At 36.1% G+C, this 72,089-nt stretch overlaps 2 protein-coding genes and 1 pseudogene across 2 annotated transcripts; 1 reads left to right on the plus strand and 2 right to left on the minus strand.

Moving 5' to 3' along the window:
- Window positions 1-2,261: 2,261 nt before the first annotated feature.
- On the minus strand, window positions 2,262-3,850 carry LOC131031526 (phospholipase A1-Igamma3, chloroplastic-like; annotated as a pseudogene).
- A 6,968-nt stretch (window positions 3,851-10,818) lies between these two features.
- Window positions 10,819-12,423, minus strand: LOC131031527 (phospholipase A1-Igamma1, chloroplastic). The gene has a single exon (XM_057962663.2). The coding sequence runs from the start codon at window positions 12,332-12,334 to the stop codon at window positions 10,874-10,876; it is 1,461 nt and encodes a 486-aa protein (XP_057818646.2). The 5' UTR covers window positions 12,335-12,423; the 3' UTR covers window positions 10,819-10,873.
- A 20,736-nt stretch (window positions 12,424-33,159) lies between these two features.
- LOC131031514 (flavonoid 3',5'-hydroxylase) lies at window positions 33,160-38,383 on the plus strand. Its single transcript, XM_057962634.2, has 3 exons — window positions 33,160-33,716; window positions 36,963-37,463; window positions 37,712-38,383. The coding sequence occupies exons 1-3, from the start codon at window positions 33,327-33,329 to the stop codon at window positions 37,937-37,939; spliced, it is 1,119 nt and encodes a 372-aa protein (XP_057818617.2). The 5' UTR covers window positions 33,160-33,326; the 3' UTR covers window positions 37,940-38,383.
- The last annotated feature ends 33,706 nt before the right edge of the window (window positions 38,384-72,089 follow it).

The raw sequence follows: 72,089 nt of genomic DNA on the forward strand, positions 1-72,089 counted from the left end.
TTTAATATTAACACTCAAGGAACATCATGTCTTCCTTTTTTTGATGTCACCCCTTCATATTGGAGGCATTGCACTAAGTGAACCCCCTTTTATTTCTATTTGGAGGTATCACACTTCCCTCTTTTCAACATTGTTTCTATTATTGCTATAGCTTGGGCACTTATCGCATTATTCTAATTTCATACCTAGTTATGAGCCTTAGCCCCTTATCATATATTTATGCCTTATTTTGAGCTTTTACCCAAATTTTTAATTCCGCATCATTTCTATTACCACTACCTAAATATATTCCCTTAAAATAACCTTTGCATTTTTTATGTTATTTGATGCCACTAAAATATATTTTATAAGTTTGCATGGGCTATTCAGTCATTAAAGGTTACATCTCCATTCCATATCAACAATGAGAAAAATGTTACCTTTATTGATGGTATCTCTATCTCATGTTTTTATACAATGAATTATTTATGCTTATTACTTCATGGGTACATTGCTATATACTTAATGGTTAACTTATATACTTAATGGTTAAATGTTTACATGGATAGAGTATATTTATCTTCCATGTACATTATTTTTCCTCTTTTAACTTAGATTATTGCATCCTCTAGATACAATCTATTTCTTGGAGGGCATATCCTCTTGATATTAACTCTCCTATGTTTAGATATAAAAATAGACATATGTTTTTAAATAGAAACTCATATTATGGCAAAATACATTCATGATCATATATTTCTAGATTCTATTACTTTACATAGATACCATGACAATATCTAGTGAGTGTTTGAATACTTCACATCCATTTTTTGGAGTGCTACATAATTTGAGATGCATGGTTATTTTAGTATTCATGCACACATCAAAGTGTGGGTAAAATGTAATAATGAATTTGTATATCAAATCATTTCTTATTTATTTTTGTGTCTATTTTGAGGTAATATGTTACTACATGTATTTGGGAACAAATGACATGATCTTTAATGAATCTAAGTAAATTCCGTTAGCCTACTTATCCATTTGCACATTTACACATCTGTGAGACTTAGCCCTACCTCATCCATCTACACACACATATATTTATCTTATCCATACCTACTTATCACACTTGTTTATGCACCCACTTCCATCTACTTTAATGCGAATTGAGTTTTATCATCAATCCATCCCATGACAAGATCATAGGGTGACTCCATTGTTATGAAACTATCCCTTCCAATTCAAAATTTAAATTTAGCAAACTAAACCCTTTCACCATTCCACCTTGAGTTGACCAAACACAATTTTGGTATGATATTATACTATGTGCTAGTATTTAAAGAAAATCAATTAATTTGTTCTAATAATCTCTACATCCAATAAAATATTCACCATTCTAGAGCATTGTAGTAGTCAATAGCAATGGAAAAAAAATAGTTCAATAAATGAAGCAATAAATTTGCATATTTGAAAACTTGCCTATTATTATTCATACTATTCATTATTGGGGGATTGAGATTGTAGTGATAGTTCCATATGATGTAATAATAATCTTTTAAGGTGTTTTTAAATACCACTAGTCCCCAAACATTTATAAAAAGTATTGTAAAAGGCTAAAAATGAGACGAAGTTGTAGAATAGAACACCATTAATTAGTAGGACAAATCTAGAGAGAAGTAGAGATCTATAACTCAAATTTATCTCAAACATATGAATTTGTCCCATCCAACATAGAATTCTAAATAGCTATTTGACAAAATAATATTATTTCCAAATTTTCCATAAAATTGGTTTCAAAACTTATCTATTTAACATTATTCTTCAATTAGTAAACTGGATATCAGCCTCCTTTGCATTCAATTAATTATATATGGATTTTGCTATATTAACCTTTAAACAACCTCATGTCACCAATTCGATATTTATGTAGATTCGTGTGACCATTGATCCAACATGGGCAGATTTGTGTAGTATGCAGGTGTGTTGTAAGGTGTGACATCGAAGAGTGTATTGGTGCACAAAAATGCTGTTCGTCGTGGTATGAGCACCGTATAAATACTTTTAGATCTGGCGCGGATTCAAGGGATGCTCAACTTTTTCTTAAAGATAAAACATTTCAGACCATATTTATTAGACCTGTCATGTCATAGGTGCCATGAACAGCCTGATAACCATATCACATGTCATGTTAAAAATTTCGAGTTTCTTAATGTTAAAAGACCGTGCAAATCAAAGAAATATTAGATCCGATTGGAAAGTACATTCCGATTTTATGTGTAGAAGGCATGTTAATAAATAGTTGAAAATCCATGGATATCAAAAAGCTCGAATCAATTATCACACAATCAAACCATTAGACAAGGTGGGATTGGATTCTTTGGGGTTGAACCCATCTTCCTTCGGCGTTTCTGACCATACCCTTGTTGTGGTCTTGTCTCCAGAATGGCGTGATATGGAAATGGTCTTCTAAGAAATCAGCTGCCTTGTTGACAAGAGCAAGATCCCGTCCACTGCCCAGGCGAAATCGCTCTTATTGGCCGTGGTATCCGTCCAAGAGATGGAGATGCGCCTCCAAGTTGTGGAAGCACGACGGATCGCTTGTGGGTCGGAGGAAGGGGTATTTGGTGTGATCCAGCTCCAGCTCCACTCCCACACGGCAGTAGCTCCAGGGAAGCTTGTCGATCCAGTCTCTCAGTAATTGAAAATGCTCGTTGAACAGGACTCCAGGAACCTTTGGAACCCCGTCGTGGGCGTTAATCACTCGCAGGATTTTGACCCCCAGCTGCTCCAGGCGCTCCTTGAAGGCCGAGTTTCCCACCCGTGGGCCTGCGAAGGAGAAAACGGTGATGGGAATCTTCTCATTCTCCTTCTCGTTAACTCCCATCTCTGCAATGTCGTATGCGCTCAGCATTGGGAGCGCTCTCCCAAGGCTGTGGCCCGTGATTGTTATGCTCAGCTTTTCTCCCTTGTACATCTCGATCAGTCTTCTAACCTCCGCATGTATTTGCTCCTGCGCGCTGGATTTGGCGAAGCGGCAGTTTTTCTCCCAGGCCGTGTACAGGCTCAGAAACCCCGATTCCACTTTGACGCGGGGGTCGGGATGTTCAGAAAGGAAATCCGTGGGTTTGAGGAAACCCATGAGATCTGCCACCCACTCCAGACGAGTGACGGTGCCTCTCCAAGCGATGATGATATCGCGCCGCCCGAGTCTCTTTATTTCCTGCTCGTCCTCCGCCACGGCCACGAACCCCATCCAGTTTGCATGATTGCTCCACAATTTCTCCCCCGCCCGGGACTTTTTGAAGAAGTTGGGGAGATTGATGATGGAGGTTGCGTAGAGATATTTTGTAATTTCGTAGCCGGAGTGGGAAAGGCCGAGATCTTGGAGCATGGTCCTGTGGTTGTACTTGGAGCTGCCGCAGTATTTGGAGTAGGGGTCGAAGTCAAAGGCGTCGTAGCACGCCTGAGCAAGCTCTCCATATTTTATGAGCTCGCTGCGTTGGAGATGGTCCATTGGCTCCAGCAGGCCCTCCCAGTTATTCGAACCTCCACCTCTCTCCATACATCGCTCAGCTTTCTTGCGCTCTTTCTCTTTGTGTTTATCTGCTTGTGGTGAGAGGAGGGATAATCGTTAGGGCTCCCGGTCTTTTCCACTGTGGTCAACACTTGTGTTGCACTCGACGCTGATACTCTCTGTCTCTGGTTGTTACGCTTGCTTCTTATGCTCAGACAAGGCACGTTGGGCACAATGCCTGTGCTTTGATTCACAAGGTTAGTCCTCAAATTCATCATGCTTCGAGCGTTTTTGCAACAAAAGTGCGCTTGAATTTGAGAAAGCAAGCGCAAGAGAAGCAATTTAGAGAGCAGAAGAAAGCAGCCCACGGTCGAGCTTTTGATTGCAGAGAGGACGAAAGGCACTTTTATAAGTCTGAGTTGGGGAAAGCAAAGCAAAAATTCTATATCCACGTAGAATCTTTTTACCAGACAATTCCTTGTAGTCAGTCAATGACCGCGTGAGAAGTGAAATATAAAACGAAGGGTTCGATAGTAGAGGTCAGTCTATTAAATCTACCTTGTAAACCATCGAAGAGTGGTCAAACATCCATCTTTCTCATCTTTTCTAAGGAAAATTTATTTTAAAATTTGTTTGGAGTAAGTTATATGGGAATTTCGGGGCATTTTCCTTAGATGGTCAAGATTCCACCCCCACGTTTTAAATGCTCCAGCGTCATCACATAGATTGCCTGAGACAAAACAGATTGGCTAGGTCACGAAGGGACCCAATAATGGTGCGAAGGCCAACTCTAGAAAGAAAGAAAGAATTTTAACGTACATGAGGCCAAGAATAGCCTATGGGACAACCTCTCCAATCTAAACCAACTTCTGAAGAGCAGATCTCTGCCTATGCAAGTTGATGATGAGTGCACCCAGCTTCTCTATATGTTCCTTGCTGAATAAATTATACCATGTGTTATCAGCTAAGATATTGACAAACTTATCCCTGTTGTCTTTAAGTGCTTCACACTCCAAAATAAAATGTTTTTCAGTTTCCACCCTCCCGGTGTTGCAAAACAGGCAAACTCTTTCTTCCCAAGTCTCTTTTGGTCTTTTCCACCGCCCGGTCTCACATCGAAGTTGGTGAGAGTTGGTTCTAAGCTGAGCAATGAGGATTTTAGTTCTCCAAGATATATTAGCCCCTATATAGACTTTTTGGAGATGATCATAAGTGGGGTTGAACTCGTTGATATAATATTGTTTCTTTCTACCCAACCCAGTACCCCAGATTTTTTTGTAGAACTTATCCATAACGAATACCTTTAACTCCTTGTTGTTCGTGGGGCACACACTCAAATAGATGTTCCATTTTTTCAACCATTTAATGTTTTGTTGCATCCATGACTTCTTCCTTTTGCTCAATACATCATTGACAACAACCTTAGGCCATCTATCTCCTCCTAATTGCTCGGTTCTTTTTAAATAGCTAATGAGATGCACCATAGCAATTGCTTCAATGGAGGCAACTCCCACTTCACTTAACATGCTATCATATGGAACTGTACTTTTAATTTTGAACTTTCTTGTGATTAAACGTTTTTGAATTCTCTCTATTTGCTTCTATTGAGAGACCAAGGAACTACTGGCCCAAATTTCACATCCATAAAGAACAACCGGCAACACCAAAAGCCCAAAAAGAGTTTGGATGGTGCTCCAGTCCCATAGCTTTGCCTCCCCACACTTATTTTTAAGAGCATACAATGCTTTCCAACCTCCTAAAGTTCTTTTTGCCTGCAACCTTCCCAACTAAGATTTTTGTTAAAATAAATCCCAAGGTATTTGTAATTTGTAACTTCTTCAAGACTGTTGCCTTCAAAGTAAAATTTATGCTGCTTTTGTTTCCTTTTATTTGAAAAAACCATGACTTTCGTCTCGCCGATGTTAACTTGCATTCCCACTGTATTACAAAAGCGCTCAAGGGAAAATAAATGCTCTTGCAAACCAAGGGCAAATTTGGCAACCAAAATGAGGTCATCCGCATAAAGAAGCAACCTTATAACAAATTCACCTTGTTGAATACCTTTGCCATTTTGCATGTTTAACCATTCTTCAAGCTTGTCAATGAATAAGCCAAATAAAGTAGGAGAAAGAGGATACCCTTGTTTGACCCCAATATTAGTTCTAAAACTGTTTGAAATGTCATCTGAAGTTCTGATTTTCACTTTAACATCTTCATAAAGCCTATGAACAGGAGCTCTAAGATGAATCAGAATACCAAGTTCTTCCATCCTACTCCAAAGCTTATCTCTAGGGACCGTGTCAAAAGCCTTCTTGAAATCAACAAAGCAACAAAAGACTTCTTCCTTCTTCTCCCAAGCTTTTTCAATGATGTGTCTCAAAGTAATACCATGGTCAATTGTGGAATGCTTAGGTCTGAAACTAGCTTGACCCTTTGCACATTTATGATTTTCTTCCACCCATTTGCTGATTCTATTTTCTATCATGCTACCAAAGAGTTTAGCAAACAAAGAATTGATCATTATGGTCCTATAGTTGGAAGGGTTAATAACATCGCCGCTTTTGAAAAGAGGTACAACAAGACTTGTTTTCCAATCTTTAGGAAACCCATGGAGGATGATGTTATTGAATAGTTTTGTAATATGAGGATCAAGGACATACATGCCCCACTTGAGATATTCTGCTTGAAGCTCATCTAAATTGTTAGCTTTACCAAGACTCAACTTCTTAATACCCAATTCAATCTCTTGCATAGTGAAAAGATTTGTGGAAATGCTGACCAAGGGTGAGGATACCACCTCCATATCATGCTCATAAAGCAACCTTGCATAATCAAACATTGTGTTGACGTGATATTATTTTCAATCTGCTTCTTTCTTAGTTGAAGCTCTTTCCAAAAAAGTTGGGGATTATTTTTGCCAAGAAAAATTAGCTCCTCTCCTTGTGATCATAAAATCAACTTTCTTTTTCTTTAAAATCTTCTTGTAAACTTTGATGTCTGTCTCTTTTTTATTTGACTCTCTTTAACTCCTAGCCATTTTGCATTCCTCATCAAACCATGCATTCACCGAGAAACAATTTGTCTCAGATTTTATTTTTTTTGTTCTTTTGCACTTTGAGAGAGCCACATGTATCAAATTAGTTAACATATGACTGTTAAGACCATGACAAGTAGTTTTCTCCACCTTAAGAAGCTTCTCCAAAGAAGCCTTGAAGATACTAGCATTTTCTTGTGTCAAAAGAATTTTGCCCTTTGAATGTTGTTGTTGAGATGGTTGAATTTTCTCCTCATATTGCTTTGTTTTTTCCCATGCAAAACTTAAACAAATTTCCCTGTGATTTGATTTGAGATCCCAAAAATTCCCACCAATCATTAATTCCTCAATTTTATGGCTTAAGTTATGTGAGCAAATTGCGTAGTCAACCACACTTGTCCCATTGTAAGTGTTGCAAGTGACATTTCTAGATTTTGGCCATCTAATCATACCATTACAAAAAATTAAGTCAAAGGTGCCGCAAAAAGTGAGCAACTCTTCCCCAAATTGATTGCATCCTTTCTAGGTGTCTTCTGACACTCTTTCTCATTCATGTTTTTCCTCTTCAGTGATCCAAATAGGATTACGATCACCTTTACAACTGAAATGCTTGCTTGTTCACTTGCAGTTCTAGCATTGAAGTCCCCAACAAGAAGAACCTCACCCTGTTGGGAGAACGTATCAATGTCCTTTTTCAAGGCTACAAAGGGGTCTTTGTTGTCTAGACCATATTTTTTGTAGGTTTTGGAGACTTGTGGAGAAAAATAACATGTTGCAATCCTAATAATATTGCAATTTTTTGTGTTCTTGAACCATAAAAACTACTTATTGAAATCCTCTTTTTCCAGCTGAATGAGACGCCCTTCTTTTTCTTTCACTGACATCATTATACCGTCATGACCTTTACCATTACTTGCTGCTTTGTTCCACATTGCCATTTTTAAATACCCTTCAAACGTGGGAGTCTTGCATCCTTCGTGCTCATGAGTCTCTACAAGACAAATGATGTTTCTACCTTCCACAATAAGCCCTAACCCAGGTCCCTGTCTCCAAGGATAGCCTCTACAATTCTAGCAGACTAAACTTAGAGAAGCCTGGTTAAAACTTGATTGCTATTTGTCATCGAAAGAAAGAATCAACATTGAGTTTTCATTTCTATGTGATCTTATGGGCCTTGTTGCATTATAACCAACTACATTTGTTATTGCTGCTTTGTTGCTTTCTTGCTGCTTTGTTCTATTGTGGGGACCGAAGTAGGCAATAACTGCTTTGCCTTTGAATAACCATGCTCTTTTCCCTTCATCTCTAGCTGCTCTAACTTTTGTCAATTCAACCCTTCTCTTTTCTAGCTGCCTCATAGTTAAATCTTCATCCAAGAAAAACGGGAACCCCTCAAGAGTTGCTTCTTATTTAACAAGTTTTGCTTGTCACAGACACTTGGCAAGATAACTTTTATAGGCCTATTTTTCCCATCACACAATTTTCCAACCCTCCATGCTTTGAGGATTTGAACTTGTCAAAGTAGCATATCTCTTAGAAAGTCTCTTGTAAGGTCGAGAGTGTGCTCATTTCTCCCTATTCCCTCACTCATTTGATAATTACATTTGCTTCTCTACCTTGTCTTTCTTTGAGCTTATTAACTCATGTTTCGTCAACCCGATAATAATTTTCCCTCTCTATGTTTGTATTTTCCTGGCTGGTGTTGGCCCAAGTTTTAGTAACTTCTGAGAAACTACTTTTACCTTCTATGTTATTTTCTTTCTTATGCAGCATGCTTGACTCGGTGTTTCATCCACCTCAACCTAAGATGCTTTGGCATTGAAACCATCTCTGTAAGAAGTTGTCGAAGCTTTCAAAATTTGCCACACATCTTTCACACTTTGCCAAGCATCCTTCATGTTTTGCCATTCAAACTTCCCAACAACAAGTGCATCTTGTAATATTGACACTTTCTCTTTTAAAAATCTATTGTTGTCTGCTAGAGATTTATAGGCTATTGTCAACACGTGTATCTTAGCCTCTTTTTCTTTCTCTTTGGCCTCTAAAGCCTCCAAGCAATAAATCTTGTGGGGTCCTCTTAACCAGATACGAGTGACAAAGTGGAGCACACAATTGGCTTGCACCAGTTCTTTCCTCACATTGTGGCGAGTCTATCAAAGAGGCTATGAAGCCTCAAATTTCAAGAACTCCCTTTCCAACAGGGGTTCTTTCTTCAAAGGTTTTTGGGAATTATGAATGCACCATAACTAGCAATTGCACCTTGGTGTGCAATACATGCCTAGAATTTGATGGTCTATATGGTTGTTTTTTCACTTTCATCTATCGTATATGATAGGCTAAATGTTTTTTGGACCGTATTCATTGACATGCTATTTTTTTTCTAAAATCGAATATATGACTCTTCAAATTATTAACAAACCATATAAAATTATAGTTGGTAATATATATTATATAGTATCATAATCTTTAATATTCATATATATTATTTTAGAATGTTTATTATAAAAATACAAATTTATTATGTCGATAGGTGTTTAGTATGGACTTTTTTCGCTAGCAAGTTGTCAGCCATCCAAAAAAGTTGCTTTTCGATGGGGTTTCGCACGGTGAACGGACAATGGGGTTTTTGTGGACAACGTGGCCTGGCGGATGATTGGTCTGTGGTAGGGTTTTTTCGATGAACGTAGCTTGTGTTATAGGCGACGCGTGCAAAATTGACCACTGAGTACTTTGTGTTGGTTTCAGAGTTTTTCATTTTTGCTATCCATCTATTATGTTTGCAAATTGTTATTATGGAGGCCAAGTTGATTGATTAGTATGCATTGAATGGAATTTACTACTCAGTACTTCATCTCATGTTGGGATGGTAAGCCTTTTTTTGGATATTCGCTATTCATTTTTGTATATGTAAAGAGTTTCATTCTGTAGTGGCTAGGGTTTACACAACATATTGTTTTTTGCTCGTTCGACTACAGACGTCGTTTCTAGTGACCTGCTTAAGGATTCAAAAGAAACAAGATATTTGGGGGATTGTGTTGCACAGACGGTTGTTTGTGAATTGGTTGGCGAGAGGAAGAGAGCGAAGGTGAGGTTGTCCAAGTTGGATATTTCTTGCTTGTGTTAATTATTTCTTGTCCGTGTGTGTTTGTCTATGTTTGGCATGAGAGATAGTCCAAGGTTTGGAAAACGGGTATGAAAGGGCTTTACAATATTTGATAAAGAGACAAATATCACACAAATTATCATGGTTTTGTTTGTAATTAGTTGTGTATGATTTGTGTTGGGTTGTGACTATCTTATGCAAGTTGGGTTTGTGAATTGGTATCATAGAGCGCAAGTTGATTGATTATTATGCATTGAATGGAATTTACTGCTCGATACTTCGTGTTGGGTTGGGATGGTAAGTTTTTTTTGATATTAGGTATTTATTTGTTGTATTTGCAAAGGCTTGCATTTTGCAATGGGCAGGGTTTGCAGAGAATATTGTTTGTTTGTAAATGTATTCGGTATTGATTTGTTGTATTTGCAAAGGGTTGAATTTTGTGGTGGTTAGGGTTTGCAAAGAATATTGTTTGTTTGTACATAATATATAAGTTACTATTGAAATTTTTGCTCAAGACACTTCTTAAGTGTAAGTTCAGACTTCAAATTACATATTTGTGGGGAAACATACATGTGACAGATATGTATAATTTTTACTATTGATGGCAATTTTTTATTTTGGGTGTTTGGTATTGATTTGTTGTATTTGCAAAGGGTTGTAGTTTGTAGGGTTTAGGGTTTGAAGAGATTATTGTTTATTTGTATATTATATATAAGTTGCTATTGAAATGTTTGCTCAAGATACTCCTCAATTGTAAGTTCAAACTTCTAATTACATAATTGTGGGAAAACATGTGTCACATATATGTATAATTTTTACTGTTGGTGTTTTTTGTTCATGTTTATGGTGTGTATGTTGATAAAATTCAACCAACTTATTGATTTTCATGCACTCAATTTTATTATTTTTTTCCATTTCTATGGGAAGAACTACAGTTAAGGATATGCTTGTCTAAAAATACAATTTGTATAAAAAAGCTCACTGTAGTGGTGCATGAATTTACATGTTTATTTTTTATTTTTTTAGTTGGCATTCAATGTGCAGAATACCTTTATTTATTGAGGTGAAATTGTAATTGTTTCTTTGGCTCTGATCTCTATGGTCAATTGATCCTTGATCTCGTGATCAAGATGTTTGTAATCTCAATTTGAATGAATATAAAATTTCTAAGTTGTTGAACAGCATCTCTATGTTATAATTTTCTTCAATTGAAATTAGAACTATTTTTTTTTTTCCAACACAATTAGACAAGGTGGGATTTGATTCTTTGGGGTTGAACCCATCTGCCTTCGGCGTTTCTGACCATACCCTTGTTGTGGTCTTGTCTCCAGAATGGCGGGATATGGAAATGGTCTTCTAAGAAATCAGCTGCCTTGTTGACAAGAGCAGGATCCCGTCCACTGGCCAGGCGAAATCGCTCTTGTTGGCCGTGATATCCGTCCAAGAGATGGAGATGCGCCTCCAAGTTGTGGAAGCACGACGGATCGCTTGTGGGTCGGAGGAAGGGGGATTTGGTGTGATCCAGCTCCAGCTCCACTCCCACATGAGAGTAGCTCCAGGGAAGCTTGTCGATCCAGTCTCTCAGTAATTGAAAATGCTCGTTGAACAGGACTCCAGGAACCTTTGGAACCCTGTCGTGGGCGTTAACCACTCGCAGGATTTTGACCCCCAACTGCTCCAGGCGCTCCTTGAAGGCGGAATTACCCACCCGTGGGCCTGCGAAGGAGAAGACGGTGATGGGAATCTTCTCATTCTCATTCTCCTTCTCGTTAACTCCCATCTCTGCAATGTCGTATGCGCTAAGCATTGCGAGGGCGCTCCCAAGGCTGTGGCCCGTGATTGTTATGCTCAGCTTTTCTCCCTTGTACATCTCGATCAGTCTTCTAACCTCCGCGTGTATTTGCTCCTGCGCGCTGGATTTGGCGAAGCGGCAGTTTTTCTCGCAGGCGGTGTACAGGTTCAGAAACCCCGATTCCACTTTGACGCGGGGGTCGGGATGTTCAGAATGGAAACCGGCGGGTTTGAGGAAATCCATGAGATCCGCCAGCCACTCCAGACGAGTCACGGTGCCTCTCCACGCGATCACAATGTCGCGCCGCCCGAGTCTCTTTATTTCCTGCTCGTCCTCAGCCACGGCCACGAACCCCATCCAGTTTGCATGATTGCTCCACAATTTCTCCCCCGCCCGGGATTTTTTGAAGAAATTGGGAAGATTGATGTTGGAGGTTGCGTAGAGATACTTTGTGATTTTATAGCCGGAGAGGGAAAGGCCGAGATCCTGGAGCATGGTCCTGCGGTTGTACTTGGAGCTGCCGCAGTATTTGGAATAGGGATCGAAGTCAAATGCGTCGTAGCACGCCTGAGCAAGCTCTCCGTATTTTATGAGCTCGCTGCGGAGGAGACGGTCCATTGGCTCTAGCAGGCCCTCCCAATTATTCGAACCCTGCACTTCCCTCCATACATCGCTCAGCTTTCTTTTGCTCTTTCTCTCTGTGTTTATATCCTTGTGGTGGGAATGAGGATACTCGTTTGGGCTCCCGCTCTTTTTCTTGTACTCCTTTTCCAGCGTGGTCAGCATTTGTGTTGCACTCGAGGCTGATACTCTCTGTCTCTGCTTGTTGCGCTTGCTTCCCATGCTCAGACAAGGCACGTTGGGCAGAATGCCTGTGCTTTGGTTCACAAGGTTAATCCTCAAATTCATCATATTTTCAGCGTTTTCGCAACAAAAGTACGCTTGAATTTGAGAGAGCAAGGGCAAGGGAAGCAATTTAGAGAGCACAAGAAAGCAGCCCTGCACGGTCGAGTGTTGAATGCAGAGAGGACGTAAGGCGTTTTTATAAGTCTTGAGTCGGGAAAAGCGAAACAAAAATTCTAAATCTGCGTAGAATCTTTTTACTTGGCAATACCTTGTAGTCAATGACCGCGTGAGAAGTGAAATAGAAAGCGAAGGCTTTGAATGTAGAGGTCAGTCAATCTATTAAATCTTCCATTCGCCCTCCGTTCCTCGTAAACCGTGAAAGAGTGGTCAAACATCCAACTTCCTAATCTTTTCTAAAGAAATATATTTGTTTAAATTGTTTGGAGTACGTTAAATGGGACTTTCGCGGCATTTTCCTTAAATGGTCCAGATTCCACTCCCACGTTTTATATGCTCCAACATCGTCACATAGATTGGGTGAGACGGAACGTATTGGCTGAGGTCACTGAGGGGACCCAATAATGGTGCGAATGGCCAACCCTATAAGTCGTTGCAATGACAAAGCAATAAAGCTTATGGTGTCCTCTAAATCACATGCGAGCACGCAATTGGCTTACACAACCCTGTGGCGATTCCATGAAAGAGGCTATCAAGCCTCAAATTTCAAGAACTCCCTTTCCAACGAGGGTTTTTTCTTTAATGGTTTTTTGGAATTATGAATGCACCACAATTGCGAGGAAGCCAACCTGATATCCTCCCCATGAAGTTGAATGAGAAAAATACGTTCCTAGGAAAAGGTAGTGCTTTCGTAGATGTCAAAATGTTTGAGTGTGATAGGTTTTCTATGTTGCAAGGGTTGGTTTTTAAGTATTTGTTTTTAAGGTTGGGTTCAATGGAGGGGGCTTCCTAAAAAATAGAGCTGGTGTTGCTGAGATTTTTTAGGGAAAATTTTTAAGCTGCTGGTCCCATGAATTTTGTAGTGTAGCTCAGCTTAAAAATTTAAACTACGAAATTTAAGGAAGTTGGTGGTCTCATGAATATAATATCTTTGTCTTTTATACTATGTGCATAATAAAAACAAGTATAATAGTTCATTTCCCTCGATAACAATTTTTTTAGTAGAAATTTAACTTAAATGTTTGACAATTGGAAGCTAACATCCCTAAGCTGGGCAATTTCTAGCCCCACCCCTCTTTCACCCGCTTAGATTTGCAGGTTTAAAAAGTTGGGGCTCCTCTTTTCCTGAAAAAGATTCCAAATAATCCCACAATACAAATTTTTTTGTTCATGGGACCACTTCTTCCTTAAAAATAGAGCTTAAGCCCTCCTCATGGGACCCCTGCCTTAAGCTCTATTTTTAAGGAAGAGGTGGTCCCATGAATAAAAAAAAACTGTGTTGCAGGATTATTTGGAATATTTTCCAAAACAATAGGAGCCTCTACTTTTTAGGCTTGCAAATTGCCCCATCAGCTTAGGGATGTTATCTGCTACTTGTCAAACATCTAAGATTAATTTATATTAAAAAATAGTTTTGGAGATAAATGGATTATTTTTACTTGTTTTTATTATGCATATAGTATAGAACGCAAAAATATTATATTCATGAGACCACAAACTTCCTTAAATTGTGGAGCTTAAATTATTTAAGCTAAACCACACTACAAAATTCATGGGACCAACAACTTTAAAATTTTCCTAAAAAATCTCAGCAACTCTAGCTCTATTTTTTAGGAAGCCCCCCTCCATGGGACCACGTCCTTAAACACTTGCTCCATCAATTGCATCTTATGGAATTTTAGGGGTTTAGTACATCTATGTCATAAATTTATGGTGTCAATATTGATAGAGATTATTCTTTGTTTTCAATTGAGGTTGTTGGCTTTTGCTTTAGTTATACCATAAGTCATATGGTTAGATCATATTTGTTTTAGTAGTAATCATGAACAAGATCGAGGTGGCATGGTAAAATTTGTTGATGCTAAGTTGCGGTCTCATTAGGTTAACATGACTAAGATTTCAAATGCCAAATTTTCATGTCTTGAATGATGTAGTTGAAATCACTCTACTTTGGGGGGTGGCTTGTAGATGGCTTTTCATTGATACAATGGGTTCTTAATGGTGACTATAATATATTTAAGGTGGCAACTAACGACCAAGGTTGTTTCCCTATACAATTGAGAATTAGTGAGAGAGAGACATGGTTCCATGTACACAATAAATTAGGCATGTTTATGACCCAAATCTTGGCTAACAAATCAATTTTCCAATTCAACACACTTGGTCTAGTTTGCATAGTGGGTTTGAAAGAGTCATTAAAAGAATTGATCATGCCATGATATTGGCTCAACTAGTTACATTATTCAAGATCTTTTAGTTCAACTCATCCCAAATTGTGTCATTTTTAACCATTTGGTAATTTGATTCAAAATTAAGTGGGTCTACAAAAAAATTATTTTTTGATAAATCATTACTCCAAAACAATCTCACATTTGTAGACATCTAACATGTATGAAAATTGGTGTTGCACATGAAATATGATAGTGGTTAGACTGTTTGGTGGTTTGGTGTCATACCATCATTTTTAGAATGTTTGGATGATAGCTAGCAAAGGCATTCCATAAATATAACATGGCAATATCATCAAAGCTCGATTGAATCTTTCCACATACCATTCCAAACTTAGATTGCTACACAAGACCACCTTGTGATAATTGTTGATTCCTAGTAGACTTAGGGGAGCCCATTTGAAGCTATAATTTACGAGTTAAAAGTTGGTGCTCATGTTTCGAATGGATTTTTCTAGGCCCCATGACCTTAAAAAATCTCAATATTTCATCTCAAAAAATCAAATACATAAAAGATTATGGTCAAGGGCTTTCTATTAGTCCTAACATACTCCATGTGTTTGTTTAACACTGCATCAAAAAATTCTAGGCTCAAGCCCTATGCCAAGAAAAGAAATAAGATCTTAAGGCATATTTGGGTGCAATTCTATCCAGGCTCTCTACAAATTAGATTTTTACTAATGATAAAATTTTCCTAAGAGTTTTGGTTGAATACATTTATAATGGATAATGACAAAGCTCTTGGTTATAATGGATTTCCTTATGAATTTTACAAAATACTCTTTAAGGATGTTGGTTAGAATTTATTTCAACTTTATTTTGAATTGCATTATAGTAGTTATCTAGGTCATATAATTAACCAAGGAACATCAAGTTTACACTTAAAGTTAGTGATCCAAAGTTGATTTCTATCTAGAGGCCTATCACCCATTTAAATGTCTCCTAAAATCATTACCAAAGCTCTAACCATGTGTATTAAATATATTTTTCCACTAGTTGTTCATCATAAACATGTTAATTTTTATCAAAGTAGATACATCCTTGGAAATATTATATTGTCTAGGAGGTTATGGAATCAGTGCATAGATCCAATCAATATGTGTTTTCCATCAAAACACACACACACACACACACACAAGATATATTTATTGTGAAGGATAGACATGATTTAGGTACACCTCTCTTTGATATAGATAATAAATTATATGATGAAGGTGCATCTTATTACACAGTTGAAATTTATGATACTATTTGTCTGTCATGATGATTCGATGACAAAAGAAGCATGTTCATGTAATGTGCTAACTTTTATTATCCATGATGTTTTATTTCATGATGACCATTGTAGACACTTAAAATTGTCATGTCTAATTAAATAAATATCTTTATTTATTTAATTATTTTAACCTAACTCTTCTATTAATTGAATAAATCTTTATTTATTTAATTAATTCATTTATCCTCTTCTAGCCTTATTTCTCATTTAAATAAATACATTTATTTATTTAAATTATCATTTTTCTAAATTAAATAAATACTTTTATTTATTTAATTTGATCCCACTTCCTCTATTAATTAAATAAATCTTTATTTATTTAATCAATTCATTAACCTTTTCTACCCATGACACATGTCATTCATCTCTTAAATTCATACCCTACCTACCCTCTCATTATTTTCTTATTTTCTCTACCTACCCTCTAATCATAGCTAACCATTTATCTTTTACACCTCTTAATCTTATCCCTCCATTTCTTAGGGTGTCTTCTATATAAGGAGATGCTTCCTTCATTATCAACCCCTCCCCCCATGATTATTTCGACTACTCAACGCTTTCAAACTTTCATATGCGATCAAGCCTACTTGCAACCACATTTCCGTTCTTTGTTGAGCTCTTGTGCACACATAAAATCTGAGAGCAAATATATCAAACAAGATCAATGGAGATAGGAAAAATGGAGATCCAAACCCTATTGGACATGTGATGGTATAATCTTTGTGATTTCATTTGATTTGCATTGTCTTAGGTAATCTTCATATGTTATGGTGGATCTTTGTTGTTGTTAGGCTAGGGTTTTGTGGTTGAATTCATTTAGTCTTTCAACATTGTTGTTATCCATTTTCATTGTATACATTTTGGCACGCCCGGTGGGACTCTTGTCCCTTTTGCATTTAACATCTTTTGTTGCAGCTTTTGTGTTTTTAAGTTGTAGATTTGACATTTACGACAATATTTTGATATTTTCGCATCTGCGTGCATTCGGATCACGTTTTTTATTTTATGTTGCGTCTATGACATCTGGAATCGCGTTTGCGCCCTTGACAGTATTTTAGTTTTTCATTGCAGATTCTAAGAAACGCGTCTGTGTTCCCTATTCACGTTTGTGAGGTCTCCAGACGCGTCTGTGTTCAAAAACCGCGTCTGTGTTCAGAAATCGCGTCTGTGTCAGATCTAACCACGTCTGCGCATTTATATAGCGTTTGTGTTACTTATAGCCTCGTCTGTGTTCAGTTGTTGCATTTTGACTTCTTTGATTCGGTTTTTCGACATTCGGATTTCAGATCTGGTTTATATTGAGCTAACATTTTCAGATCTAGCTAACAAAAGTGGTGCAACTTGTCTTGAAAGAAAAATCATTTTGTTAAAGACCCCTATTTCACAAAGTCTTTTGGATCTAAAAATTTACCTAACTTGTGTGCTTGCAGGAAGGGGTGATCATTTGAAACAAATCCAAACTACCAACGAATCTTTGTTGCAAGATCTTAGCAAGGGTTTTTGATCTTTATTGTGTGCCTTATTTTCATAGACTAGCAAACACTTCAATTGGTGCACTAAAATTGAACCAGTGTCTTTTGTGTCTTGAGAAATAGGCTCTTTTTGTTTCATCTTTAGAGGGTTTGTCTCCCTGTGTGGTCATTAGGACTACTAGTGAGGAGAGAACGACCCAAGTGGTAGCGAAGAAAACCCACCTCTTCCGAACCACTATAAACAACTGTATTCATGGTGAAAACTATGGATAACGTATGCTGATTAGTTCATACCGACACTATGTCTCCCCATAAACCCGTTTGATCAAATTTATTTGATCATTTGTAGGGTGTAACCGCTACCGGCTGGGAGCCTTTTGTATTTACAGAGCTGAAAGTACCGCATGTATGGCCACACGAGCGGATGCCCTTACTAGAACCTTTTTGTTTTAGAAGCCAAAATCCTTCTAGTTGTTGGGGAAGGAGGTCAGACCTCTGGAGCGGCCCACACACATACGGTTCTTAGTAGAGATACAAAGTTCATCACGAGGAGTTTTTGTGGGGACTGATGCTTGGCTGCCCCGAGACGTGAGTGCCGAGAGTGGAGCCAGTGGGGTCAAGCATCTAAGTATCCGCTCTGAATTGTGTAGCCTCATATGAGATCAACAACTATTATCCTGGCCAGCCATAAGAATTGTGCTTGTCTTATTTTGAACAATCAAACATTCAAGACCAAACATCAAAACATTGTGTCTTCAAGTGTATGCAAAACAACTTTACATCAAACAACACACTTTTCTTTGAGTCATTTTGAGTCTACACACTTGCAAACATTGAGTCCTCATCAACACTGTGTCCCCTAGTCATGAAAAATAGTCGAACATTCAGATTTGGTCACAACAAACAACTTCACAGATTGGAAAAATTGCACAAAGTTTTCAAAAATGCATATGTGTCTAACAGAACCGCGTCTATGTCATCTAAACGCGTCTGTGTCTGACAGAATCGCGTCTGTTTCATCTAACCACGTCTGTGAAGGGCAGAAACGCGTCTGTGTCATTTGAACAACATTGCATTTACAAAATCTCATAAACGTGTCTGTGTCTGATAGAACCACATCTGTGTCATTTAAGCGTGTCTGTGAAGTATATAGGCACGTCTGTGTTTAGAATTGAAAAACTTTTACAATCCAGCAAACAAGAACAATCAGTTTCAGACTTATTGAGCTTCCTAGGTATCTCTCTGGGTTTTCATCTAGAATTCAACCTGTCTTTGGGTCTCACAAAGTCCATCATTTCTTTACACCTTACATTACACTCACATTTGTCTAAACTTGAGTCAAAAGGTCACTTGTTTGTCCTCATCTTGCTTTGTCAACATACTACATACAACAACATTTTGCTAAGTGGTCCCTCATCAAGGTCTATCACCTTTGGGTCTCATTTGGTCTTAATTAGAGTTAAGGTCAACTTACCTCATCAAGAGAAACCATCATCTCTTTGGAAGCCACACCTACTCTACTACATACATACTTGGTCTTACACTTTGGACATTGCAAGTACACCTTTGATTCATTCACATTCCATCCAACTCTTGGTCTTCCATACTCTTTTCCATTTTCATCTAGTCTCACACATCTTGGTCAATACCTAGTTCATGGTTGAAACCCATTCCCAAAAATCTAGGAGAGAAGCTAAAGAGGCTCAAAAGTCTGCAAACATGAGTTCCTATGAGTTTGACAATGATATCTCTTTCAATTCTGATCATACTACATTACCTGACATGGATGCCTATAGAAACATTCCAAATGTTGAGAACATGGATAGTACAAACAACAATGATACACACAATGACAACATGGACAACTTTTTCGTACATTCAGCAGAAGTGGAAAACTCCATTATGGATCCTCATTTCAATAGATTGGTTGAGAAAATAATGAGGAGAGATAGATAATATTTCTTACAAGTAATGGCACAAAGTGGAGCCAAGATTCCTCATGATTTTGACATGTCTCAAATAATGGAAAATCGACCTTTTCAACAACCTCACCTCAACATGAATCAAAGGAGGCCTAATAGTGGAGGCAATAGAGGACCACATATGGTGCCTGAATCACCATCATCTTTGTTTCAAAAACCAGAGGTCCCATACACACATGGTCAAGCATATGACACTCACCTTCGCAGATCATTATGGAAGTCTTATGCAGAAAAATATACTCAATCACACACCAATGCTAAGGACCAACCACCAAAGCAATTGGATATCCAAAGGCATGTTCAAAATTTGGACACAAGGAAACCCCGCATCAAATTTGGGGGCAACACACTAGAACAAACTCATGACATTCCTGTAGAGTATGGTATACACGGACAAAATAGATATTCCATTCCTCGTCATGACTCTATACCAAGTGGTCCATATACGCAGCATCCTTATAGACCTCCTCCATATGAACATGTGTGTGATCAATATCATCCATATATGCAACATGCTCCTCCTCCACCCAGTGGTTCAAGCATGGGATATGGTCTAAGAAGTCGATCTCCACCTAAGAACAATTTGGAATAGAAAATTAAGGACTTACAAAAGAAAATGGAGGACATAAATACACTTAAGCCAACTTACACAATGACAGACATATGTCCCTATCCATTTGACAAAAGCATTCCAATGCCTCCATTTCCTACACACTTTGTGACACCTAAGTTTGATAAGTACAAAGGAAAAGGGGATCCTAAGGCACACATAAGACAGTTTTTCACAGCCTGCATTGAGGTAGCAGCAAAAGAGACATATTTGATGAGATTATTCCCACAAAGCTTAGGAGATCAAGCTATGGAATGGTTCTCCCAACTTCCACCTAGAATTAAGTCATGGGATGACTTAGCTAAGGCATTTATACAACATTTCTCATATAACATAGAGACAGACATATCAGTCACTACCTTGTGCAACACCAAGCAAAAGGATGGAGAATCTTTTTCATCATTTTTACAAAGAAGGAGGAATCTAGCCAACAGATGCTCTTGTGAAATTCCACAAAAACAAATGGTAGAGATGTTCACCCAAAATGTTAACAAAGACATTGGTTATGACCTAAGAAAAACTTGTTTGTCCACCTTCAAAGACATCATTGAAAAAGGCTTAGCAATAGAGAAGGTCCTAATTGAACAAGGAGTCATTAAGATATTCAAGGAAAGCAAAGATGACTTTAAAGGAAAAGATAAGCCAAGATTTTGGAATAAAGACAAGAACATAGTCAATGATGGTGTTGTTGATGCCAATACAATACGACCCAAAATTGTTTTTTCCAGATCAAGCTCTACAAACAATCAGGTGAATACTCAAACAAATTCCAAATCATGAAGAAAGTACACTCCATTGGGAGAACCGCTTGAGTCAGTTTTCAAGAAGCTAGTGGCAAACAAGATAATCACAATTCCAGATTTGCCTCCATATGAGCCAAAGGTTAAACCAAATTGGTGGAATGATGATGAGTATTGTGAATTTCATAAGAGCAAAGGACATAAAACAGGAAATTGTCACCGACTGAAGAACATCATACAAGATCTTATTGATAAAGGTGACATTGGGATTGAAGGGCATTCATCCAATCAAGAACATGAAATGTTTAAAGAACCATTCCCAAAACATGACAAGGGAAAAGCTAAAGCCACAGATGACCAAACCAACTATACCAGAGCATCTTATAACTATGATTCAACTATTAATCACATTTCGATGGACAATTATGTCTCTACCATTTTCATCAAGGACAAAACGCCTGAGAATTCTACCCATAGACCCAAGATTGTCCTAAAAGGCATTGGATCTTCTTCCGAACCTACCTCTGAATGTAATGTTACAACTCGTCGAGGTAAATTCACTTTGCAAGGTGCTCTAGCTAAAAACACTGCTTCCTCATCAACTAAGCCTGAGTATGACCTTGTAGAACAGTTGGGGAAGACACCCGTGCTTATCTCAATCCTTGAGCTCTTACGCATATCCCCCGCACATAAAGTCATTCTTGACAAAATCTTGTAAGACTTTCATCCCTACTGATCTGAACGTGGACCAGTTTCAAGCCATGGTGGGATATCTTTCCATTCCACACTCCCTTACATTCACAAAAGTCGATGACGCCTCTGTAAGTCAGCCACATAATGCACCATTACACATTGAAGCCTTCATACACAAAAATCGAATAAAACGAGTCCTGGTAGATGGAGGAGCAGGTCTAAACATTTGCACATTCAACATTATTAAACAATTGGGATATTCAGATAAAGCTATGAAGTCTACAAACAAAATTACCATCAAGGCATATGATGATGAAGAACGTTCATCCAAAGCCATAGTCACCTTACCTCTCAGAGTTGGGCCAGTTACAAAGGATGTGGTTTGTCAAGTCCTAGACCTAGATCTGACATTAAATATATTACTAGGACATCATTGGATTCATGAAATGAGGGCAGTCCCGTCTACATATCACCAATGCATTAAGTGACCTCACAATGGAGTTGAAATAACAATTAATGGTGATCCTAATCCATTCATATACTGCAATAACTTGAGACCAAAAACTGAGACGATCATTCCAAATAATAGGGAAGTTGTCCCTTCTTCTACATACATTGATCCTGAATCATTAAAACCTTCAACGTCAAAACAAGATGAGCTTAAAGGGAAATATCAGGACAAGGGCATGGGTGAATACACTTTGAATCAAACCATGTGTTTACAACAAGTTATGAGTTCACCAAAAGAATATGGAAGACCACATCCTAATAAACTGGTATCTATCATTATACTCAAATGGGACCCTACTATCTTTCAAAGATGGGGTGAACTGGAAGAAGAAGACTTATACAAAATGCTTTACAAAGACCCTGAAAATGATACACAAGATCACATCAGCCTACCATGTGAAAAATATGGCAAAGGGTTCAAGATCCTACAAAAATTTGGGTATGATGGCAAAAGTCCTCTTGGCTTAAGAAAGGAAGGCATCATTGAACCTTTACAACCTGAATTGACATTAAAAAAGGAACGCTTGAAAGGACTTGGTTTCATGACTTCCAAGGTAAATGCTCAAAAGATAGGAGAAGCATTACAAATCAAAGCTGCCAAAATTCAACAAAAGAATCGCTATTCCACAGACTCCAATTAATGGGAATGGGATTCAGACAAATCCTCCAGTGACTATGAACTCACCGAGACATTCAAAGAACCAGGTGAACCCACATAAGAAGAAGAATTTTATAGAAAATTCAAAGTTGGTCAAGAAACAATCCCTGAGGATCGCACACAGTCCTTGCCTCTAGGTTCTAGGTCAAAATCACATAGGATGAGGACACTTGTCCCGGAATGCGCTACTAGTAATGACAATTTGGATTCATTCACGATTGAGATAGATGAGGAGAGTGCCAACGATGACCTCGATAACTACCTCGACATACCTGAATATAACTGCATCTTCACTCTTAGCCTCGCTAACTTCGAAGACATCAAAAGCCTTCCCCTTATTCACCACCAACTTATTGATTGGGACCAAGAAGGACCTACACAGTTCGACACATTCCAAAATGATGAATCCTTTATTGACTATCTAGGCATACAAGATGATCTTCCCCCTGGGACCATAAGGCAAGATACACTATAGAACTCAATAGCGTGGCATATTTTGGTGAGGGTGTCGGGCCTTTCAGTCGCAAAAACATAAAAATAAAAACAAATCAAGGGTCTTATGGCGAAAACCACGTTGTGGTGATGTCTGACCCCAAAAAAGTAAAAAGAAAGGACGTATTTAAGGGTGAAAACCTCTCTGAGGCACCCGAGGATGGAAGGCTTGACATTCTCCCAGCATCATATGAAGAAAAATCATCTAAGTTGGTAGAGGAGACCATCAAAACAAACATTGGTACAAAAGGAAGTCCACATAACATATTCCTAGCTCAACCCCTAACAGAGACAAAAAGATCAAAGTTCATAAGTTTCTTCATGGAGTGACAAATTAATTTTGCATGGTCATATGCTGATATGCCGGGATTGGATCCAGATTTGGTAATACATCATTTGACAGTTAAACCAAGGGCAAAACCAGTGAAACAGAAATTAAGAAAGATGCATCCACAAGTGGCATTATTAGTCAAAGCAGAGCTTGAAAAATTATTGGATGTCGGATTCATATGCCCAATTGATTATCCTGAATGGATCTCCAACTTAGTGCCTATCAGTAAACCAGATCATAGCATCAGAATATGTACAGATTTTAGAGACATCAACAAAGCTTGTTCTAAGGATGACTTTCCATTACAAAATATTGACTTGATCGTAGATCTCACAACAAGTCATGCAATGTTATCTTTGATGGATGGATTCTCTGGTTATAATCAAATAAAAATCGCATCTAAGGATCAGCACAAAACAACATTCACTTGTCCTTGGGGAACTTTCTACTAAAATGTCATATGCCCTTTGGGCTAAAAAATGCAGGTGCCACATATCAAAGAGCCATGACTACTATTTTTCATGATCTCATGCACGTTACTGTGGAAGATTATGTTGATGACCTCTTGGGAAAATCAAGAGATAGAGATACACATTTGGACATACTTTCAGTCATTTTTGATCGATTGGAAAAATATAAAGTAAGATTAAACCCCAAGAAATGTGTCTTTGGAGTAACCTCTGGGAAGCTCCTGGGATTCACTATCTCAAAAAGAGGAATCGAAGCCGATCCAAAAAAAGTCAAGGCCATCCTAGAGATACAAACACCAAGAAATATCAGTCAACTTTGATCTTTGCAAGGGAGACTCTAGTCCATACGAAGATTCATAGCACAACTTGCAGATAAATGTAATCCTTTTCAGCACTTGTTACATAAAAACATCCAATTCAAATGGGATGATAATTGTCAATAGGCTTTTCAGATACTCAAAGATTATCTTCTGAATCCACCTGTTTTGATGCCACCAGTTCTAGATCAACCTCTACTACTATACATATCAGCTACTTCAACAGCACTGGGAGCACTCTTAGCACAACAAGTTGCTGAGTGCAAAGAAAAGGCAGTCTACTACATCAGTCGCACATTGGTGGGATATGAGCTAAACTACACACCAATTGAGCATGCATGTCTCGCTGTGGTCTTTGCTTCGCAAAAATTACGACATTACATGCTAACTCATAAAACTAAGTTGGTTGCAAGGATCGATCCATTGAAATACCTTCTCAATAAAGCAACGCTTACTGGGCGACTAGCCAAATGGGTGATGCTCTTGAGTGAGTTAGACATTGAGTATGTGGACAGAAAAGCAATAAAAGGACAAGCTATCACAGATTAGTTAGTAGATGCTCCCATGATAGATGATGTTCCTCTAACTTCAGAATTCCCAAATGAATCCATCTTGACAATATCACACACAAAGCCTTGGCAGCTATACTTTGATGACTCATACACACAGCATGGTGCAGGAGCTGACATCCTCTTCATAACTCCTCAAGGGGATTCTATACCAAAATCATATCGATTATCATTTCCCTGCACTAATAACATAGCAAAATACGAGGCATTAACAACTGGATTACGGATTGCAGTTCAATGGAAGATCCAGGAACTTGATATTTTTAGGGACTCTCAACTTGTAATTCATCAAGCAACTAATGACTACCAAACAAAGGATGAGAAATTAATGCCTTACAAAAGAATGGTGGATGACCTAAAACAACATTTCACAAAGTTAGACTTTGAACAGATACCAAGAGAGCAGAATCGAGCCGCAGATGCTATGGCTACAATTGCTTCACTAATGAATCTACCACAGAATGAGGCCCGCTATGAGTTCTTGGTGGATAACCTTTTGGTTCCCTCATATGAGATCACTCCTACTGAGATGATATGTGTCATCAATCCTGAGTCCCAGTTATATGGCTCCATTTTCACATACCTTCGTGATAATACCCTTCCTCTTAACCTATCCAATAACCAACATCGCACTTTCATTCGCCAATCTTCTCGATATGTCATTTTAGCTGATGTCCTATACCGTCGAGGTCTAGATGACACTCTTCTTAGATGTTTAGAAGGGGACGAAGCTTAGATTGCGTTACGTGAAGTTCATGAAGGGATATGTGGTCCACATTCTAGTGGTCCTACCTTAGCTAAGAAACTCATCAGGACTGGATATTACTGGCCCAATATGGAAAAAGACTCATATCAGTTTGTCAAGAAATGTAAGCAGTGTCAAATTCATGGAGACCTCATTCATGCGCTAGCGCAAGAACTTCAACCAATTGCGACTCCTTGGCCCTTTTGTCAATGGGGACTCGATCTCATAGGAAAGATTCACCCTCCTTCCTCCGATGGTCATAAATTCATCATCACTGCCACAGAGTATTTCACAAAATGGATCAAAGCGGTGCCTCTTACACAAGTCATTAGAAAATAAATTGCTACATTCATTCTCAACTATATCATTTGTCGATATGATATTCTTATTTCCATCATCACCGACAACGGGCGTCCCTTCAAAAATCAGGATGTTCGTGAACTCGTGACCGCTTCCATATTACCCATTGCTTTTCCACACCTTATTACCCCCAAGGTAACGGTAAACAATCCTTAAAATCCTAAAAAAGACAGTCGATGATGCTGGCCGCAATTGGCATATCCAACTTAATCCCGTACTTTGGGCTTACCGCATAAGTGTACGCACACCTACAAGAGCTGCACCCTATTCACTTGTCTACGACACTGAAGCCATCTTGCCTATTGAGGTAGAGTTACCCTCTTTACGAGTCTCCTTGCAAAACATTATCAGTGACGAAGACTACAGGGTTTCTTGCTTACAAGAACTTGAACTATTGGATGAACAAAGACAAACTACTTTTAATCATCTCAAGGATTATCAATAATGAATGAGTCGCAGCTACAATCATAAAGTCAAGCCTCACACATTTGAGGTAAGTGGCTTGGTTCTCAGAGAAAATCCTAAAAATCAGCAAGACAGAGAGAAGGGCAAGTTCGAACCAAACTGGCTTGGTCCTTACATCATCACAACAACATATGGATCTGGTGCATATCACCTCTCAACCATAGAGGGTGAACCTTTGGAGGATCCTATCAACAACATGCATTTTCGCAAGTCTTACACATAGATCTTCATAATATCCTAATTCAAAAATACAAAAAAAATAAAATCAAAAAACACAAAAAGACAAAAAAATCATAAAAATAAAAAATCGTTACTTGGTGAAAACCTGGCAAACAGGCGCCTTGTAACACAAAAAAATTGAAAAAAAAAAAAAAAAACATTTCGTCCAACGGTGAAAACCACTTTGGTAGCGCCCTGGGCAAGTACCATGGTGAAAAATGGATCACCAGCGCCATGCGTAGAGACATTTTTCCTCCCTCCTTCAGGATTCCATTTCCTCCTTCACTTTGCACACACTCACAACCTACACATTCATAACAAACTTACCCATTCCCGTCATGGCTTGTTATTGATCTACCCAAGATTGGTTAGCCATTCATAATAACATTCCTTTTCACCCTTTCCATCCATAATAAATCAACTCCTATCTGTGGCTAAGGCAAATCCTACGTCTAGTGATGGGTGTGGAACTGAGTGCATCACATGTTTCAAGGAGTACAGTTTTCTTCATTCTTTCCGCGCACAATCCACAATAAAGCAATGTTTGCATCGCCAATCCGTAATAAAGTTCTATCTTTTTTGCAATAAAGTATCAGTTTCATGGATTCAATCAGTTTCAAATGAGACACAATAGCAACAATGGGCTTCAACAAATCAAATCTTTCAACAGACTCAGGCAATATTATGGTTCAGTGCTATCTATCATTTTGTGACAGTAAACATTGTGACCACAATCAAATAGACTTATACAAGTGACAAGAGACACTAAAATTGAGGACTACAGTGGATGTTGGTGTCGAGTCTTAGTTTTATTTTGATTTTATCTTTTGGTGACATGTCTTTTAGCTTTTCTAGGATGTCTCTGACTAGAGATTCTATCTCTGAGATGTCTTTGACTAGAAAGGCGAGGATGGGGTATCGTCACCTATTTTTCTTTTGCTGTTTGCGGATTGCCTCTTAGTAATGCTATGACTTGTCCAAGGATATGAGGACACTGTGAGTCTAATGTGAACTGGGGCATTCCTTGTTTGTAACTATCTTATCTCCATGCAAACAAGTACAATGACTTTCTGGGTCGAACATATACCTCGATTGTCATAAATTATTTGCCATAATAAAGCTCAATGATGATAACGCACAAGAAGCTCTTTCACTTTCATATCTTCTATCTTCCATCCCCCTTTCTTGATTGACCTTCATCGTCCTTCTTGAGTCCGCATAGCCTGTTATCACATGACTGAGTATAATGACACACCAAAAAATATTTGCATTTCATATAGTTGCGCCTACATTATCACATATTAAGCATTTCATACATACATATAGATATCACAATTGCATCACATCCTGCACACAACACATGTTAGCACATTTTACATTTTCATCATGTAAATAGCTATTTGCTTTATCATATTCATTTGCATTTCATACATTCACATTTGCATTTGCATAACATATTAAAAACATAAAAGAACAAAAATATTGCATTGCATCATATACATACATGCATCACATAGAAGAAACATCATATAAGTACACATGCATATAGCTACCGCAAAGATGAATCATATCATATATATGATCATAAGTGTCATGATACAATGATGTCAAAATCATATGGCTACAATCACCCGAAGGTGTCTACATCATCATACAAAATGGTACAAAAACTGATACATAGGGAACCCTCTAGGCTATGATGAACTCCCTCCCTCGGAGCCGCCTGGCCTCGATGGAGTCTGAGCCCTGGAAGGACCCACCCCTAGATCATCTCTCTTGTCCCTTCTGTCTGGTGGTTGTGGAGGACCCATAACCCCACCGCTGGATGCTTGTCTCCTATCCCTCCCTCCAGTGGTCGTTGCTATCTGCGATGGTCTACTGAAGCTCCTAGCCTGCTGCTCTGGTGGCACAACTCCATAGTATAGGTCTCTCCAGTAGCCTATCTCCTCCTCGGCTCGCGGAACATAAGCATAACCAGCTCCTGTGTCCTTTGTCGCCTGCCTCCCTACCCTCAATGTTGTCTCAGCCTTGGTATAACGCTCGATAGCCTAATCTCTCTCTCGCTCTGTGTCCCTCAACTGTTTCCTGAGTCTGGTTGTCTCCCTCTCCAGATCCTGGATCTCATCTGCCTGTCTTTGGCAAATCTCCCTCAACTCCAATAGCTCATCCTCCTTCTCTTCCACCTGTACCTATGGCTGCTCCTGCCCCTGTACCTGCTCATGCCCCTGTACCTATGGCTACTCCTGTGGCTGCCTCTGCCCCTGTCCTCGTCCCTATACCTATCTCGGACCCTGTGCTGCTGGCACCTGTAAAGGCAATCCACCTCTGCCTCTCACCACGTGAGCCTGTCTCTCCTCTCCACCCTCTCTCCATGGAGCCACTCTCCTCTCTCCTATCACACCCCACCTCTTCCGCTGGCCTCTACCCCCACCATCTCCATCATCATCCTCATCACCCCCACTATCTCCATCTATCTGCTCCCCTAGATTTGTCAGTCGAGGAAATGGATGCTCAGCCCAATATGCAACATACTCTGCATCCATCCCTACATCCTCTATCTCTGACCACATATCCCAAGGCAAGGGAATAATCTCTACTAGCTACATCAATGCTTGATCATATGACAATAATGGCCCGAAGTGTGCCTGATCCCTCACTGTCTGAGCATACATCTCGAAACCTCGTGGCATCCGCTGAATCTTGTCAAACTGCTTGCAAACCCTGTCAACCAACTGCCTCTCTAGTACATAGGGTGTCCCCCCAATCAGATACCTACTCCTGAAGGTGTATGGTAGCTACACTACGTCATCCTCCCACTCCTCGCACTCTCAGTATGGCCTCCATACCACAGTGTCAATCTCATCGATGACCCTGCACCAGTGCTCCAGTCTCCCGATCCGCGACTGCAAGGTAATCATGTCATATAAGTGAACAAAACTGCGCCCATGGCCCCTGCCTTTGAAATGAATCGGTCGAGTCACTGACAAATGCTCATAAGCCCATACCTGTAATAATGTCACTCCGCAGCCCAATTTGCGGATCCATGGTATACAAACTGATGAAGCTCATAGTACAAATGTGCCAGTACACATTGTCCCCAAGCATATCTGGTATGCTATGTCACCAGTGTCTCCAAGGTGCACCCCCAACCCACAAACAACCCTCGTGTCACCCTATCCAGACATAAGAACCCATTGATCACTCCTACCAGTACTGATGGTAGTGCCAATCCTGTCTGTGTCATGGTATCCCATGCCACGTATCCTGCCCTCATCTCCAGTCTAGGATCCTGAAACACTCATCTCAGGGCATCCCTATCTTTGTCTCAATCGTAGGGAATCAACTCCCCATTGATCGGTATCCTCAGTATCCTATATACATCCTCCAAGGTGACTGTCATCTAACCCATCGGCAAATGGAAAGTGCAAGTCTTTGAGTGTCATCTCTCAGCTAGCACAGTCAGCAACCCCATGTTCGCCCGAAACTAAGGTACATACATAATTAATCACAAACCCATAACCTCAATCGTTGCTCTGTCCTCAAAAGTCAGCTCTGGTTGTAAACTCTGAGTCAATGGGATTCTCTCCCGTGACTCCAGCATAGGTAGGTACTCCTGCAGTCAAGTTAATCAACTGTGTCAGTCAAAGTGGCATTCACTATTCATCACAAAATGCTGCTCTTTATCCTAGTGCTTATGGCACTCTATCCTAATGACACTCACTGTTCATCACAAAGTGTTGTTGTTTATCCTAGTGGTACTCCCTGTTCATCATAAAATGCTGCTCATATTAGTACTCCCTGTTCATCACAAAGTACTATGTTTTGGTACTCATTGTTCATCACAAAGTACTTTGATCTATCCTATCCTAGGGCTTCTGCTTGAGTGTATCCTCTTGAGTACTTTCCTAATTGGCAACGTATGTTCTATCATAGAATTGTCAATCCTAGCCCTATCTGCTATTCTAAGTCTTCCCTAGAGGACCTGCTTGAGTGTATCCTCTCAGCAACTTATCCAATTGACAGTGTATGTTCATCACAGAACTACTGATTTGGCCTTGAAGACACAAACACGCATTCATGACATAAATGCGCTTACATATTGCATAAACGTGCATGCTCTGCACAGATGCGTCTGAAATACACAAACGTGCCTATGCTCTGCACAGACATGCCCACATAGCACAAACGCACCTACCCAACACAGACGCGCTCGCATTTGACATAGATGCCTTTTCCTGCATAGACGCACCTGACACAAACACACATGCGCCTAGCTAACCTAAATGCTCCTGACACCAGCACAGACGTGCCTCGACATTTTTTTACCTTGTTTGACATACCTAAACGCGCATTTATCGCTCTACCTAGCATGCATTAATGCCAACATTTATTGCGGCAAAATACAAGGAGGTTTTGTGGTACCTACCAGCTCTCCTGCATCTACTAGCCTCTAAAATCAGCGAACGCGATCGAATCTGTGAACCAATGCCATCGCTATTGATTGTTGTTGCTCTATTCTCTCTCTGCACTCTGATCTCTTAGGTGTGTGGATGACAATGAGGATGTATTCCCCTCGTGGTCTATTTTATAGACTGCTCTAGCCCTAGCCCTAGCTCTCGTTTCTCGAGTCAGTCTTCTTTATCCTGTGACTCTATAACTTTATCCTATCCGGTCAATCCATTCTATCCTTTCTTTCTTATTGAGAGATTGTCTGGGATCTTTTCAGACCTTTTCATCCAATCTCTCGAGGGGGCATATCATTCCTATCTTGGGGCAACTTTATATCAGTTCATATTATCTTCTTTGAAACAACACAACAAGCTGCATTGTCTCAAAGAAGGGCAAAATGTAGACACCTAAAATTGTCATGTCTAATTAAATAAATATCTTTATTTATTTAATTATTTTAGCTTAACTCTTCTATTAATTGAATAAATCTTTATTTATTTAATTAATTCATTTATCCTCTTCTAGCCTTATTTATCATTTAAATAAATACATTTATTTATTTAAATTATCCTTTTCCTAAATTAAATAAATCCTTTATTAATTATATAAATCTTTATTTATTTAATTAATTCATTAACCTTTTCTACCCATGACACATGTCATTCATCTCTTAAATTCATATACTACCTACTCTCTTATTATTTTCTTATTTTCTCTACCTACCCTCTAATCATAGCCGACCATTTATCTTTTACACCTCTTAATCTTACCCCTCCATTTCTTAGGGTGTCTTCTATATAAGGAGATGCTTCCTTCATTATCAACCCCCCCTGGCCCCAATGATTATTTCGACTACTCTACGGTTTCGAACTTTCATATACGATCAAGCCTACTTGCAACCACATTTCCGTTCTTTGTTGAGCTCTTGTACACACATAAAATTTGAGAGAAAATATATCAAGCAAGATCAATGGAGATAGGAAGAATGGAGATCCAAACCCTATTGGACATGTGATGGTATAATCTTTGTGATTTCATTTGATTTGCATTGTCTTAGGTAATCTCCATATGTTATGGTGGATCTTTGTTGTTGTTAGGCTAGGATTTTGTGGTTGAATTCATTTAGTCTTTCAACATTGTTGTTATCCATTTTCACCGTATACAACCATTATTTTACAAGTCATGTGAGCCATGTATATTGTCTTTAGCCTCCTCAGCCTTCTAACTATCAAGGTGGATGGAAGTGGATGGTCTTCATCTTTAATATGTCTGCTCTATGAGAGGTTAGGCTCCTCTTGATTGAGAAATATTCCTTCGATTTCACTTCACTATCACTCTACCTAGATTTATTCAAAATCATAATAGATTCTTATGGAAGAAGAAAGATTACTAATGATGAGTGGGAACTTGTGGAGCATAGCAAAGGCTTGTTAGATGGTAGGTGCAATAATCTAGATTATCACAACCTTACTCTTATTACTGATGTTGCTATTGTAACTTAATGTTGTCATTAATTTTCATAATATAATGATCATCTTTTTATAGAACCAGAAATTTTCTAGACTTTTTCCTTTTTTGAAACTACATTTTTATTCTATTTTTTATTAACCTAATTTAACTTGTAAATGTAATCATTATTATTATTCAAAAAAAATTAAATATATACTTTAATATATTTATTATGTAATAGATGATATGTTCATTGAAAAAAAAAGTGGAATGGATGTCAAGCAAAATGTCTATGTAAAACCTAAAATGCACCTTTGAATTTAGTTATTAGTTAATTGAAAATTAAAAAGCCTCTTGTATTCTGATTTTTAATTAATTAATAAAAACTATCAAAAGTACAAATGCTACATTGAGGCCATCTAAAGAAATGCAGATTTGAAATTGCTCCCTTAGTTTAGGTAACGACCTTCAAAGTATTTGACTAGAAAAGTCAATTTGAGAGGTGCGAATCGATCGGCATTTATATTACTTCACAACAGAGAATAGATTGACCCCAACAGTCAACGCCATCATTTCCTAGTTTGTTCTCACTCGGTCCTGATTACAAGGAATTGACTGGTAAAAACATTCTACGCGGATTTAGAATATTTATTTTTCTGACCATAACACAAGACTTACAAATGCACATTCATCCTCTCTGCTTGACCATCTTTGTCTCCTGCACTTGCTTAAGGACTAGAAGACCAGAGCATAACAGTGCAATTTGAACTGAAACAAATGCTATAAAGGCATATGATAGGAGTTCTGGTTACTTGCAGTATCCTTTGAGCCACAACAAGAAGGGTAATGGAAGTGGGTATGATTCATGAGTTCTTTTTGTGGGGGCTTTCATGGATTTGTCTGTACATTGGATTTGGATATCTTCTTAGCAAGAATAAAAAGCTTCCACCTGGGCCTTCAGGATGGCCTGTTTTCGGTTGCTTGCCATTGCTGGGCTCAATGCCTCATGTCACTTTGACAGATCTGTCAAGGAAATATGGTCCAATAGTGTATCTTAAAATGGGTACCTCTAAAATGGTGGTGGCCAACACCCCTGCTGCTGCAAAGGCCTTTCTGAAGACTTTGGATATAAATTTCTCCAACAGGCCTAGGAATGTAGGGGCTACTTATTTGGCTTACAACATGCAGGACATGGTGTGGGCTCCCTATGGAGACCGTTGGAAAATTCTCAGAAAGGTAGTTGATCACAGCCTTCTAAAATATCTATTTATTTTCTTCTCTGTTCAACAGCCCATCTTTCATAAAATTAGAATAGAACAGTTAATGAGGAGCTTTTTAAGGAAGACCTGTTCCAATTTGGAATCCATTAAACTTTTGTCTTAAGTTTTATTCATGAAAGATAATGCTTCAAATTTTTACTTTCTTTGTTCTTTAGTTTTATAAGAATGGTTGTGTTAATATATTAATCTTTTGCTTTAGATTTCTAATGAGTTATATAAATTAAAGATATTAGATTTTTATAGTTATTATAATTAGCGTATGTTTTTTCTAAATTCAATTGTGTGAGTTTTATTCTCCACAATATTTCAGATCACACTCTGTAAAGGATGATAAAAAATGGATCATGGAGTGTGATCTGAAACAATGATACAAAATAAAGCTGACACAGTTGAATCCAGTTGAAGACATTAAATTTTCAAAGTTTATCATAGTTACTGTATGGTATTTCTGGATTCAACCGTATGAGCTTTGTTTTGCATCATATTTCAGATCATACTCCATGAAGGATGATATAGAATGTATCATGGAGCGTAATCTGAAACTTGAATGAAAAACAAAGCCAACACAGTTGAATCCAGTTAAAGTTGTTAAATTTTCACTGTTTATCGTAGTTAGCCATTAGCATATGATATTTGTGGATTCAACTGTGTGAATCTTGTTTTGCATCAACATTTTATATCACACTCCATGAAGGATGATATAGAATGTATCATGGAGTATCACTTTATCATAATTAATGTATGATAAACAGTGATAATCTGAAACATGAATGCAAAACAAAGCTGACACAGTTGAATCCAGTTAAAGACATCAGATTATCACTGTTTATCATAATTAATGTATGATATTTTTACATTCAATTGTGTGAGCCTTGTTTTACATCAAGGTTCCAGATCACACTCCTTAAAGAATGAAATAGAATGAATCATGGAATCTAATCCAAAACATTGGTGCAGAACGAATCTGACACAATTGAATTCAGAAATATCATAACCATAATTTATTATATTATTATTTAAATATAAATCATTAATCAAATATTTTAGATATAAAACAATAAATTGAAATGCCTATCTTCAGAACACATCGTAGCATACTTCCCTGCAACATCTCTATTTTAAAAGGTGAAATGAGAAAAAACAGAGTTATACTCACCTCTTGCTGGTAAATTCCTGTGAGAAACTCTTTTTGTTGTTTATTTTGGTTCACTAGCACTAGCCTACAGAATTGATGAACTTTTTTAGAGGATGATATATGTCTTAGATAATTCCAGCTATTCTGAAAACATTATCTAGTTTTACAGTTAACTCTTGAACTATTGACTAAGATGATGTTTGAATACAGAAAATAATCCCTGAAATCCAAGAATTTGTCTTTGCTGAAATTGAAACTTGTAGAAACACTGACAGCTGGCCTTGGTTTCAGTGAGTAGAAACAAGCCATACCATCAACAGGCATTTCAAAAAATACTTTGGCAGTGTCCATCGTGCTTTTCAGCACAGTTTCTGACAATCCATGGTTCATAGTCTGGACGGTTTTTTTCCCCTATTGAATTCAGGCAATATCCAAACAAAGGAAAAAATGTCCCAAAATCCATGGTTCATAATTTGAATGATCCTACTGAGTTTAGGCAATACCCAGACAAAGAAAAACGACATGGAAAAAACCCCAGAAACCCTCCCAGTACAAAACCTTACCTATCTTTCGGTAAAAATTCTTCAGTAGCTTCTACACAGCTTGTCCACTGACATTTATATCCTCTATTCTAATTCTTCATCAAAATTTGACGAGAACTCCAAAGATTTAAAATCGTTAAAGAAAAATACTACAGAAAATGGAATAAATAAATTATATTGCAAGTAGAATCAATCCCAGAACCTAAATTTCTTTGGCGGAGGTGCAGGGAGACAAGGCTATGCCATTGCTGTATTGTAGGACGAGATCTCAAAGAAAAAGCTTTCGTTTGAACCGATCTTCTCATCCCAAAACGATTGTTAGCCGTTTCTAAGCCTGCTGCAATCATTCGGCCCTCTAAATGCCCATTCTTTCCTGTAAATCCAAAAAAAGTTTTCAATAGATTTTTTTTCCCTAACTATCTGTTTACTTTTTCTTTTGAGGCAAAAAGTGGTCTGTTGTGATCAAACAGTAGTTTGTTGTGGTCAAAAAGCAGTCTGTTGTGAGACCTATTTAAAGATGTTTTAATAACGGTGCACTGCAACGACCTCAAAAATGACCAATACCTATGCACAAATGCCCTAATAGCTATGGGCACCAATAAAATTGTACAACAAGTCCAAGAGTTCCTACACTACAAGCACCTAAAAAATGGTCATTGTTTATGCATAAATGTCCTAACAATGGTACACTATAGATACCAATAACATTGCACAACTCTAATTAAAATTCAAGAATTCTAAGTGCTAGGGTTAAGTGGGCTATTGATACATGTGAAATTTATTAATAGGTCTTTGGTTATTATTTTTTAAGTTTATTTAAAGTTAGTAATTGGGGGGTTGGGTGAGCAAGGAGTAAACAATAATTGGAACATGGGTGGGAGTAAGTGAACATGGGCAATAAGTGGTGCTCTTTCCCTATTTACATTGTGAAATATATTAGATTGTCAACTATAAAAAAAAATCACTTCCATTTTCATTTTCTATTTTCTTCAAGAACAAAACAACTTAATTACGTACATTGTGATATATATGGTGTTGCTTTCAATATCTAAAATGGATAAATGACTTTTTTGAAAATTTTGAAGAACTATGAATAAAGTTGATGAGAAGAAGAACAAATATTGTTTAATTGGGAATAGTTTAATGAATCTTACTTGTGATATCAACAAATCAAATCTAACCAAACAATTAAAAACTATTTAGAAGGGAGTTGGTAATAAAAATATTTATCAATAATTATAAAAGAAAAATTAACTTCTATCAATGTTTAGTTAAAAGGACTTTTTGATATAAATGAATGTTTATTAAATATACTAAAAGATAGAGATATATATATTTATTAATTTTTTATTTATTGATATTTCTTTATATTTTTTAGGTAGATGAATTTAAGACATTTATGATAGTTTTGATAAATAGTTAAAATGTATTAGTAGTGAATTGGTAAAAATTCCTACTTGTTAGTGGATTTGTTTTTTCCTTTTTGTTAATTGGCTAAGTTTGACCTTTATTTATTTTTTATCAGCTATGTAACATCCACATGTTGGGTGCTAAGGCATTAGATGATTGGCAACAAGTAAGAGAAGTTGAGATGGGTCACATGCTTAAATCTATCTTTGTCCAAAGTTGCAAGAACCAACCAGTAAATGTGCCAGACCTACTCAACATTTGCACAACCAACATTTTTGGCCAAATGATTTTAAGCAAGCGAGTTTTTGAGGACCAAGGAGATGAGGCCAACCAGTTTAAGGACAATGTAGTGGAGCTCATGACTAAAGCGGGGTATTTTAATATAGGTGATTTTATACCCTCTATTGCATGGATGGATTTGCATAGGATACAAGGGAGTATGAAGAAGCTAGCAAAACGGTTCGATGATATGCTAAATAAGATGATCGCAGAACACCAAGCCACTACCAACGGGAGAACAAATCCAGACTTCTTGGATATGCTAATGTCTAAACAAGAGAATTTTGATGGCGATGGAGTAAGGTTGTCCAATGATAATATCAAGAGTCTCCTTTTGGTAAAGATCTACTTTTGATACAATGCATTAATAATTGTTTTATCCTTTTGAAGTGAAAAATTAAATCTTGCATTAAGGTAACTTGCCACTATACTATACCTTTTCATAATATTTTTATATTAGTTTAAGATATACCAATGTGTACTAGTAGATAGCGGGACCTCGTTAGAAAATTATACATCATTCTTCATGATTTTTTGAAGTGAAAATTTTAAATTATAATTGATTTTATTTTATGTGTTTTGTAGGACATGTTCACTGTTGGAACTGACACATCAAGTAGCGTGATAGAATGGACACTTTCTGAGCTTATCCTAAACCCCAAACTTCTAAAACGTGCCAAGGATGAAATGGATGATGTTATTGGTAGAGATAGGTGTTTGCAAGTATCAGACATTCCAAAGCTTCCCTACTTAGTGGCCATTTGTAAGGAAGGCTTTCGTAAACACCCTTCCACTCCTCTTAGGCTTCCATGAGTTTCCACAGAGGCTTGCCAAGTTGGTGGCTATTACATACCTAAGGGAACACGCCTCACACTCAATATCTGGGGTATTGGAAGAGACCCAGAAATATGGGACAACCCGTTGGAATTTAATCCTAATAGGTTTGTGGGTTCCAAAATTGATCCACGTGGTAGTGACTTCCAAATCATACCCTTTGGTACAGGAAGACGTATTTGTGCAGACACTAGGATGTCAATTGCTATGGTAGAGTATAATTTAGGTTCATTGATCCATGCCTTTGATTGGGAATTGCCACTAGGGAAAAATAGCTTAAACATGGAGGAATCTTTTGGGTTAGCACTCCAAAAGAAAGAGCCTCTTGTGGCCAAAGCTACCCCTCGACTTTCCCTCCACCTATATTAGATATACATGAGATTATACTCTTTAAAGATATTCTTAAATAAGTTGTTGAATGGATTATGTACACAGTAAAAATTTAATGACTAGTATCACATTCAAATGTTTCACAATGATTGTGGTATTTAATATTATTTATGTATGGATTACTTTGATTAGTCTCTACTTGTGATGTTTAACAATTTTATTATTGATACATGTTAACATTATTCAATGTGTTAAAATGTAGTATATATACAATACTATCTGTTGGAGCAACCTCCAAACTAGGAATACAACTTACAATATAACCTTCACAAGTGAGAGAGGCAAAAGCTAATTCACCAAAGAGGCAAATTAATATTGAGATACAAATAATGTACAAATGCCTTACTTATACAGGCAAGGAGAGATCAAGTAGTGACAACCAACTGTCCAACTACCAGCAACAATTATTGAATGCACCCAAAACATTATTAGATAATGTTCAACTTAATATTAAATAAAGTGTTGTATTGGTCCTAAGTAAAAGGGTAAAATCTCATTTAATCCAAAACTCCCCCTTAAGTGCAACTTAGGAAGAAGATAATTATGCAATATAAGCAAGATGCAATATGGGTCTTGGCTACAAAACCATGTTAGGTGCCAATGTACAATGAAAATGTAATGCAATGAAATTTATCATAAATTGAGAAAAGGAGAAAACCTTTTGGGAACAAAACCCCTCTCCAAAAAAGAGATAATGTAAATAAGATCAAGTGATACAATGAGTAATATATGGAGGTTTCAACATCAATACCCCATAAAATTGCATCCATCATGAAGATACAAATTATGTCCCCCTCATAGAAGGGAAACAGAGATACAATGTATCCCCCCATAATGAATAATCTCCTACAAAATGGTAAGTGTCTGAAAACATGATGTCATGTATACAAACAACTTGTCTCCTATTGTTGGTAGTTTGTTGTCATTGATGTCAACCCTCTATCCTGTGAATAATATTGGAGATTGTTTTTAGCACAGTTATGGTGTTACCCATTGGTGATATCTGTAATGGTGAAAGTTGGGAATTAGGGTTTCAACAAGTGAATCCACAAAATGGCCCAATTAGCATCACAACATTGAAAGAAGGGTGAACCTAATTGATCTAGCCTCAATCCCACTAAGGAAGGGTTGAGAAGTTTGATTATATTCTGTGAGATTTTGCCAAGATCTAGAGGCAATGGAAAGCACAAATAAGAGAGAACAAAATAGATGATAGGAATAAACTGTATTCTATCAAGATGAAAATACTGATCAACTGGATCATCAAGCGTTACATACAATGAATATGAGCCTGCTTATATAGGCAAGGCTATATGGATATGTGAGCACACAAACATGACATGTGGCTCAATAAGAAACAAGGGTAGGTAGGAAATAGGTGTGGGTAGGTAGGATAAACAATATAATATTCCACATGAGGTGGATCGCCCACTGAATGTGGAATGTAACAACAAGATAAGACCACAAAAGGTGGAAATTCTCCTACACACACTATCCCAATGTGGCACAAACACCCAAGTGTCTCATACCCAAACTACTATGAAATGCATTTCCTAAGTAAACTTAAGTAAGGTGTAATAATATCCAAGATGAATAATTATTTATACCAACACCCCCCCTTAAGTGCAACTTAGGGGAATGCACTTAAGTCTACAATGCAACTAAGCAATGCAAGATGGGTTCTGGTTACTAGGCCATGTTAGGTACCCATGTACAAATGCAAATGCATGCAAACCAATGCAATGAAATCTCTCACAAAGAAATCTCTCACAAAGCGGGGAAAGAGAGAAAAATCCAATGGGAAAAGACCCTCCCCCAAAAGAGAGATGAAAACTAGATACAAAGAACTCTCATAGAAGTATGTGAAGAACTAAACCCCATGTGAGGAAAAAGTCCCCCCCATATGAGAGAAGAAGAAGAGAGACTAGGAATCCCCCCCTCAATGTGGAATCTGCACCAATGATAGAAGCTCGATGATGAATGAAGAAACTGCTCCATGAACGTCGAACCACGTTCCTCCCCTTAGGAAGAAACAAAACCAAAGGTGTATCCATGAAGTCTCCCCAATCATGAAGGGAAGATGAAGCAAAAATACTCATGATGAAAGGAATCTCTGAAAATTGCTCAAGTGTCTCCATGTTGATGCTAAAAGTTACCCCCTCCAAAGGTGGTAAACTGTGCCACACTCCTGAAAAAGGCACTCCAAGATCTAGTGGAGAAGAATATAGAACAATATCCAAAGACTCACATGTCTCCTCAAAGCATAAAGAGACCTCCTCCAACATGGAGATTTGGCACTTTATACTTAGTGCATAGACAATGGGCCACTTGCAAAACAAGGCAAAGTGGACTTCTTATTTCAATTTACAACTTCTCAAAATGAGATATAAGAGACTTCAACAAATACTACTAGTGATCTAAACTGAGATCCAAGCAAAATACAAGTACCAAATAGGCCAAAAAATGACCAAATACTGAAAGTACAATTTCTACTCAAAATCATTGCAAACTAATGGCTGATTATGAAAGTAGATGAAAAATTACGTACTTTAAAAAAAATGGCACTTGAAAAGGAGGTCGTATGACCCCAAACGAAGCCTCCAAAGTTGTAAAAATTGGGATTTCATGATTTCTGAAAAACCTGTATCCGAAAAACAGCAAAATCCTATACCACTATACAGAACACAAAATTTTACCCCAAAACAAAAAAATTGCTCGAAAAAAGGAGTCAGGATGAGTGAGATATCACTCTTTGAAAATTGTCTGCAAAATTATAATTTCTGGAAAATTTCCGCCGCAACTTCAAACTTCAAATGCCTCTAGATTTGGCCTCTGAAGTCCGATTTGGATGAAACAAAAGGCAAAACTGACTTTCTTGGACCTCCTCAATCCAATGGTGACCTCAGATTTGACCCATCAAACTTCAATAATAACCTGCAATAGAAAGCTCCAAAATGCAAACCCCAAATTTCTCTCAATTGACAAACCAATGGCACTCTAATGGCTTTGATACCATGTGAGATTTTGCCAAGATCTAGAGGCAATGGAAAGCACAAATAAGAGAGAACAAAATAGATGATAGGAATAAACTATATTCTATCAAGATGAAAATACTAATCAACTGGATCATCAAGTGTTACATACAATGAATATGAGCTTGCTTATATATGCAAGGCTATATGGATATGTGAGCACACAAACATGATATGTGGCTCAATAAGAAACAAAGGTAGGTAGGAAATAGGTGTGGGTAGGTAGGAGAAACAATATAATATTCCGCATGAGGTGGATTACCCACTGAATGTGGAATGTAACAACAAGATAAGACCACAAAAGGTGGAAATTCTCCTACACACACTATCCCAATGTGGCACAAACACCCAAGTGTCTCATACCCAAACTACTATGAAATGCATTTCTTAAGTAAACTTAAGTAAGGTGTAATAATATCCAAGATAAATAATTATTTACACCAACATACTCACCTAGTTGTGGGGTTTATCCTCTTTCTAAGTTGAATGTGGGTAAGTGCACAAAGATGGTGGTAAAAAAGGGGGTATAAGTGGACACTTTTTTTTCTGAAATCAGGTGAACTGGAACTTGGAGGAAAAATTTGAAAGTTATCCACTCAAGATATGAAGATAATCAAAGAACAAATATTGTAGTACTCTGAATGTAGTTTCCAAACTACTAAACTTTTTCAAAAGTGGATAAGATTAAGGGGGTCAAATCTTTCGCGTACAAAAAACAAACCCTGATTTTTTCTTAAAATATAACATAGTGTTTGATGTGTGCATAAAAAATTCATAGTTAGATTTAGTATTTTGACAAATCCTTGGCAGAAAGATAGTTAAGAGTGAGCACTAGAAGATGTGTATTTTTTTGTAATTTTTTGTTGAATTTTTTTTTTTAAATGATTTTTCCAATCGAGCACATCCTGAAAAATTAGGTACCTATTCATGCACGAAGCATAAGTTGCACTAAAAAAATTGAAAATACAATTTTTTTTTAAAAATTGTAAAGAATCAAGTGCACTACAATAATATATAAATTTTTTAAAATTTGGATAAGTATATCAAAAGTTATTAAAAAAATGGTGCACCTATGTCTGTGAGAACTATGGAGACACTAGTAAAACAAATTCAATAATAATATGTTATTGTTGTTCAAATTTTTAAAAAATTATATGGTTAGAAAGATTAGAAGATGGGTGAAAATATGGTGGCAATTTTAGAAATAACCATTTGATGAAGTGTAAACTTGATGATGACAAAGTCGATAAACCAAGTTGATAAAATAAAACACATCAAAAAGGAGGGAAATGGAGGGAAATTGAAATTCCAAACCATAGCTTTGTCATCCAGGCCTATTTCCAAGCCTAAACAATCAAAAGCGCGCACGAGGTACTTATGGTATAAAAAGCGCGTACGGGGTACTTATGGTATAAAAAGCGCGTACGGGGTACTTATGGTGTAAGAAGCACGCACGGGCTATGTTTACTATAAACAATGTGTACGCGCTAAATCTGCAACTTCCCCTTTGATCTTTATCAGGTATGCTCTCTTAAGAAAATTGATAGATGGATTTGTGTGTGTATATTGAATAGGAGGAAGAAGGGTTTGAAATTGAACCATGAGTGCATTACCATGACAAACAAGGAAACCTGCAACAATATTCTTCTCGAATGTGTTTTTAATGACCAGAGGAGATGTGGAAAATAGTGTCAACAAAGCAAAATGATGAGTCAGACTACCTGCAATATGTTTTTCAGAAGGAAACAACCGACAGGAAGAGAAAGAGGGAGAGTAACATAGATGATATCACAGAGAATGATAGTGGTGGGTATGCGAGAGTTCCCATGCTATTACACAATGCCTGTCACCTAAAGAAATTAAAGTTTGTTGTAAGCATGGCAGTGGTAGTATATGATGATCATTACTTGTCAAAAGGCTTGGAAGGGTACATACCCATGAAAGAAATCAAGTTTGTAATTCCTATAGTCACAATCGAGATCAGTCCTATAACCTTGCAAATTTAATAGCATCATATGTTTTAGAAAGGTAGTACTCTTAGGGTTAGGTCAAGCTCTTACACTTGCTTTTTAGCGAAGCCTCGTCGTTTGTTCATTTGGAGTCCCTCTTATGCTAACAATGGTCTAACTTAGCTATATCAAAACTAAACTACCGATGTTCTATTGTATGATGTTCTATTCATAACTTTAAATAATATATTGTTTTATTAGCCCACCATATGACCCCTTAGGTGTCATTAGAGGTCATATTATTTCCTAAGAGGTCATATGGTGTCCTATGACCCCTTAGGACACCATATAACCCCTTAAGACACCATATGACCCATAACAACACCATATGGTGTCCTACGGGGTCATAGGATGCCATATGACCCCCTAGGACACCATACGACCCATAACAACACTATATGGTGTCCTAAAGGGTCATATGGTGTTTTATGACCCCTTAGGACACTATTTGGTGTCGTTATAGGTCCTATAGTATGCTAAGGGATCATATAGTGTCCTCTGACCCCTTAGGACACCCTATGACCCCTTAGATGTTGTTAGGGGTCATATTTTGTTCTAGGGGTCATATGGTGTCCTATGACCCCTTATGACACCATATGGTGTCGTTATGTGTCTTATGGTGTCATATGACCCCAGGACACCTTATGACCCCTTAGAACACCATATGGTGTCATTAGGGGTCATATAGTGTCATATGACCCCCAGAACTGCTTATGACCCCTTAGGACACCATATGGTGTCATTAGGGGTCATATGGTGTCCTAAGGGGTCATATGGTCTCCAATGACCCCTTAGGACACCATTTGACCTCTTAGGACTCTATATGGTGTCGTTATGGGTCGTATGGTGTCCTAAAAGGTCATATAATGTTCTATGACCCCTTAGGACATCATTTGGTGTCATTATGGGTCGTATGGTGATCTAAGGGGTCATATGGTGTCATATGACCCCTTAGGACTCCATATGACCTCTTATGTGTCATTATGGGTCATATAGTGTCCTAAGGAGTCATATGGTGTCCTATGACCCCTTAGGACACATGAATGGATCCCTAGGATACCATATGACCCTAGAGAGGGAGAGAGGGGGAGGGGAGGGATGGACTGGGAGAGGGATACACCTAAGAGAGGAGGAGAGTGAGATAGATAGATAAAGACTGAGAGGGAGAGACAAGAGCTAAATGAGAGAAAGAGAAATGGAGAGAGAGAGGGGGCGACAAAGATAGAGAAAGGGAAAGGGAGGGGGAGAGAGAAATGGAGAGAGAGAGGGAAATAGAGGGAGAGATAGAGATAGAGAGCGACACGGAGAAGGGGACTCAAAGAGAGAGAGAGAGAGAGAGAGAGAGAGAGAGAGAGAGAGAGAGAGAATGTGTGAGAGAGATAGGGAGTGGGGGAGATATAGAGAGATCTAAGAGGTGGATAGAGGGATTGGGAGAGAAAGAGAGACCTAAGAGGTGGAGGGAGGGAAGGAGAGAGAGGGTGAGAGATAGAGAGAGTCTGAGTGAGAGGGAGGAAGGGATGGAATGAGAGTACAAGACACTAGAGAGAGAGAGGTGTGAAGAGAGGGAGAGATGAATAGAGACTTGATTCTCTCCCCTTCTCTCTTCCTCATACCCCTTCTCTCTCTCTCTATACCCCTTCTTCTCTCCCTCCCTACTTCTCCCTCCCTCACCTCTACTCTCTCTCCCTCCCTCCCTCCCCCTCTCTCTCTCTCTCCGTTCCTCCATACCCCTTCTTCTCTCCCTCCCTCCCCCTCCTCTCTCCCTCCCCCCCCCCCCTCTCTCTCTCTCTCTCTCTCTCTCCCTCTCTCCCTCTCTCCCTATCCCTCTCTCCCCTTCTCCCCTTCTCCCTTCCTCCATACCCCTTCTTCTCTCCCTCCTTCCCTCCCCCATCCTTCTCCCTCTCTCTCTCTCTCTCTCTCTCTCTCTCTCTCTCTCTCTCTCTCTCTCTCTCTCTCCCTCTCTCCCCTTCTCCCTTCCTCCATACCCATTCTTCTCTCCCTCTCTCCCTCCCACCCTCCTCTCTCCCCCCTACTCTCCCCCTCTCCCTCTCTCTCTATCTCTCCTTCTCTCTCCCTCTCTCCCTCTCCCTCCCTCCCTTTTCCTTCACATTTTCTCTACTACAAATAGCACGTACGGGGTATTGAACCTATTAGTTCACTGCCCTGCCATAACATTTTTAAGGCATAGGAGCGCGTACGCGATACTTATTACTTGTAAGTGTGTATGGGGTACTGATCCTATTAGTTTGTTTCCCTGCCATAACATTTTTAAGGCTTAGAAGCGCGTACGCACTACTTATTAGTACATAGTGGAAAAAAAAATACCGTTGGGCTTGCCAACATTTTACGGACTAACAACACGCACACATTATTAATATAGCGCGTACGGGGTACGTAGACATAGTTTTATTTTCCCAAGAGCCTCAATGGCCTCAAAAGAAGTTTTTGAGGTCATTGAAGACCCCACTGCAACTGTGTTTGCACTTCTATCACGGTTTTATACATAGAAGTAAGTTATTTTTTTTGTTTTTGCATGATTTCAAATGATTGAGTTGTTGTTCTTATTAGTTTTGTCAATATTATTGAGATTGTTTAATAGTTTTGATTCAAAAAAATAATGATAAGATGCATATTTATGGTTATTTGTTTGTTTATGAACTTTTGTTTACATATATATGTAATATGATTCTATTTAGGACAACTGATATCAACCATGAGAAAGAACAAGCGGGGAACAATGGAACAAAGAGAGTCTGAAAAGGAAAGACAAAGGTAGCGTATGAAAAAATTACGTGACATAAGAACAATTGGAGAAGAAGGTATGTCATCCTCAACATCTCAATTTGATTTACCAAATGAACATAATGCACCTAATGCAATTGAAGAAGAGACATTTGATTTACCGTATGAACCTAATGCAATTGAAGAAGATACCACATTGAATAATCAATTAAATCATGAACATACACCTTCTCTATTTGATGAATTGCATGTACATAATGCACCGATGTTAACACCTCCTAGAATCATTCATAGGAAACCAAAGTATCTAATTGACATTAATGAGAATATATTGAAGCCAATGCCCGATAAAATGAATGAACGAACTTGTAGGAGAATGGTTAGAAGAATATGGAAAAACTATTTTGAAAACTTAAATCAAACTGCAAGATGTCAATTAATTGTTCAAATGATTAAAAATTTGAATTTTAGAGAGAGAATGAAAATTCTAGGCCTAAGATCATCTAAAAGTAACAGTGAAAGAACTATTGTGAGAAATTTATTTGATGCATATCAAGCTATTAGTTCAAAATCACGTACTAAAGATTCTAATGCTACTCAACGTGTCATTACATCAACCATAATGAGCAAGAAAATAAAAAAAGATCATTTCATAAGCAAAACAAGTATGTCATTAAACATTAGTAGAACAATGTTAAGTAAAGCATTAAAGAGGTGAGAAAAAATAGAGGAATCATACAATAATTCTCTTTGGGCATTCTCGGGTAGACTACCACGCAAAGACAAGGTTGTTGTTGATGCATTAAGAACATTAATTAATTTTTTTTGGCATGACAACACAAGAGTTTCGCCCAACCAAAGAGATGTTGTTAGAAGGTGAATTAGGTCTACAAATCGTGAGCCACATGCCAAACACTATTTGGGTATGACTCAAACTAAATTTTATGAAAGATTCCTTCAAAAGTTTCCTCAAATAAGAATTTCTCAAAGATTTTTTGAAATGACAACTTTTTTATATTAAGATTAATCATGTACACACCATGTGTTGTTGTAGGATGCATATTGAATTTTCCATGCACTATGATATTTTTCATCATATTTGTTCTACTTTGCACACTAATGATTTTTTGGAGGAATGCAATATACAAGCACCTCCTAAGTCGGTAAGAGAATCTATTTCAAGTGTGCTATGTAATAGACATGATGGTTGCATTTATTATAAGATGCCTTGTTTGGAAGGTTTTTGTGCTATATGTGGTGGTTTGCAACATTTACCAAGATGCGTACATTTAGAGAGCATACATGAAATTGGTAGGAAACTAGTTTCTTTTAGAAAATACAAGACAATCACATATGGAGTTAAAGAAGGAAAAGATTTGAAGAGATGTGAGCTAGTGAAAAATGATATATGTGTAGTTGAATTTATGAAAATGTGTCAAGAGAAACTAGTTTATGAGTACATAGTGCATACACATAGAGCTCGATGGTTAGATGAGCAATTAAAGTTATGTAAGGACACATTTCCTCTTGGCACCATTGTCTCTATTGTTGATTATGCTAAAAATTATACACTACAACCTCAAAATGAAGTGCAATCTATGTATTATCATTCTACACAAGTTGCTATTTTTGTACACATAGAATTCATGCATGCAGATGATATCACAAAGGAGGATAGAAAGGTTGTAAGAGAGTATCACTTCTACATAAGTGATGATCGTACTCATTCATCAGATTTTGTACAAGGATGCTTTAAAGTTTTCTATGATAGTTTAAGGGAAAGGAACATACGATACAACCGATACTTAATATGGTCAGATAATTGCACCACACAATTCAAGAATGCAAGGATGTTTTATTGGTTGACAAGGATGCATATGACAAGCAGTGTACAATTTTTTTGGAATTTCACTGAGGATGGACATGATAAGGGAGAGCATGATGGTGCAGGAGCATGTGTAAAAAGAGCCCTAGCTAGAGAAGAATTGAAGTACGAAGGTGGTGCTGAGTTGATAGATGCATAAACAATTGTGTGATGGTGTAAGTCTATGATGGGTCCAGGTAATCCAGGTACGTCAATGGTTCATAGATATTTTTGGCTGATCATTGAATCTAACATTGAAAACTATCTAGATTATTGTACAGTTGCAAGATCGAGTGACATGCACTCATTTATGAGTTCAAATTCAAGTTCATTGGTAATTTATATGAGATAGATGGTATGTTTTTTCTCTTCATGCATGTATTGTTTGTGGGAAGAATGTGAATCACAAGAGTGGGTTGACAAATGGTCTTGTAGACCATTGGTTCCCATTGATACATATCAAATTCCCAAAGCACTACAATTGAGCCAGATGGAGACATCAGTGGATTTTGACTATGTATCCGACCTAGTGGATTTAGGTGATTTTTTGAGTTAATTTTTTTGCAAGTATTCTTTTTGGTTCATTTTGTTGTACATCATACTATATTTTTGGTATTAATTAACACTTTATAAAATGCAGGTCATGTGAATGCAGTTGTTGTAGAAGAGAACAATGAAGAAGGAACAAATTACTATTTGTATCATTGTGTTGAGCCAAAAAGAAACTTGACAACCACAATCATTGATAGAGAGGGTATTGAGTACCCAATAGGGTCTGTTATCGTGATAGGAACATGGCTTAGGAGATACCCTATTAAGAATTTTGATGTTTGGTTGTTCGAGGACTTTGAATCACACAGACATATTCTTATCTTCTCTAACCTTGTTGTTGCAACAAATATTCATTTGATGAAGTATCGTGGTAGACCTCAGAACAAGATTTTATGGAAAGTTCATGAATTTGACCACGAGGCAATACTTGACACAATACGGGTTAGAGCCGATCCTGAAGGCTCACTTGATTGATTCTACGGTTCAGAGTAGAATGATTTTGATAATTTTGTATATATCATTGACGAATTGTTCTTGTAGTCACACAAATCTGTCCATTTTAATTAAATGAATATTTCGTATTTATTTGATTAAAAATCCACTAGCCATCAATTAATTAAATTAATATTTAATTAATTCATCCCCAAACATTCTTCTATTAATTAAATAAATTATTCGATTTATTTTAATTAATTCATTAAAATCAAATTCCCATTAATTAAATAAATAAATCAATTTATTTAATTAAAATCCCCCTTTTCCTCTTTTAAATAAATTAACATTTATTTAAATCATTATTCCCCCCCACTTGCATTTTCCTACAAATGCAACTTGCACACATTTTGAAATAAATGAATTTTTATTTTAATAAAATCCTATTTTCCCTCACCCACCAAATCCACTTGCAAAATCTAATCCCCTTCTAGATTCTTCTAACCCCTTCCTAATTAACTTAATCCATCCCCTAATTATTGTCACATTCCTAAGCAAAATGGAGTCACTTCTCAAATGGCCCAAAGTCTTGGATAACCATTGAAGGTTTTCAACCTTCAACCACCAAAAACCCCAAAGTCTTTGAAAACCATTAAAGGCTTCCAACTTTCAACCACTTAATCCACAAAGTCTCCAATAACCATTAATGGTTAATTCAACTCTCCCACATGGTTAAAACATTTGTTTTGACTCAACCTCTATCCAACCACAAAGGTCTCATCAAGCATTTAATGCTTTGACCATGATTATCTCTTAATCATTTGCACAAAGGTTTATCCTTGGATTAATTCCTAATCCAGTAGGTAATCCTAATTTAGGCTTGACTCTTAGCCTTTAGATAACCATGAGGTCTTCTCAGGCCTTTAATGCCTCCAACCTCTTCTCTCAATCCAATCCTGTGTTGACACTTGTCACTATTTTATTGGTGCAAATTGTGCACATGGATCCCCAACTTTCAAGCTTGACCCTTGATTAAACCTTTCAATCCTGGCCATCCATTGCTCCATTTTTCCTATAAATAGAGCCCATTCCTTCATAATCCAGATCCTGAAAACTTGTAAGCATTTAGACTATAGCCATTTTAGAGAGCATTTTAGCATAAACAATCTAATCTTTTGTCTTTTGGGTAAAATACATCATTTTAGCATTAAAAATAGCTTTTCATTTCATATTTAGAGCTATTCTATAAATCTCAATCCTCCATAAGCATCCATAGTGCAAAAAGCTGCTGAGAGCTACACTATTTTGGAACTTGGAGAGGAGAGGAACAAGGGAGAAGAAGCTAATCTCATGCTAAGAGACAGTTGGAGATGTCTCATTGTCTTACTTCTTTAGTTAGATTCATTAGCATGTGTTTTTAGTGTCTCCTTTGGAATGCCTTCATGTTTTGGTTTTTGATTGACTAACGCTAATGCTTTGTGTGTTTTGTGTTCTTTGATCATAAACTAACCTTGTGCCATTTAGGAGGGCATCAGTTCTATATTCATTTTTTGTATATATAAATGCCCATGAGTTGATTTTTACATGTTTAGGGGCATAATTTTGTATATTTAAATGGCAATGATATGATTTGTACATATGTAGATGCCAAATTTTGTATATTAAAATGGCAATGAGCTGAATCACACATATTGTAATGCCAAATTTTATATAAAAGCCCATGAGATGATTTGTAAGACATTTTTTTGTATATTCAAATAGCCAAGAATTGATTTGACCATATTTAGAGGCAAATTTTTTAATAATATGTGACGATGTTTTGTGACTAATTTTTGTGTCTATGTTTTGAGTTTATGTGATGTGATAAGGTCAATCATGAGAATTCTTGATTCTTGTATAATCATGGAGAATTATTTGAGTCATTATCGGGTCATAGGGGTCATAGTTTGAGTAGATTGTGTTGGTAGGGTATGACTCTCAATGTTCTAGTGCTTTGGAATGTATGAGAGGAGCATGCCTAGCATAAATCTGCCCACCTGGATGCACTCGTGATGTCGGATTGTGCACATGACAAACCGAATCAATTCTATCCAATCCTGCAACTAACGATTTTTGCAGCAAGCAAAAAAATGCTACCAATTGAAAATGGCTTTGAGTAGTCAAAAATCAAAATAAGCCATTGTAGAGGAGCCTCACGTGACCCAACGGGTTGAAACAGATCGATCATATGTGTTCTGGATTGGAAGAAATAGTTCGTCAAAGTTTGACAATTTTTTGGACTCAGGGCACTTGAGAGATCACATCGGTAGGGTATGACTCTCGACACTCTGACACTTTGGGATGCACGAGAGGAGCATGCCTAGCGTAAATCTACCCACTCGAACATGCTCGTAATGCCGGATTGTGCACACCATGAATCAAATCAATTCTAGCCAATCCTGCAACTTTGCATTGCATGCAACTGACGGTTTTTGCAGTAGGCAAAAAAATGCTACCAATTGAAAATGGCTATGAGTCGTCAAAAACCGAGATAAGCCATTGTAGAGGATCCTCACACAACCCCATGGGTTCAAACAGATCGATCGTATGTGTCATGGATTGGAAGAAACAGTCTATCAAAGTTTAATAATTTTTTGAACTCGAGGCACTTGAGAGATTACGCCGGTAGGGTATGACTCTTGACGTTCCAGTTCTTTGGTTTGCATGAGAGGAGTATTCCTAGCATAAACCTGCCCACTTGCACATGCTTGTGACATCAGATTGTGCACACGATGAACCAAATCAATTCTAGAAAATCTTGCAACTTTGCATTGCATGCAACTAATGGTTTTTGCAGCAGGTGAAAAAATGTTACCAATTGAAAATGGTTCTGAGTCATCAATAACTGAGATAGACCATTGTAGAGGAGCCTCATGCGACCCCACAGGTTCAAATGGATCAATCATATGTGTCCTGGATTGGAAGAAACAATTTGTCAAAATTTGACAATTTTTTGGACTCAGGGCACTTGAGAGATCGCGCCAATAGGGTATGACTCTCAATGTTCTGGTGCTTTGGGATGCATGAGAGGAGAATTCCTAGCATAAACCCCCCTTCTGGATGCGCTCGTGACATCTAATTGTGCACACGACAAACTGAATCAATTCTAGCCAATCCTACAACTTTGCATTGCATGCAACTGACAGTTTTTGCAGCAGGCAAAAAAATACTACCAATTGAAAATGGCTCCGAGTCGTCAAAAATTGATATAGGCCATTGTAGAGGAGCCTCACGCGACCCCATGGGTTCGAACAGATCGATCATATGTATCCTAGATTGGAAGAAACAGTCCGTCAAAGTTTGATAATTTTTTGGACTTAGGGCACTTGAGAGATCACGCTGGTAGGGTATGAATCTCGACGTTCCGGCGCTTTGGGATGCATGAGAGGAGAATTCCTAGTGTAAACCTTCCCATCCAAATGCGCTCATAATGTCAATTTGTGCACACGACAACCAAAAATTGACCATTGTGAACGTGAGGGTGTTCTCGCACCAAACACATATTGTTGTTTATATTCATATTGTCGATTTTTGTTGTTTATATTCATATTGTTGATTACATAGGAAAATATTCATTTAAATTTATTAAAGGGCAGCCATCAAATACAACGAATACACAATAATGAACTGAATACAAGGAGTTTTGTAGGGTTAATTCAACATTTTAGAAATTTTATCAAATCATATTCCACGATTGCAATGTTTTATATCATAAATTTTTGTTGTTTATATTCATATTGTTGATTACATAGGCAAATGATCAATTAACTTTATAAAAGGACAGCCACGAAATACAATGAATATAAAATAATGAACTCAGTACACATTTATTGGATCAAATATCAACATTTATATATATCAAAAAAAGGCATGTCTGCCAAGTCAATACAAGTATTACAAAAATGTGGCATATGCCATGTCCAAATCGATATACAATAAAAATTTAGAATATATCTACATGTATTGGTCATTCTATGACCAAAACTAACACTATATGATCCTAAACTTGTGTTGGATCATCAAAATCAAGCCTCTTCGATGTAGTACATGACTCTGTAGATGGCTGGAAAACAACAATTCAAAAGCCAAGTTAGAATTCTTTTGTAGAAAATAGTTCACAATTAACAACATAACTATGTATTTAACTATAATTCCTTTGCAATTGAAATGTAGAGTACCTCATCGGTTGATCTAGGAGATAATGTCTTCGCTCTCCTCTCCTTGTCACTCTTAGGAGTTTTCTTGAAGACATACTTAAAAGGATCCATGTTATGGCCATACCGCGAAGGGATCTATTGTAGATTAAATGTACAATTAATACAATGTACTAACATAAATATATCAAAAACACTTAAAAGCTATAATATAGAGAACAATGATGTACCCATGTCTGAGATGCTTCTCTAATGGACTGAGGATGGCTCACCATCGATGGAGAAACTGTCGCTATTACCTATACAAAAAATGATCAAAGATTAAATACAATTAATATAATGATAAATATTGTCTACAGGTTAAAAATAATTAATGTAATATATCAAACAAAAGTGTACCGGATCTTGAGATGCTTCTCCAGTGCACAGAGGAGGGCTCGCCATTGATGAAACAACTATGGATATTTCCTGTATGAAAAAAATTATAAGATTATAATATATCACAAGTTCACATGTACGCGTGCATATAATCATGAAATCAATAAAATAAAGTAGAGATACATACCTCCGCCCTCTCCCGATCCACGGGCGAATCAGGTGCATTCAACAAATCCACATAGCTCAATGGCCGTTGTACATGTAAAATAGACAAAAAACACTAATCAATATACAAACCCCAACTAATACTTGATTTCAACATTTTCAAATAATTGTAAAACTAAAAATTTATTCAATTACCTTCTTCCCACGTTTTGGCGTCTTCGAGGAATTCTTTTTCTTAGGACGAGGCCTAGACGCAGAGGGGGTACCCTAAGAAAATAAAATTAACATGAGATATTAGTACAGATAATATATTAAAAAAATTAAAAAAATCTAAAATGAAATGACTTACATATTCCATCAAAACAATACATAAAAAGGGTTGTACAAAATATGATACCGTATAGCCTTGTAGGCCAAAATCGATCACTGAGAGCATGATGTCATCAATCTGGGACATTTGGTCCCCTATCAACACCTACAAACCAAAAATTGGACCAAGCATTAAAGATAGTTAGTATATCTTGTAATATTTTTGAATTCAAAGTGTACTATTCTATTTTAACATGTTACAAAATTTATACCTCAGGCATCGAAGTTGCAGTTGTAGTAACTGGGGGAGGAGTATGGGATATCGCTACTGCATCCTGAAATGCATATTATTTGTCTCAATTTAAATAGATGTATAAATGAAAATTCATTTATGTAATTACAAATTTAAAGTGACTGATAAATAAAATGCTATGAATTCAAATCAACACACCTGTGTCTGTCGCTGATGGGCAAACACCATGTCCATCAACTCATCTGTCAGTATGAAATCCTCAATCATGCGGGCTTGACATCTACTCCTGCAAATCGTGCACAGATGAGATGTGAATCCATCTGCACCGGTCGCATCATCTATCCCTGAGCATATCCCTGAGCAACTGACACACATATGCTGAATGGGCTCTCTGTTGCCACCTGGAGCAACTAATGGCTCATCATCCAATACAATAGGGTGTGCTAACGATGCCCCATGCTGGATGATGGTACCAGTCAATGTTGTGGTCGCTTGAAGAGTCTGTAGCTCCATCGACTCTTTCATCTCTACTGGGACAACCTGATGCACCTTGAGTTTGGGTGCTAGGGGGCGACGACTCTCTAGGGCTACTTGCCTATGGGCTCCAGGTCTATCTTGGGCAGAACTGCCACCTCTACCATGGAACTCTCTCATGTCAAAATAGTTTGGCCGCACATTGAGCACAAACTCACAATATACTTTTCTCAAAAAATACAATGGCACCTCATAATTATTACAAGGTGGATCATCAAAGACCATCCACCACCTCTACCAAAAAAAGATTCTTCATCTGCACATTGGTACACCAATGTATGGGAAACCTCTTTGCATTAAGAGGTAACGACTGACCAATTTTAGGATCAACAAAAAGGGCACATATTTGTTGTTTATTGATATTTTTGTTTTTGACTCCCTCGTATGATAACCCTTCAACATAGTATTGACGACACCTATCCCTAAAGTTTCCCCATTTTGTAATTTGTGTGGAAACAACTATGGCACCACTAGCTAATGTTTCTAGGTTAGTGGTGAGGGATTTATGATGCTCAAGTTCAGATTTTTTCAATTTATCAATCAGTCTATTGATTTTAGATGTATTTTGCCCTAATTGATTAATTAATTTCTCCTATGTTTCAGGTGTACAGTCAAAAGGAGGAATTGGGGGTGTATCTTGTGGGTTTTCAGGAGGTGCATTTTGTTGTTCTAGTTGTGAATTATTAGAATCTAGTTTTTGAAACAAAAAAAAAAAAACCTAATCAAAATTAATGAAATTAAATTCAAAACGTAAAATAAGTTGAACAAACGGGAAAGAAAGACAAAAATGAACAAAAACTAACCTTGATCCATAGTGTCTAGAGGAGAAATAAGGCACCCCATTCATGTTTTGGAGGAGAAATGAGGCACCTTGTTTCGTGGTTTGGTGGAGAAAATGGGGAAAAAACATGATTGTCACGGGAAAATAAGACCTAGTTTTTTTTTAAAACTTTTTTTGACAAGCATTGTGTACGCGGTCCTTTAGGGCTTATTAGCACGTACGTGCTCATTTTCCTAAAGGTAGTGTGTACGCACTACTTTTCCTAAAAGCAACGCGTACGTGCTACCTTTTCTAGGCTCGAGAACAATAGACCTAAGCACGCATGCGGTGATTTGAAATTTAATTACCGTGTACGCACTGCTTGTTTTTCCATGGTTTTTTTTGGGTGGTGTCCACTTTTCTAACCACCATCTTTGTGCACATACCCATATTTATAAATTAGGGCAAAAATAGGTTATTATTGAAGAGATTAGGCATAAACAGTGAGCTACAGATGCTGTACGGAGCCACCAACCTGGATTTGGGAAAAATAAGATGTCACGGATATGTTCCTAGAAGTTTGACCTAATTTTTTGAGACCAAATAGTATCAATTGACCATGATCCTCTGAATTTCTCATCCTTGAAAGTTGAACTTGTTTGTCTTTATGAACTCTGTCGATCCTCCCAAACACAGCTTTGTACTTGCTTCCTACACATAGAAAGAAAGGGGAAATTGTTGGGAATAGGGGTTTACCTAAGTCAAACCTCGGTTGAGGAATTAACCTTGAATGAAATAATGCAAATAATTAAATAAATACTTAATAGATATACCTCATATCTGTAATTGCCGATGATGATGCTTTTCTCTTCAAATATAATCACAAATGTTGTATGAAATGGCATGACAAACACAAAACCCTAATCACACACACATGCTTGCATAAACTATTGGCATTAATTTTCTCCACAATGGGAATGAATATGAAACCTTGAAGATCTCTAAAAATGCTTGATGATGAATGCTTCACAGATGCACATATACTTTAGGTAGAGCATGGATATCAAAATGAATTGATAAGATGTCTTTATAGAGGGGTTCTAGGTGAATTACCAATTAGGGTGACCTCCAATGGTCATGTATAGCCACAAGGATGAATTCTCGTTGGGGAAATACAACACTTGTCCTATTTCAAATCTGGGCCACTTTAAGGGGGATCATGGCATTTTAGGGTGCCATGGTCTAGACTAGGACGCACCATGCCTTGGTCCCACTGTAAAGGGGACCAAAAAAAGGTGCCAAGGAGGTGGGTATCCCTCTATGAGACCCACAACGGGTTTTTCATGACATCAAAGTTGGGCAATAAGCACAAATTGGACCTAGAGAGAGGAAGATAAAGTCATTTCAGTCTACATATAAGAAGATAAAGTCATCACAAGATGAGTGTGATACATAAAAATGACTTGTAACTAGTACAAAAAATCATACAAATGAAGAGGGACATGTCCCTATACTTAATCATGAACACATATGTACCGCATATCTTATATACATAATGTTACATAGGAGACAATAGTAATTAGATGAGATGAGAAAGGAAAGGAAATAGAAGTGAGAGAATGAAAGAAAAATGTGAGTTATGGGTCGTGTATGAAAATAGTGTACAAAAAAGTGATCAAATGGATTTTAAATTTATTTATAACACATTCACATTCTTTTGAAAACCACATAACACAATTATGATATGGCTTGGTCATAAAATTAGCATGATATGTGGATTACAAAATGTAGACTCATATTATGTGACCAAAACATGTTCTTGCATTGTAGTTACATAGTGTGAGAACATTTTGTAAAAATAAAAAGAAAAGAAATCTACACTCAAATAAACCACAACTAAGCTTGCTCATGTTCTCTCATCTAAAAATCACTTGCATTTCTTATTCTCTTTAAATTTTTCTATTTTATCCTATAAATCCTAACTTGGAACCAAATTTAGATGAATAAATTCTTGAAGAGGACCCCGAAACACCCAAATATCCTTTAACACTTTCAGAAACCCTAGAAAAAGCTAAGAGAATTTGTTATAGAATTTATAACAAAATAAAATTCAGCTTACATAATTAGTTTCAAAATTAAAGAAATTAACATCAAACCCGCACTATAGATCATTAGCTTCATTATTAGAAGCATTGATAAACAATGTTGACTTGATGACAAATTAAACAAATCAATGGAAAAATTATAAATATTCACATATTGACTATTTTAGGTATGAAAATTATTCTACAATGAAGTGAAAAAGTGTTAGCAAATGTTAGCATATTACTTGATGTTACGGTAGTTATGTTGAGTGGTCAATGATTGGTTAAACTAACTCTCCCTATATATATCATTTTCTTTATTTTTCTCTTCAATATGGTATCAAAGTAGGTGATATAGGTGTTTGTTGTATAGCACATAGAGGACAAGTTAAATATTGAGCATTAAATACTAGTTCATGCATTTGAGAATACATTTATCAGTCTAAATTAGTGTGGATGGCACAAGGCTATAGGAGGAAGATCCCTGGCATAGAAAAGTTTAATGGTGAGAAATGGTGTGAATTTTTTCTTAAGTAATTTTAAGGTATGTTGTTGAAAGCTATAGTCACTTCAAGTCATGTCATGCTTGAGAGCAAATAATAGGCAAGGATTGCCTTTTTACATTATATGTTGGCATGAGAAAAGTAGGAGGAGTGCATGGGTGGATTCTTGAAGGAAGTTTGAGTAAAAAATAATTGATCAGGCATTCATCTTAAAAATGTTTGGTATTTTCCTTTTGTATTGATATTAGAAAGTAAGTGGTAAACTCAAGGCACAATGTGAAAAATTAGTAAATTCCAATTTGAAGCATAATGGTCTACATTTGGGGAAGTGTACTAGTAGTTGTTATAGCTAGCTTCGCACACCCACATATTATAAACAATACATTAGATTTTGACAATTTTGTTTTGTTGTCTCTGCATGTGACTAATAAGGATATAATTAAAATTGGTTAGTGACTCAATAAAATGGATCTAATAAGGATTTAATTTCATTTCTTTTGTGGAAAGTTTATTATTTTAGTGTTATTATTTTAAATGTTGTGTGCATTAGAGAAATAAGGATAATAAGGGTATGTTTATTTTTTGAGGTATAAGGTTGAATAGCGTATGGATCCATTGTTGTTTGAAATCAATATTGTTATTGTTTTAGCCATGACTACATATATATCAAACATTGTTTTTACTTTCAAGACCATCTTTGTTACAAATGGTGGGACCTTCAAAGAACCATCTAATACATAAAAAATATAAAGTGTAACAAGGCCAGGTTGGAAGTTGGTGGTTTTAAAGGATGGGAGAATTTCTACCATGTCAAGCTACCCTCTCACTTTGAGATGGTGTTTTGCATGAGAAGCATTTGTGCTTTCTATTTTTTCAATGGTAATAGATTTGTAGGTTGCATAAATTGTGAAATTTGATTTTTGAGGAGAAGTAAGTGGTTTGGTGTTGAAGTCAATTTATATTTTTGTATAGAGAGTTCATGAGACTATGATCAAGAATTACACCCTCATGAGGGTCAAGAGACAACATGATGGAGCCCTATGTGTGTAGAGCTGAATATATATATGGTCTAATAATTCAATGTCTATTATTTGGGAGTTAGAGGAAAAAGAATTTGGGAATTCAACTTGGAGCTACACCTTTATGAAGGTCATGAGGGAAATTGATGGAATTCTAGTTGGTTCATGATTTATTTCTCCAAAGAAAGATCTTTTCAAGAATGTGTATTTATTTTATGTAATCAACATGTTTTATTATGTAATCCTTAAGTGGGGGTCCATTGGTAAGGTCTAATTTGAGTTTTCAAGGGTAAATTTAAGGAGCAATATAATAAGGGGGAATATTAGCAAATGTTAGCATATTACATTGTTAGGATAGTTATGTTGAGCGGTTGGTGATTGGTTAAACTAAATCTCCCAACTCTCCCTATATATATATTCTTCTATGCATCAAATAAAATCTATCAAGTTATTTTGTACTTCTTTTTATTTTTCTCTTCAAAAAGATGATAATATAAAAAGATAATTTTTTCTCTTTTTATTGATCCTAGAAAAATGCATTACTTTCTGGGACTTTGAGGAGATTTCCAATACATTGGTGGAATCCTAATAAATTTTTTGGGATGGGTGGTGGATAATCTTTGACTAGCCTCCATGTAATAATCAGGAGGCTCCACTGTATTTTCTCAAAAAAAATAAAAAATTATTTGGGTTTGTTGTTCATGAAACTGTCAATTATTTTATATGAGTTTCAAGGTAGAGGTGGATGCTCTACCCAAGATAGGAGAGGATCATTTAAATCTGATAAACTATTAAAAAGGTACCACTTGCATAAAAACTATTCATTGTATCATTGTTCCATTAGTGATGAAGGAGATTATGGAGGTGTAGACTCTTCATGTGATTGCTAGCCTCATAGACACACTTATAGAACATGGAAAACTTATATGCTTTGTCTTGTGCTTTAGCATGTGATCAGGTAAAGTAACTATCCAATTTTAGTGTTCCTAAATCTAACATATGGCTTTAATTGTTATATTTATTCTCTACAAGAGACTATAATCTAAAGGGTGCCACCTCCCATGAGTGCACTCATTGTTGTCTTTGATGCTTTTGAAACATAGAGGGTGATGTAGTTGTATGATCTGCTTATCCTCTTATCTCCAATCTTTTCCTTCTTTATATAACCTCTTAATATCTTTTCATCATATATTTCCATAATAACACTTAGTTATTTATTTTCATGATTTTACCTTTTTCTTTATGAAATTTTACACTTTTACAACTAATTATATAGACATATTGTAGGTGTTTTATAACTATTCTTAAGTGCTTTAAAATGGATACATGGGTCTAGAAATGACCCAAATTATATTTGTGGTGTCTCACAACCTTCTATATCTAGCCAATATCCATCAACATCTATCATAGATTTTGTTGGAAAATATTACATCATTAGATTAGTTTACAAATTAGATTTAATAAATAAATAAATTAGTTTAATGTTAGTTTTAAGGTAGCTGAATTATTGTAGCAATTTTTTCATGGGAATAATAAGGCCTAAAAAATACATTGCACAATAATATAAAATTAGACAATTGAATACAATTTGAATCTCAATTGCATCCTATTGAATATCAATGCATGTTTTTATTTTTTCTATGTAATTATGGTGTGATTTTTATTTGAAATCTATTCACCATTTTAACATGGTATCTAAAGAAGCTATACTTTTGGCAAGGGATGAAGAATGACATAGTCAAGTATGTGGCTAAAAGTTTGGAGTGTCAAAGAGTAAAGGCAGAGCATAGACATCCAGCTGGATTATTACAGTTACATGATGTACCTCAACACAAGTGGCAAGTTATTAGCATGGATTTTGTGCAAGGGTTTCCCATGTCACCTTTTAGGCATGATACAATAATGGTGGTAATTGACAAACTCATTAAGGTGGCACACTTTATACTAGGGAATCTGACGGATGATGCACATACCTTGGCAAGGTGCTTTGTTAAGGAAATATTTAGGTTGCATGGAATGCCAGAGGAAATCATATCAGATAGAGATGCTAGATTCACTTCAAGGTTTTGGACAACTCTTCAATCAGCTCAGGGAACTCAACTAAATTTTAGTACTGCATACCATCCTAAAACTGACGGTCAAACAGAGAGGACAAATCAGATTTTGGAAGACCTACTTCGCATGTACTGCATGGACCAACAGAAGAAATGGGAAGATTACCTACCTCTGGTAGAGTTTGCTTACAATAATACATATCAAACATCTTTGGGAATGGCACCTTTCGAAGCATTGTATGGTAGGCCATGTCGAACACCTTTGAGTTGGGATAGTCTTGAAGACAAAGTAATTGTTGGACCAGATATGTTGAAGGAAATGGAAAGGAAAACTAAGGAAATTAGGCAAAGATTGAAGGAAGCCTCAGATAGGTAGAAAAGTTATGCAGACAAGAACAAGACACCAAGGGAGTTTGAAGTGGGAGAGAAAGTCTTCCTAAGGGTTAGGCCACAGAAGAGTTCCATAAGGTTTGGGAAAAAGACTAAGCTTGCACCTCATTATGTTGGGCCTTTTGAGATATTGGAAAGGTTTAATCCAGTTGCATACCGGTTGGCCTTACCTCCCCAGTTGAGCCAAATCCATGATGTCTTCCATGTATCTCTTCTTAAAAAGTATGTACCTGATGAGAAACATATCTTGAATTGGGATGCTTTACAAGTCTAGGAAATGGGGGGAATAATGATAGAGCCATTCAGAATCTTGGAGAGGCGCCAGTGCCAATTGCACAACAAAGAGGTTGATCAATGCAAAGTACAATGGAATCAGTATGATGAAAAGAATGCCACATGGGAAGATACTAGGGAAATGCAACAGTTGTTTCCTTTTTTATTTTAAACTAATCATGAACTATAGACTCTTTTTGGATACATTCAATAAGTGCATTAGGACGATGCACAATTTAAGGGGGGGAGGATGTCATAACCCTCCCTTATCACTTTTAATTTGATGCAATTTCTATTATATCTTCTTTTGGTTGAACTATTGAATATGGTTGAATAAATATTATAAAAGGTTAAATAATGGACCCACATACACACTTGGAGAATATAATTTAAATAGGCATTATTTATTTTTCCCATTCTCAATTATGGCACATGTTGTAGGAGAAATTAGAAGCTTCTAGAGGAATCTTCATTCTTTAATTCCCTTGCATGTAACTCCCCCACTAGGATATTAATCAATTTTGTATGGATCCAATATTGGAAAAAGAATCTCATTTTCAATTAATTCCTCTAGATAGTGAAGTTAATGGGCTTTTCCTATATATTGTATGCAATTTTCAAAAGAAGCGAGTTGATTATTTTTTTGAAGAAAAGTTTTCTCAAGTAGTAGTTTTTTTTTTCTGGTAGTCATATTTTTCATTTGTAGAATTGTTAAGTTTGTTTTGAAGAAATTTCACCAATCATGCAAGGAAGGATCAAGAAAGGCTAGCTTGAAGATTTGGAGAGGATTCAACATCAAAAGGCTTCTCCAGGTTCCCCCTTTTCCATTTGCTAATTGCTTATGTAAATTTTATATTTTCAAAAGAAAATATCTCCTCTTAGATTCTTTTATTTGAATATAATTTTTGAAGGAAATTATTACTTAATTGTTAGATAGATTTATTAGAAAGGAAAATCTATTCATTAAAGAAATGCATCGATAAAAGTACTTTTCAAACATGCAAATGCATATTTCTTTTTTATTTGTTAATCTGTTTAGAGAAAAGAAAGAAATCAGACTTCTACTTTTTTCTGCTTTTTGAAATCTAGAGAAAATCTTGAATCTGGAAAAATCGTGCTTTTCAACATTACTTTTTTTTTGAAAACTCAATTTTTTTTTAATCTCTGTAAATAATTTCTTTGTATTGAGAAATCTCGCTATGTGAAATAGTATTTCAAATATGAATTCTTCTTAATATTGTTGTATAAACTCCCTGTGAAAAATATTATCTTGTTATTTATTTCTTTTCAAAAATCTCTCTCCCTTTGTGAATGTTAATTTCCTGACAAACTCATCATAAAAAAAATTATGTTTATCTCAACGTAAGGCAAATTTGTTGAATATGATCATTGTGAAATCGAAATTTATACATCTATCTATCTCTGAGGTAATTTAGTTCTCTATTGTAGTGTTGCCTCAAATTCAAGCACAATGTATCCTTTTTTTGGGCTCCTGTGAAATCATCTGAAATAATTTTCTCTATTATCTTTCATGCCTGTGAGTAGATTCTTATATTTATTTTTATAATAACATTTTTATATGTATCCCTCTTAAATTGTTAATAGAGTTGGAATAAAACCGTATATATATATATATATATATATATATATATATATATATATATATATATATATATATATATATATATATATATATATATATATATATATATATATATATATATATATAATTTGTACGATAAAAAATATATATAAAATAAAATAAAGTAGTTTTTCAAAAAAAAAATTCGTATTAAATAAACTAAACGATCAACATAGGGGGGAGGCGGAGTTAATGTAACCGCTAGGGAGTGGTACTCTCCACTACCCCTACGATCACTGTTACGGCAGTGGCCACAGAGGGAGTGGAGGGGCCCACGACTATCCCCTCATCTCTGCGGGCTTGCACCTACAGGTCTGCAGTGGTGATGGGAACCGTGGCCCCCACTCCCCACTTGACAATTAAAAGCTTATTTTCATATCCTTTTTTTTATTTAGATTTTTTTTTCATATTAAATTGCAAATTGGAATTTGCTAAATATTTTCTTTAATTTAAATTTTAGTTAGTAAAATTAAACTTAGAACAATTTGTAAATAATTTGGATCATTGTTTAGTAAATTCATATTTGTAATTTAAAGTATATCTAATTTTATAATTGGAATCTCTCAATTTATTTGAGATTTATTGGGTTACTTAGTTGGTATTTTAGATTCATTAAAAACAATTAATTTATATTATTATGATTTGATCCAAAGTTTGTCTAATGTCTAAACTAATTGCTTATTTTGAACTAGTGACTCTATAATTAATTATTCTCGTGATAGAAATAAACATTGCTTAATCTTGCATGTAAATGACACTATTCTTGCATCATGTGAGTTACTTATACATTATTTGCATTTATTGATGAGCAAGTTACATTTTCATTTTCTTCATGCAAGTTACATGTTTAATTATCAATATGCGAGTTTCATAATTGCCATTATTGTGCAAGTTATATTTCAAGTTTTGAATATTAAATAATTTAGTTTTCAAGTGGTTCATGAATCCCATAGAAGTAGTTATTTCAATTATTTAAGCTTTGCAGTGTCTAATTATGCACGTTCATTTCATAATTGTTTCAAGCATGATGCTAATTAAAAGTTTTCATAGTCTCTTAGCTAGAAAACTAAACAAAGGGAGTTGGAGAACAAAAACCTAGTAGCGTTCGGTATTTACGGTGCCTCTGGGTCATGCTTACGGGTAATGTCGTCGTGTTGAACTACTGCACTTAACGCCTAATAAAGCTGCATCAACGACGTCTATTGCATCGTCCCTATAATTCGTTGGGGAGTAATAAGGGACACTTGGAAGTTAAAATCCAAGGGGAGGGTAATCCTCCTTGGATTGATAATCTAATAAGATAATCCTTAAATGATTTTACATCCGCTGAGTTAAACCATAGTAAACCCCTTTAGGGTTGATTGAGTGAAATGCTTTTATAAATTTGATTTAATCTCGAAGAGTTGTTGATGATTGACAATTGGGTCAAGGGTGACACTTATGATAGGTATTAGGATCTAGTTGTTTTAGGCCACAAGCAATAGGCCATCTTGAGCCTTTTCTTAAGTGCTACCATTGTGGGTAGCAACCGCAAAGAAACTGTCTGGGACATTGACCCTAGAAAGGGTATCGTACCCACCAAACGGTTTACATTAAACCATAGATTAGAAAATAGAACTACATACTTTATGCCTTGATCCTGTGCCGAAACAGGTATGTAGGCAGTCTAGAGACGAAGTTGTCCCTAGTACTCAGGAATTCGTGGATGGGGTCTAGGTTTTGGTAAGAAGAAGGATTGCGAAGAATCCTAATCTGAAAGACAAGTGTAATAAAAGAAAAAGTAATTCAATGCATACTCAGAAGGAACCCCGTATGGATTCGCTTGACTTCCCGAGGCTTTAAGCCAAATTCCGAGGCGGAATTCAAGCTTGCATTATGTTATTTTGATTTCTCCTAAGGACGACGACCTTGGTGCACTCCTATTAGAGGAATGTAGTACTTAGTGAGTGACTCAGGACCTGAATGGTCCCGATGAGTCTAAGTCTCTGGCCAAAGCACCTCCTATCCCAATTGGATAGATGCCTACCTCGTATGGGTAGATGCCTATCCCGTATTGGATAGATGAAACCTTCTGTTCCGTATGGATAGATGCCTAACCGGTATGGTTAGATGCTCATCCCGGATGGATGAATACCTAATCCAAATGGATGGATGCCCAGAGTATGCGATTGAATCAAACACAAATGATTAAATTAAATACATATATAAAAAAAGAGGTCAAAATTTTGTTGGGTTAAGTATAGTAGGTTATTACACTAATCCAATCTTTTCTCCTACACTTCCTTTGCAAAAATTTTAGTTGATCTGAAGGTTGGAGATTTTTAATGGAGAGAGATCTTGGACTATTAAGGGATCACATTCAAGTGTAGAAGTTTTGCAATTAGGCACATGGCTGCTTCTTATTCTCACATATTTTGGCTTCACTCCTCTCCTACCTAGTGGGAAGAGATCTTCTTGTTGGATATTTGTAATGGAGAGAGATCGTGGAGTATGAAGAGATCCCATTCAAGTGTAGACATTGTTTTGCAACTTGACACTTGGTCTCTTCTTGTTCTTGCACATTTTGGCTTCAATCCTCTCCTACCTAGTGGAAAGATGTTGAACAATCCATCTTATGGTCTTCCCAATGGGATAAGAATTTTCTTCAGACTCCCCTATGAAATTGGTGCCCCCCTCTCCATCAATAATTCTTGCTCAGGTGGCGTGTATCAACTCAGCTCCGGTAGCCTTGCCTAGGTGTCCCTTGGCTCGTTGGTTGATACTATTCCTATTTCGGTGGCCCCTTCTCTTGGCTCCATGCCAGATCGTGCTACCTCTAGCTCCTTCAAGTGCTTTGTTGAGTACTGGCCTTATTCCTTCAATGGTCCTTGATTCCCCCTCTCTAGACTACTAGGTCCCCCTTTTGGGTTTGGCAACATGCCTCTTTAACTTGTTTGCTACTTGTGAGGATTATCCAAGCATTTCTCCCCTTGCTGTGGAGAAGAGTTTTTCATCTTGGATAGTTGTATGATGAAAGATTAAGGGTCATTCCCTTCCGACCTAAAAATCTTAGATTGTTCCATTGGGACCACATCTTGGTCCTAACTTTGATATTCAATAGCTCATGTTTTAGGTTGGTTTCATCTTTGTTGTGTTGCCCTTGAGTTACCTAGGTGTGGATTTGTTGTTTGGTTCCACAACAGTTTGCTGGTCTATTGTTTTTTATCTCATCTGTAATTGGTTGGGGCCCTTCCCCACTTACTTTAATAAAAAGCAATAAAGCCAATATTTTTTGGTTCTATCCTAGGAGAACCCTTCCCTTAACGATCTAATAACCTTCGAATAGGATTTATAATATTGCTAGTCCAAATGACAAAGTGAGAGGTAGTGGACTAGGCATATTTGATAGTAGGAGTGCATACATAAATAAGATCAAATCCATGTCCACAAAAGTGGAAAACTATTTGAATCCTAAGGTGAAGTACAAATAGTGAAACATCATTTTTAGTCATGATACCTTCAAATTTGAATGCATTGGTATACATTCAATGTTACTTTTTTGTAAAACTAAGTGAGGTGTTAACCTTATTCACATTTACTTTGGACAATCACCATTTATTTTTTAATTATCTACTTCCATAACTTTGGATTAATTCATCTAAGTCAATGTATGCTTATTGATGTGCATTTTATTAGAGTAGTATAAGATAAATCTTAGAGAATGTTTGTTTTCCTTCATAATATTTTTTATATGCTTCTCACAAAACAATAATCAACAATAATTTTAAAAGTGCTAAAATGAGATTTAAATTTAAAATACAAGACAAAAAGAAATTATTGACTTTATTTTGTAAAAACAAGAAAATTATCAAATAGATCATTTAATGTTTAATGTTTAACATCACCAACACTAGTAATTTTTATTGGCATTTATAATAAGAATAAAACAATGTATTCTAATATAACATGCACTCCCAAACTCATAATCCTTATATCTTAATTTAACATGTTGAATGTATAAACAAAAGATTAAAATTTAATAAATAATCATAATACATGTTTATATCATTTTTCCATAAATTTTTATCAAAACATAAAAATCAACCTTTGACCACTCAATACAATAAATAATCATTCTAACAAATATTATTTTATCTTAAATTATCTAATATAAATATTAATGTATGTTAACTTGTAATCCCTAAATATTTGTTCTTATAATTAAGAGATGGAATATGAAAAAATGATTATGATGGAAGTTTACATCATTTCCCCTTAGAATAAGTTAAACACATTACGTGTTTCTTGAGGATCGAATTAAATTTTAACGTGATTAAAAATACGTGAAACACAAGGGCATCATTGAACACAACTATTGAAAGAAAATTTACTTTGAAGTGTTAAAATGGGAATTTAAATCAACATTAATGGATTTATTATTATTTTATTAAAAATATTTATTGCATGTGTTTTTAAAGAAAAATTTATTGCATGTGTTTATAAATTTTGTGTTGATTATATTTCATTGATATTGATGAGCATATACTTAATAAAAAAATGTTATGTAATAATAATATATTTAATACTAATATTTGTATCAACAAGAAGGTATAATGATTTTGTTGATAGTAAAATATATTTTAAGTAATATAATAAAGACTAAAAATCAAAGAATAGATATTACTTAATTTTTATTTAATAATTATATATATAGGATAATAACTAGAAATACATATATTAGATTTATAATCTTGATCATTAATATATATGTATATAATTGTATATATTTTGGGTAAAAGATAATAAATGTATAGATTTTTCACACTAAAATGTTTACCCACTAAAAAATTTAAAAGATGTTATTCAAGATCACAATTCAATTTATTAGTGATAATCACTCATAGTAATCCACAATAAACATAAATTATAATTACCTCACAACTCCTACAATCAAGTTAATAGAATAGATTTATTTCCAATACTAAGATAGGTGAAATAAATTCAACAACCGATTTTTATTATCATCATGCTTCCCATACATAACTAGCAATCGCTTTTTAGAGGAATATAGGTAAAGTATGCAGAAAGATATATATTTGTTTATTATTCCACTTAACAATTTATTATATTATTATATAATAATTAATATTAAATGATTATTATGTTTAAATATGATATTACATTTGATCTTTCATATTTAATAATATTATATTGAAATAATTACAAAGTTAATTGATTGTACGGTGGAAGTGAAGATATAATTAATATGAAAAAATTTAAAATATTTAACTAAATACATAAAAAAAAAAAAATAGTCTTCGACATAATAACCTTTTTTAATTCAATTATCCATTTTCAATTATACACTTATTTAATCTAACTAAATATCACATTTAAATTTATTTATTTTTTATATTTAATTTAACATTTATTATTTTCAATTCCAAGTCATTTAAGAGTTCTAGGTAAGAAGCAATGAAGAAACCTGCAAAATGCTCCACCTACCCATTTAGACTATAGTGCATCGCTACAGTCAAAGCCTTTAATTTTTACCCTCCATTCTTACGTGGTGATGACTAGATTTGAGTGCCAAACAAAATCTGCGTGTTGACTACAATTTATCTTCCACTCTCTCTATAGTGTCGTGTTGACTGCCAAATTTTACTCTCAAAATTTGAACCAACCACCTCTTTCTTGCTCAAAGGCTTATGCTATTTTCCTTTACTTATATATTTTATTATATTCTATTTATAATTATAATTATTTTAATTTTTTATGTCATTTAAGAAAGTAAAAATAATTTATTATTTTAATAATTCATTTGATTTGATTTTAGTTTTAAAATTGTAGTAAATCTTTATATTTATGTGTCACTTTTTAATAGTTTTAGTTTTTTTATCAAATGTTTTCTTAATACAAGTCAATTGTGTTGTAATTTTTATGTGCATGGTCATGACACAACACTTGTATCTTGTTGTCATCGCAAAACTAAGGAAGTAAGATAAATTTTTTTTTGAATATCATGATTATAGGAAAACATTTGATAAATAATATTCTCTACAAATTGTTAGGTTAATTATTGTTAAACTAGCAAAATAAACAATTAATGAAGATTCAAGAGTTGGGATTGCAATAAACATAAATTAAATTAAATGTGAACACTTAAGTAGACTTTGAAGGAAGGAAAACAATACTAAAATACAATAGGTACCCATGATAAAATACAATGACTAATGATAATGTTATAGAATCATTCCCTTCTAGAGCCTTGATAGTCTATTTAGAATAGAATGTAATTCCTTGATTAAAATTGTGAATAATCCCAAACCACCAATATCATAGGGAAGACAAAAAAAACTTTGAATCGATATTACAAAATCTTTTATTCCCAATAATAAAGGTCCAAAGAAGGTCCATGAGAAACTTCTCAAATTTTAAATAAGAATCCTTAAAAAGGAACCAACAAGAGAATTAATAATAATCATGAGTAATGAAAAAGGTTTTATAGTAGATCTAGAATTTGTTAACTAAAGAAATTGATTGTGTGGTGTAGAATGTTAGTATTTTCTAACTATAGAAATGATTTGTTTCCAAGAGATGGTAGGTGATGTTTGGAAAGAATGGGATATGTCAAAATTGAAAAAATTCCCCATGATCAATCTATTTCCAACCAAACAAGTCTATCCAACTATGTTTAGGAAGAAAGGACTATTTATAGTGAATCGAGTATTTGTCCATTGATAATTGAAGTAAAGAATTGGTAGAATATATCAATGCAATAAAGAGCTTATTTGACATCATTTTTTCCATACAAAGAGTGACAAATGAACTAACAAAAAAAAAATGAACGCTAACCAATTAGTTAGACAAATTGTGAAAGGAAATCTCCTTAATAAGCTTCTAAGAGGCCACATGGATCAAAAGATAGTCAAATCCTTTAACAAAAAGCACATAAAATACATAAGCTAAAGGAAAACCTTAAAAGATACACCAATAAAACCTAAAATGATTGAATTATTGCCCCTTAATGGTGATGCAAGTCGAGGCATCGGTGAAAAGAATCTAAACATTATAAATTTAATGGCACTAATAAATTGTCATTTAATGTAGTCATAAGCCTTGGAGAAATCAATTTTTATAAATATTGTAGATTGTTGGCAATGTTGATCCCATTTCATCCCTTGCTAGATAGAAATAATGTTGTTGGGGATGTTATTTTGTCAAGAAGAACCAACTGGGGAAGGAGTCGCCTAAGCTTAAGAGAAAAATATTTGGCAATAATCTTGTAAGAAACATTTAACAAGGTGATACATGCCCTGAATTATAAATTTTGTTTAGGTCATCAACATTGGGTATAAATTTAAGAATACCTTATTGATTGTGTCTTCTAAATAATTTTCATTAAAAGATTTCATTTACACTTTGTGATGATCCTCACCCACAATATGCTAAAATGTTTAATATAACTCACACAAAAAATTGTCCAAGCCAAGTACTTTTTCATTAGAGGTTTACAAGACAACCTCACACAAATCTTGTTTACTATAAAACTAATCATAGAGAATACTCTAAGATGTGGAAATTTTACAAGGAATCACATTCATGCATTTCTACAAAGAAATATTTTGAACAACAAAAAATTGCTCATAATTTATACTAGTCAAAGGCTAATGTCTAGGAGTTATGGAAAGCTACTTTTGTCCTTAAATTTCTTGATGGCTTGAGATGCATGATGAGCTCATAGAGCGAGAAAAAAATCCCTAGAGATTTTGTCTCCAACCTTGAGCCAATGAAGTCAAGCTTTGATTTGGGAATCAAGAGAAGAGTGAGAATTGCAACTTGATTTTAGTGGCAAATTGTTTTCATGTGATGCTAATCTTCCAAATCGAAAGGTTGGACCTTCAAAGCAATGACAACTTCGCTAAGCTCTCATATGGTGATTTCATATGAGTGGCACAAATAAAAATGATAAGCTACCATTCATAAATGTGGAGGAAGATAGATTTACAGTGGATAGCATCTCCACTAAGCTATTCAACATATCCCATACACGAGACATGAATCCAAATTCCAAAAGCATAAAATATATATGACTTTATAAGTGAGTGGCAATGAGTTTAATAAAAGATAAGAAAATAATTTAAAACATAAAATGAGATTTGAAATATTAAAATAAAAATGTTTTTTAAATTATTCCAAAATTCTAAAATAAAATATACCAAAAGAAATAAGCATGTAAAGTAAAACTTTATTTATATATTATTAGAAGATTATTTTAACAAATAAAAATAAGATCATTGTTTAATTTTAAATATAAAATTAAACATTGATTACTTTAAACTAGACATTTAAATAGAACACTATTTCAAAATAAATAAATAAAAAAACACGTCATCCAAATTCCTAAAACTGCGCAAATTTATATAAAACACTAATTTTAATAGACAAAAATACACGTGATTAAAGCCTACTCATTTTTTCTAGAAGAATGTTCCTTGGATAAAGTTGGTGCGTATGCTTTCCGAAATTTCGTGGCAATTTTGTATTACTTGACTACAAGATGGTAGTCAAC

This window comes from Cryptomeria japonica, chromosome 10 (genome assembly GCF_030272615.1).
Source record: "Cryptomeria japonica chromosome 10, Sugi_1.0, whole genome shotgun sequence".
Classification (NCBI taxonomy): domain Eukaryota; kingdom Viridiplantae; phylum Streptophyta; class Pinopsida; order Cupressales; family Cupressaceae; genus Cryptomeria; species Cryptomeria japonica.

Coding starts and splice junctions, on each gene's coding strand:
- LOC131031514 (XM_057962634.2), top strand. CDS start 33,327: ATGGAAGTGGGTATGATTCATGAGTTCTTTTTGTGGGGGCTTTCATGG. Junction 33,717..36,962: donor GTTGGAAAATTCTCAGAAAG/GTAGTTGATCAC, acceptor ATTTTTTATCAG/CTATGTAACATCCACATGTT. Junction 37,464..37,711: donor ATATCAAGAGTCTCCTTTTG/GTAAAGATCTAC, acceptor TGTGTTTTGTAG/GACATGTTCACTGTTGGAAC.
- LOC131031527 (XM_057962663.2), bottom strand. CDS start 12,334: ATGATGAATTTGAGGATTAACCTTGTGAACCAAAGCACAGGCATTCTG.